We start from the raw sequence: 72,089 nt of genomic DNA on the forward strand, positions 1-72,089 counted from the left end.
AATTTATAGATTCAAGGTAACTCCTATCAAAGTACCAATAACAGTGTTCTCAAAAATAAAAAAATTAAAATCAATGTGTGGAATTACAAAAGACTCTAAAATATCCAAAGCAATCTTGAGCAAAAAGAGTAAAGCTGGGGCATCACACTGTCTGACTTCAAAACATTCTGCAAAGCTACAGCTAAAGCTATAGCTACCAAACAACATGGTATTGGCATAAAAATAGACACATAGACCAGTGGAACAGATAGACAACACAGAAATAAATCCACACGGTTACAGCCAACTGCTTTTGACAAATGCCCCAACAACATATGTTGAGGAAAGAACAGTCTCTTCAATAAATGATGGTAAGAAGCTTGATATCCACATGCACAAGAATAAAACTAGGTTTCTATCTCTCACTGTATTAAAAAATCAACTCAAAATGGATTAAAGACTTAAATGTAAGTTTTGAAACTATAAAACATAGAGTAAAAAATATGTAAGGCAAAAGATTCACTACATTGTTCTGGGCAAAGATGTTTTAGATAAGAACACAAAAGCAACTGAGGCAAAATAGACAGCGGAATTATATCAAACTCAATAGCTTTTGCACAGCAAAGTAACAAATAGTGAAGAGACAACCTACAGAATGGGAGAAGATCTGAGCAAACTATGCGTCTGACAAGCAGTTCAAGTCCAGAATATATGAGAGATTCAAACAACTTACTAGGACAAAACCAAATAATCCAATTAAAACATGAGTAAAAGTCCTGAATGGGCATTTCTCAACAGGAAACGTTCAAATGGCAAACAGGTATATGAAATAAAGTCTCAACATTGCTAATCATCACAGAAATGAAAATCAAAACTGCAATGAGATATTACCTCACCCCAATTACAATTGCTACCATCAAAAAGAAAAAAAAAGTTGATATGCATTTACAGATATTGGAACCTTTATACATTGTTGGTGAGAATGTAAATTAATACCAGCATTATAAAAAAGGTATAAAAATTTCTCAAAGAAAAAAAAAAAAAAGGAACTACCAAGTGATCTAGCAATCTCACTAGCGGGTATTTATACAAAAGTAAGAAAATCAGTATGTTGAAGTGCTATCTGGACTCCCATGTTTGTGGCAGCACTATTCACAGTAGCCAAGATATGGGATCAGCGTATAGGTTCACCAATGAATAAATGAATAAAGAAAATATTCTATGCATATATAATAAAATGCTATTTAGCCATAAAAAATAAAATCCTGTTGATAGCAACAGGAGACAGACACATTCCTACACAGACCAGAAGGGTCCCTGGTGAAACTCCACCTTCAGGCCAAGGACAGTCTAAAGCAGAAAACCAAGCTACCGGTTCTGGATAGAATACAAGACTAGAGTGAGAACTTCCATCCCCATCTCACCCACTCTCTCTCTATTGGTTCCTTGTGAATTATGCCTTTTAGCCAATTGAATGGTGCCTTTTCTAAGCCCACCATGGACCAATCAGAACACATTCACCTATTCTAATCCATGAAAACCCTGGACTCAGCCTCACAGATGGCAACCCAATTTCAGGTCCCCTCTTGCTGCTGAGAGCTTTCTCTATGTCTTTCAATAAAATTCTGCTCTGCCTTATTCACTCTCCAGTGTCCAAGTACCTTATTCCTCTTGGTTGCAGGACAAGAACCTAGAACTTGCCAAACTGTGGGAGTGAAGAGCTGTAACACCATCACTTGCCAAGCTGTGGGTGGTGAGAGAGCTGTAACATGCTCTCCTGCTCACTGAGCTGCCAGAATGAAGAAGCTGCTGGGCACCGCTCCCTCCACGTGCCAAGTTATGAGAACGAAAAAGCTGCAACAATTGTTATTTGTGGCAACATGGATAAACCTGGAAGACATTACCTTAAGTGGAATAAGCCTGAATATCCAAAGATATCTTTGTTGTCTTTTGCCAACAAAGACAAAAACTGCATGATTCTGCTCATTTGTGGAATCTAAAAAAAGGTGATCTCCTAGAAGTACAGAGTAGAATGGTGGTTACCAGCCGCTGGAGGTTGTATGGGTAGGGGTGGATGAAAAGAGATCAATGAACACAAAATTACAGTTATATAGGAGGAAGAAGTTCTGTTGTTCTGTTGCTCAGAACAGTGACTAGATTTAACAATATTGTATTATATATTTCAGGATAACTAGAAGAATGGGTTTTGAATGTTCTCACCACAAGGAAATGATAAATATTTGAGGTAATGTTATACTAAATATCCTCGTTTAATATTTATACAATGTGTACATGTATCAAGACATCACAGTGTTCTCTCTATATATGTACAATTATTATTTGTTAATTAAAAACAAACTAGAACATAGAAGAAATAATAAGCTTGAAGACAGAACATTTGAAATCACCCAGTCAGAGCAACAAAAAGAAAATAGAATTAAAAAACATGAGGGAGGCCTGTGGAAATTATGGGACACCATCAAGACACCAAACCTACCCTTAACAGGAGTTAAAGAAGGAAAAAAAGTTCTAAGAGGATATTTAAAGAAACAATTGATGCAAGCTTTCCCAATCTGAGGAAGTAAGTCAATGTCCAGGTACAGAAACTGCAGACATCTTCAACCAAATTCACCCTAAGGAGGCTCACCACACATAATGATCAAACTCTTAAAAAGCAAAGATGAAGAGAAATTCTCAGAACAAAGAGAAAAGAAAAACATCACACACAAAGGAGACCAATACCACTGTCAATGGACTTCTCAGCAAAAACCCTGTAATTCAGGAAATGGTGGAATGATATATTCAAAATGCTGTAGGCAAAACACTTCCAGCCATTAGAACAAATGGAACTAACAGACATATATAGAGCATCCTATCCGAAAGCATGCATGTTATTCTCAAGTGCACATGACATAATTCTCAGGATAGATTACATTTATTAAGCCGTGAGACAAATCTTAGCAAAGTTAAGAAGATGCAAATTATATCAAATACCTTTTTAAACTACAGTGGTATAAAACTAGAAATCAATAAAACTAGAAACTTCAGAAAATTTAAAAGTACATGGAAATTAAACAACAGAATGGCTAACAGATCCATGAAATAATGCTTAACATCACTAATCCTTAGGGAGATGCAAATTAAAACAACAATGAAATACCACCTCACATCTATTATGATGTCTATACTCAAAAAGGTGAATGACAGTGGGTGTTGGCAAAGACATAGTGAAAAGGCAGCCCTTACTGTTGGTGGGAATGTAAGTTACTAAAGTTATTATGGAATACCGTTCAAAATGCTGAGCATAGAATTACCATATCATCCACCAATCCCCTTCTGAACATTTATCCCAAGGGTTGAAATCACCATGTTGAAGGGATATTTGCACTCCCATGTTCATTGCAGTGCTACTTACACCAGCCAAGTTATGAAATCAAACTAAATTTACATAAAGAGATGAATTAATAAAGAAAATGTGGTATACATACACCACAGAATACTATTTACCCTTTAAAAAGGAGAAATTCTGTCATTTATACAATATGGTTGAAATTCAAAAACATTACACTAAGTGAAATGAGAAAAACACAGAAAGACAAATAATGCATGTTATCATTTACATGTAAAAGCAGAGAATAGAATGAAGATGTATTAATCTGCTCTCAGCTTCTAATAAAGACATACCTAAGACTGGACAATTTATAAAGCAAAGAGGCTTAATTGAGGTTTAATTATAAAGGAAAGAGGTTCCCCATGGCTGGGAGGCCCCACAATCATGGAAGAAGGCAATGAAGAGCAAAGGCATGTCTTACATGGTGCCAGGCAAAAAGCTAGTGTGGAGGAATTCCCTTTTATAAAGCCATCAGATCTTATGAAACTTATTCACTGTCATGACAACAGCAAGGGAAAGACCCACTGCCATGATTCAATTACTTCCCACCAGGTCCCTCCATGACCTCTGGGAATTATGGGAGCTGTAATTCAAGATGAGATTTGTATGGGGACACAGCCAAACTATACCAGGTGGTTACCAGAGGTTTAGGGGTGGAGGGAATGGAGAAATGATCATCAAAGAGTACAAAGCCTCTTTTAGAAAGGAGGAATAAGTAATTTTCTTTTTAGATCTATAGCATAGCATGCTGAATATGGCTAATAATTGAGTATGGTGCATTTTAATATCACTAAGACACTAAATTTCGAATGTTCTCATCACAAAAGAGCTAGAATTTGATGTGATAGATGTTAATCACTTTAATTATCTCAAATTTTATTCAAAAATTACAACAATTTGTACTCCATAACATGTACAACTATAATTTGTCAATATATAATTAAAATTAACAATAAAAAATTAAAAGTTAATTATGAGAGAAAAAAAGGATCCAAAATGACCCTAAGTTTGTCATTTAAGCAGCTAGAAGAAAAAAAAAGTGCTGTTTATTGATTTAGGAAACAATTTGAGCAGAGCAAATTTGGGCAGAATTTCAGAAGCTCATCTCGACCTTGTGTTTGCTAGCTGTCAGAGAAAGGGAGGCAGGATAAGATATATGGCTATAGGCATCCAACTAAAAAGTCTTCAAGGATGCAAAATATTTTTGTCAGAAGTAGCACAGTCGTCACATCTGGGATCGATTTTTTCTTCAGCAAATACCTGGTCGCTCTGTGAACCTTTTCTGACTCTATAAGCAGATAGAATACTTTGTTTTATCATTTTGGAAAAAAAACTAGGTATGGTTGGCTTCATTTTGTTTCCTTGGGTGAATGTGGGAGTAGGATTTGGAAATCTTTTGCTTTTTCAAGAAAAGCCAAATTCTGGATGACTTTAATGTGAAACATACTAGTTTTTAAATTAGCTAATTATAATTTTAAAATATATGCTGTTTCAGCCAAAAATAGAAAGGCTGCATTCCGTTTTCAGCCCATTCACTGTTCGGTGTGACTTTTATCCTGCATCTTAACTTGGGCCTAACTGAACATGTTAGTGCTTACACAGCAAGTGGTGTGTTAAGCCAAACAAATTTAGCTACCAATAAGTCAGCAGTATTTTTGAGATTGTATTCATTAGGTGGGAAAAAAATACTTGCAGCATTTTACAAAAAATATTACTTATTTTGGCTCATTAAAATGCCAATTAAATCTCTGCAGTTGGTGTTGCTGTTAATCACATATAAATTGTAGAAAAACCATATTGAATCTCTAGAGACAGGAAATTGTGTATCTGTTTATATACCATACTCAACTAATCCATCTAAATGAAATGTAATGGAGGTAGATATTTATTTCCTCTGAGGTTTATTTCTCATATTTATGTTCGTGTAATGTTTCATTATATCAAAACTATGCAAAAATTGCAGAGGTGGTATGTTTTGTAAAAATGCCTGCTATAGTCCCTTTTAAATTATTCCTTTTCACCGCATTATTGTTTATAAAACTGAATTAATAAAATAGAACTATCACTATAATCCCTGTATTTAATAGCAGTTTGTCAACTCTTATTTCTCATATAAAATTAGCAAGTAAATTATACCTTATAAACATGAAGAAAGAGTAAGTGGCAAATAATTTTTAATTGTTGATATGCTAATAAACATCCATTATCATCCATTACCATGAATGGCTTTTACATATTAAGACACAGATTTCTTGCTTGTAGTTAAGCTACACAAGCATTGCGGTGTCAAGCAAGTCTGTAAATGTGCTGATATTAATGGGTGCATTAATGGGTAGTAAGCAAACCTAAGGCAGCCCTCCCTGGAAGCTATGGCTTGAACAGATTCTGAGTACTAGGTTATCTTAATTTGCTCTGGCAGTTACACCTTGTCTTTTCAGTTTATCATTGTTTAATTAAAAGTGGTGTGAGGACATACAAAAATTAACCAGGCATTGTGGCCAGTGCCTGTAGTCCCAACTACTCAGAAAGCTAAGGTGGGAGGATCACTCAATCCTGGGAGTTCGATTCTGCAGCGAGCCATGTGCATGCAACTGCACTCCCGCCTGGGCAACAGAGAGTTAACTTATGAAAGCACAAGTACAAACTAAAAATAGAAAATCCAAACCAAATGAAAGGAAAGACTGAGAATTAAGCACTACATCATAAGTGGTTTCAATACAACAACAGAAAAGCAGTTCTGTTATTTTTTAGCTCTTTAATAACAAGAAAAGTCTGTGATGATTTGGATAAATCAATTTTTCCAAAGGTTATATGATATTTCCTGGCTTCTGATCAGCATTACTAGTGGCATAGTTTCCTCTCTGGAGGAGTTTAAGGTCTCTACTTATTGGAACTTTTGTATGGGTCAAGAATGTACAAATTGGAAATACCAAAACTGAGTCTCAGTTATCGAATGTGAAGTTTTTATTAGGGACAGTATAAATGGACAAAGATGGAAGCAAATGCTTTCTTCTGTGTTTGCCTTTCCATGGATCTTTGTGTTAAAAGACAGTGAAATTCTGGGTCTAGGATCAGCATGTGGACTCAGAAGACAGGGGCAAAGGAATCTATGTGTTCAGCATTGAGTATATGTTACTGCTTTGCAAGCTTGGCTCTAACTTGACCTGGAGTTTGGCATCAGACTTCTGAAGAAGTCACCCAAGTGATTCTGCTAGAGGCCAGGAAAGATAGCCACTGATTTACTCTACGTGGGGTCCATATGAATAAAGAACAGCTTAACTGTTTGAATTCTGTGTCACTGTACAGAGATTTAAAGCCCAAATACTAGCCAATAACATACAGTAATTGCCCGGATCCTTTGTGGCGAGGCAAAAAGAACATAGCTTTCAGGTAATCAAGCTTTTTACTTAATTAACCAGCACAATATGAAATGGCCTCAAAGAAAATTATATGTATGCAAATTTACATTATTATGTAAATTTAAAATGAGAAACAGATAATGAGATCTGTTTCTAAATTAAGAGTGCAAGGTTGTGGACTGGGAAAGAGAACGCATTCCCTCAGAAACATTTCTTATGTTAAATTTTTTCTAATAATAATAGGATCAATAAAAGAGAAAGGCTGTTTAAGGTGTAAAATTTTATAAATAATATTAGTCCCTTGTATTTTAAGACTTCTTTGAATATGTATTAAAATAAAGTATAATTATGTTATATTTTAGGGAACTTGCTTTTGTCAGTTACTGGTCTACAGAATGAGATAGATTTAACTTTTTAAATAGATTTGAAATGACTGCTAAGAAGGTCAATGTATGGATGTATCATAATTTATAAAATCAAATCAGTTTTTTTTTTTTGAGACGGAGTTTCGCCTCCTGGGTTCAGGCAATTCTCCTGCCTCAGCCTCCTGAGTAGCAGGGATTACAGGCACACACCACCATGCCCAGCTAATTTTTTGTATTTTTAGTAGAGACAGGGTTTCACTATGTTGACCAGGATGGTCTTGATCTCTTGACCTCGTGATCCACCTGCCTAGGCCTCCCAAAGTGCTGGGATTACAGGTGTGAGCCACTGTGCCTGGCCCAAAATTAATTTTTTTAAGAAAATTTGGGTTGTTTCCAGTTTGGTTATGTTTTAGTTATTTTTCTCTTCTAAACAGCATTGTAAGAAATACATATTTTAGCATAGTTCATTGAGTATATTCTTATATTAAATTGCTAGAATCAAAATTTCTGGAACAAAGTTTACATATTTTTAATTTTTGTAGATATGAAATGCCCAAATATACTCCTACCAAGGAGGTGAAAGTGACTCTTTTTCCTCAAATATATCAATGCTAATGACCTGCTAATACAAATATTTTAATGAGGTCTAACACAAACCTGGTATATCTCTTTTGGTAGGCACTTGCTAGCGAAATGTTTCCTTTGAACTGGGTACACCTCACAGGGTCAGGTAACACTTCGACGAGTTTGGGGAGACCTTATAGAGATTTCGCTTTACTGCTACTTTGGGTAATTAGGTCTTGCAGGTAATTAAAATAAATATATTAATAAAACATATGAATCAAATGTGATTTCATTTATAGTTAACATAGTAAGAATCTGAGAATGAATGTTACTGCTGTCTTTGTGTTATAGTAGCTTAGCCAATATCCTAAGTAAGATAGGTTTTTTTTTTTTTTTTTTCAAATCTCTCATGTAATAGTGAGAATGGCAGAATGGCACGTGAACCAGGAATGATAAAGTGTTGAAGCAGCTCCGTCATTGTTACCATCAGGCTCCCCTAGGTTGTTCTGATTGTCACCATTTCTAGCCAGAGGCAACAGAGCAGAGAAAATCCAAGGCAGGTATCTTTAAGTGGATGACTGGGAAATAATATGCTTCTGTTAGTGTTCTTGGCCATATCTTCCTTCATGAGAGGATAAAAAGTGTAGCTGGGAGGACATATTCTCATCTAACACTTAGCATGTTCTATACTTAAAAAGAAGAAACAATAGACAGCAAGGGATAGTCTTTAGTCTTTATGACCAACAGAAGTAGATAAAGGGAGAAAGAGGAACTGGACCATGAAAAGGATCATGCATTTCAGTGACAGAAAACTTATTCTGGTACTTCAAACTCATAATGAAATGGACTTACTCACTTTGCTGTCTGAGGTGGTGAATGTAGGGATTTAGAAATGCTGGAAAGAAAGGGCACAGTTGTATGTTGGCAAGTCTGGGGTTGTAGAATGAAGTAGAGGTTTTGTTGAATTTCCAAGTAGCATCATATGCACTTGTTTTGATTTAAGAATTTTGCTATCTCAAAGCCTCAAATAACTAGAACTAAATCAAATCTGATGAGAATGATTATTTCTCAATCATCTTGCATTGAGAAATGCAAGTTGATTACTAAGTTGTCACTTATAACAAGTGAGTAATAACTTAGCCAGGACTGCTTTCTCTCCACTTCTACCTGAGGAACTTCACATCATGAAGGATTTGCAACCTGGGGCGGTCTGGCTACTACTTAATAAACTGGTGTGGACCATGGCCTTCACTTTTTACCCCTTTCACACCTCTTCGTCCTTCACTAGGTCTTTCCCTTCTGTTCATATAACTTTCATTATTTCTTGTTGCCATCTCATTATAAAATTAGTATTTATTTTTCAGATATGGAGAAATTGTTTTACACTTAACCATTTCTTAAAATTGTGCTAATTTATCATTCTACAGTATCCATATATTTCTGTGTGTCTACATGAACTAAGCAGTTCCTCCTAACCTTAGTGCAGACCCCTTTTACTTAAATTCCTCTACCTTACAATTCCTTAAATTTCTGTATATATAAAAAAGATAATATTGGGCCGGGCGCGGTGGCTCAAGCCTGTAATCCCAGCACTTTGGGAGGCCGAGGCGGGTGGATCACAAGGTCAAGAGATTGAGACCATCCTGGTCCACATGGTGAAACCCCGTCTCTACTAAAAAAAAAAATACAAAAATTAGCTGGGCATGGTGGCGCGTGCCTGTAATCCCAGCTACTCAGGAGGCTGAGGCAGGAGAATTGCCTGAACCCAGGAGGTGGAGGTTGCGGTGAGCCGAGATCGCGCCATTGCACTCCAGCCTGGGTAACAAGAGCGAAACTCCGTCTCAAAAAAAAAAAAAAAAAAACAAAGATAATATTGATATTTATTTCCATACATACATATTCAATAGAATATGGAAAACATGTTTATGTGTCTATAACTTTTATGTCACATTATTAAAATTCAAAATAGATTTAGAAATTTCTAGATCTTATGCACACACACAAAAAAATATTGGGGAAAAACCAGCACAACACAATGCCAATCATTTTAGGGTTTAAAGTTATAATTATCATAAATGTTATAAAAAATGACAACATGATGAAGTCTTCTGATTTTTAAGCTCTTACTCTGAGCTGTGCACTGGGAAAAGTATTTTTCATAATTTCATGGTATCTTTGTCTCACCTAAACATGAAATTAATATTCTTGTTGTAGATGGAGTAACATGAAGAATATCCTTCAAAGTAGTTGATAGATTGAGTGAATAAATCAAAGATAATAATATATTGTAGATATTATGTAATTCACAATTCCCAAGATTAAGAAAATGTTTCTCAGGAGAAATAAGACTGATGTTGAAGCTTGTAGGTACTTACACTAGAGATAAATTTCACATATTTGTCATTATGAAAAGGATAACATATTCCAATATCCAGGCAAAAATAAAATGGGTTTCCTAGAGCTGTTTTCTTATTTTTAAGAAAATTCTTATTGTAAAAATGAAAATGAACAGAAATATATAGAACGTGAACATTTTTCCTCCCTCTTTCTCCTTCCTCTTTCTCCCTTTCCCACAAAATCTACAGTTTAGATGCAATCACTTCCTTACTCTGCATGCTTGGCAGAGTATCCAACTAAATGTGACTTTATATCATTGAACAATTTGATCTTTTCCCAAGCTATACAGTAAAATAGTTTCTGTCAATTTAATCTAAGTCTGAAGCTTTTTGATATAGGCTACCTTAACACAAAGATAAATTCTGTTAAACTACAGCTAAAATGACTTAATTTCTCATCCCTTAGATAATTCTCTATAAATATTTCATCCATCAGTCAGATGTTTATAGAATACATATTAGATGTGACATACTGTGGCCACTAGGTCCAATTTATTTTGCATTGCTTAACTTGAAATATTCATGGATTAATTTAGACAGCATTTAAATAAAAATAGCACTGGCCAGGATTGATAAGTGCAAAGGAAGAACAGCGGATAAATGCCAAAGAGTTCACAGGAGAGAGACATTTCTTTGAGTTGATGGGGTCAGGGATTAATGGAGAATGTGGCTAAATAAGAACTGAGTTGCAGTCATTTGGAGGAGAATGTACTGTTGAGAAAAAGAAAAAGACAAATCTAAGGAATATGAGATGAAGGGAGTAAATGAAAAAGGGAAGAGAAAGACTAGTGAGGATTCATAAAGAATTGTTAATAAGACCTTTAGATACTTCTTACACTCTTCCTGGACTATATTCTAAATTATTTTTAATAGAAGTCAGTATCTGGAGGTGCCTCTGAAGCCTGAGAAGGAGATAGTATAGCAAGTGGACAGGGCTTTGAGCCACATCAGGGTCTCAATCAGAGCAGGTACATTTTATTCTTTTGTTTTACTATTTATGTGGAGGGGAGCTCTCTGGTTAAAAATGAGAGAAAACCTACTTCAATCTGAGAGGTAAAAATATAATTTATCAGCAGAAAAGAAAAAACCTCTAGTGAGGGCAGGATTGCAGCTGGGCTTTAGGGAATTCAACTGAGGATTTAAACATTTCTAGAAAATATTGATTTCTTTGGCTTAATAACATTGCCTATGATATATGACGTGTAGCTGCTTCATGTTTCTCAACATGGTTCCCATCAGATAGACATCATTGCCTGAAACTCTTGTATCTTCCATCTTACAGAATCATCATTAGAGAGTATAGTTCTTACGAGGACTTGTTTGAAAAATAATAGAATAAAAACTCTGTTTCTGGCCCAGGTGTGTGTCCTCGGGCCAATTAAATGGAGCCAGATAAGAGATCAGTATGAAAAAAGTTGCATCATCTATTTCTGTTCTTATCCTCACTCAGTCCACTCTGCTTATACTGACCTTTCTGTTCCTTAAGCTTGCAAGGTCTGGTTTTACCTTAGGGCTGGCATTAACTGTTCTCTCTGCCTACCACATTAGATACTCCATGATAACACTCCGTGCGTTTTAGCCACATGTCTGAAGCCTAGGTTGTGATTTAGAGAAATTATGATTGTTGAAATCTACTAAAAATAGTAATATCATATTTTGTTCTCTTGTTTAGCATTCTTCTGGTTGCTAACCTGGCAGAATATCTATTTGGGACTTTGACCTATTAAATTCTGCATTGGACCTGCCATATATACATATAATTTTTAAATGCCTTTTAATTGGTACACTAGCTTTGTGATATTTCTTCAAACATCTCATGAAAATGTGAGCCTGATACATGCCAGGCATCGTTCTAGTTCTTAGTGACTAAGAGGGGAATATTAATCCCTTTGGGAATCAAGAGCTTGCCTTCTACAGAGCCTCATAATATTAATCCTCATTGGATGGGGAGGGAGAAACCATATATATAAACTAAATAGATAAATAAAAAATACTCAATAGTGATAAGAACCATGGAAATAGAGTGATGAGGCAGCAGGCGAATGGTACTGCTCTCAGACTGTGTTATTGGGAAAGACTGTTTTGATAATAAAGGATCAGAAAGAGCTCCTGTATGACTGCCTCAGTCAATTCAAGCTGCCCTAGCAGGATACCTTATACTTAGTCACTTAGCTAAAAAGACAGACATTTACTCCTCACAGCTTGATATCAGGGTTCCCACAGGGCTGGGTTCTGGTGAGAGCCCTCTTCTGGCTGGGTTGCAGTCAACTTTCATTGTACCCTCATATAGTGGAAAGAGGGCAAGAGACTCTCTGGGGTCCCCTTTATAAGGGCACTAATCCCATTCATGAGGATTCCATCCTCATAACTAATTACCTCCCGGAGATTCCCACCTCCTAACATCATCACATTGAGGGCTGGGATTTCAACATAAGCCTTTTGGTATAACACATTCAGTCCATAATAGTGACAATGAGGAAGGAACATTCCAAAAGGAATAGTTAATGAAGAGGTCCTACAGAGGAGAAGACATTCATTCATTTATGGGTCCATCTTATAAATCTTATTGACTTTTATTATATGCTAGTCCTGTGTTAGGCTTTAAAGATTCAACAGTGAATAACGCAAAGCTCTCTGACTTCATGACACCTACATTCCAGAGTAGAATTGGACCATAAATCATAAGCATAGGAAATACGTTATATTTCACTTTAGAGATTAATAACTGCTATAAAAATAGTACACAGTAAGGAGAAATTAAAGAGCAAGTCGTAGGGTGTGTGGAGAGGGCCAAGACATCATAATACTAGGTTACATTATAGTACTAGGTTAAGTATTATAGTATTACATATAATACTAGCTTACATCTTCATTGAGAAGATGTTTGAACAAGAACTTAAAAATAGTAAAGATGTTGTATATCTCATGGAATCTATGAGGAAACTGAGGCAGGAGATCTATGAGAACAGAGGCAGGAACCTAACAATGCAAGATATCAGAGACAGTCATAGCATAAGGACAGCTGGGTAGGAAGGCAACTGATAGCAATTGATAGCAACTGATAGCAAGGCCACCGTTGCTGAGTTTTGCCACTGCCACTATGCTTGTGCGCTTGCATCTGAGAATGATTTCTCAACCATCTGAGAATGATTTCTCAACTCTTTCTGTTTTCCTATCACTCCTATCAGATTTGATATTCCAGGGAGGAGGAAAAAGTCCTTTAAGCCAGTTTTTTTTTTATTGCATTTTAGGTTTGGGGGTACATGTGAAGAACATGCAAGACTGTTGCATAGGTACACACATGGCGGTGTGGTTTGCTGCCTTCCTCCCCATCACCTATATCTGGCATTTCTTCCCATGTTATCCCTCCCCAACTCCCCACCCCCTGCTGTCCCTCCTCTATTTCTCCCCCACAGACCGCAGGGTGAGATGTTCCCCTCCCTGTGTCCATGTGTTCTCATTGTTCAACACCAAGTTAGTTCTTAAGCCTTTTTCCCATCTTAGATGGGACAAGAGAGACACACTTGGATTCTCTGGCTTTACTAGTGAGAATCAAGAGCTTGCTTTCTACAGAGCCTCTTCAAATGAGAAATTTCCCCAAAAGGAATAATCTTTAGACTCCGTACAGCAGATAAAATAGCAGATATCAGCAGAAACCTTTATTGTCCTAGTTTATCAACTCCTTAAATAGTAAGAGGAGAAAAAAAGCACAACTCAATTAAAATTGAGTTAAAATCTGATTTAGGTTGTAAAATGTATCCTAATACTTTCAGTGCTTTGATTCATTTGATTTTGACATTCAGTAACAGTTAAATTATAGTTACATTTAGCCATTACCTGTTTAACATTCTGTTTTCATAAAATATTGTAAGAGCTTCTCTATTTTAATAAAATCTACTGGATTTTAGTTTTCAGCTTTAAGTCCCCTCTGAAATATCTTACCTCCAAAAGCAAAATACAAGAAAAGTAACGCGCAAAACATACTGTTTTTATTTTTCCCGTGTTGGACTATCAGATTTCCCTTGGTCTTGAGAGATTTGTTAACTTCTCCAAATTCATATTGTTAATGCTTTCCATGGAGATTATCAGATTACAGTAATCACAGCTCATTGCCACAACCCTTTTCTGATAACTTCCTGGAAAATATCTGAAAACCCATTAATATGCAATACATCGAGCTGCTTCAGGGTTTGCAACTGTATTGGAGAAAGAGAGAACAACTTATTCAATTTCTCTGGGGTATGTATAAATCTCTTCAACCCTGATGTGAATGCTGTATTAATAACCAAAACTATGCAGGATGGAGCAATTGTATAAGGAATAGAATATTAAGCTGCTTCTTTTTAAAACATCTCTGCTACTGACACATCTCCAAATTTTTATTTTACAGTAAATACATTACCTTTTTGCTTGATACTTCACAAATTTGGATGCTTCTTTTTTTTTCTTAGAGCTCTGTCTTCTGAATTGTTTAACAATTCCACATTTTGAATGGTACCCTCCTTCCTTTAGCGATATTTGTGAATGTACATCATCTCCTGTATTTATTGTGCTCTCTATGCATCAAAACACCAAGAAGCAAATGCCTCATCTGCCTCTAAGATGCCTCAGGGCAACACACAGATGGCTGTGGACCAGGACCTTAATATTTCTTGTTCCTTGTCCTTGGTTCCTTCTTCTCTTTTCCAATTCTGGACCCTATTTAAATTGTAGTTTTTTTTGTGACTCTCCTGTTTAACTTGCACGTTAAATTTGTCTTTCAAATGTCATTGCTTCTTTGATAATAAACAGAAGGTTTTTCACTAAGCTAAGAGTTTTCCATTCTGCTCCCAGGTAGAACTACCCAGACATCGTGCTGACTTGAAGTGAAATCAGTAGTGTTAGTCCCAAGTGACTGCCCTGTTTATTCCCCCTTAAAAATGTGTGTAGTGTCTACTTCTCGTACTCAATGGCAAACCGTGGTGTTATAAAGCAACATAATGGAAGAATGGAAGTGAATTTCATTGTTCATTTGTATTATAGTTGCGTATTTATGAGAGTTGACTGTTACAGTGTCATGATCAATATTTACAATGAGTTCATCAACTTCTAAAGATTTTGAGGTTTATTTTGTCCTTTTACTCTTTAGCAAAAAAATATGCAAAATTTTAAAATGATTCAATAAAATATATTTAAGAAAATATGTTTCTGAAACTCAGAGTGTAGAGCATAGAGAATGATGTTTTTCTAACGACTACCACATCCTCAATAAAGCAGAAGTGAATGAAGCCAACTCCAGATTTACCCGGTACCTTCCTTCCTTACAGCTCAAATGTACTCTCTTCATTTAATACAATTTTTAAAATTTAACCACAGAAATTTCTCCAACTGAGTAACATGATTTATTCTTTCCTAATTTTACCAAATTTTATATAGTTAAAATTATTCTTTAAAAATTTTTTTTAGTTTTTAATTTTTATTTTTAATAATTGACACATAGGTCGGGCACAGTGGCTCATGCTTGTAATCCCAGCACTTGGGAGGCCGAGGCAGCTGGATCACTTGAGGTCAGGAGTTTGAGACCAGACTGGCCAATATGATGAAACCCTGTCTCCACCAAAAATACAAAAATCAGTCAGGTGTGGTGGTGGATGCCTGTAATCCCAGCTTCTCAGGAGGCCGACGGAGGAGAATTGCTTGAACCTGGGAGGTAGATGTTGCAGTGAACTGAGATTGTTCCACTGCACTCCAGCCTGGGCAACAGAGTGAGATGTCATCTCAAAAGAATAATAAATAAAGAAATAAATAAAAATAGTCATATAATAATTGTACATATTTGGGGTGTATGATGTGATATTTTGACACATGTATATAAGATATGTTGATCGATTCAGGGTCAGCAGATCTATCATTTCATTTATCATTTCTTTGTGTTGGGAACATTCAAGTTCTTCCCCTTCAGCTGTTTGAAAATATGTAATAAGCTGTTTAGTCACCCTCCAAAGCGACAGAACACTAGAACTTATTCCTCCTCTCTGGTTGTAGTTTTGTGTCCACTCACCATCCTCTCCTGTCTCCTCCTGCTTCCCAGCTTCTGGTAAATAGTCTACTCTACTTCTATGAGGACAGCACCACAGCATTTTAAGTTTCCACAGTGAGTGAGAACATGTGGTATAAAATGAGTTGTTCTTATTTTTGCTATTCACATATTTATTTCATGTCTAGAGCTTCTAATGTCAGATGATAACCTGATATTTCATGAATAGATGACACATCTGAAGAAAATGAAAAACACATCCTATTTTGAAAATTTAACCGATTTCAGGAAAACTTACTATGTAACAGTCACACACAATTCAGCGGCTTAAAATAGCAACTACTTATCATTTTTCACAAGCATGAAGATCAGCTGAGGATCATAAGCCTGAGGATAGGCTGATCAAGGCTGGGTTACATTTGGTGACTCTCTGGTTTCAACTTTGTTCGCTTACACATCCTGACACAGCTAAAAGGTCAGCTGATCTAGACAGGCATGACAGGGTTTAGCTCAGTTCCACATGTCTCTCATCCCTTTCTTGTGATCTGTCTGTGGCTGGGGCATGTCCTTCTCATGGTAACACCAGAAATGCATGCCTCTTCTTGTAACATGTCTACTAAAATTCCATTAACAAAGCAAGCATATGTTCAATTCAGGAATCTGGGGGTGAGAAAAAATCTCCACTTACAATAAAAACCACCACAAATTTACTTGACAAAGGGAGTCAATACAGGGAGAGGTAAAGAACTGGGGCCATTAGTACAATCTTTTACACCATTTATGATGGTGAAAGAAAGGGGGAATACCTACCTACCTGGCTATCAATTTATTAACTGTTTTTATTACTTTTTTAATGGCAAAATTCACAATTAGTTTTGCACCAACCTAATACATCAACTAAGTATATAACAATTTACTCATTAATATATCAACTGTTAGCTATTTAAATATGTCTTTAATATATTGAAAAATTATCTGTATTGGTTTTTATGAAAGTGAGATGAACTATGGGTCATAGAAATTATTTCTACTTAATAATTAAGGTAAATCTAAAGGGGAAAAGCACCTTCTAAACTTCTCATCAAATGATTCCACATACCAGTCTGTTTGAAATATAACTAAATGCAAGTCTTTAGAGAGGTGACCTGGAGGCAGACAAGAATTGCCAAGCAGAGCAAATAGGTAAACAGCAATAATCAAAGGGACCTTTCAGTGGTGTTCTAATGATACTCTTACATAGCTAATGTATTTATTTACACAACCTGCTAATGTGACTGCAGTTTTAAAATGTCTAACTCTTTCTGCTCCCATTTTTCTTATCTGTCAGATAAGCGTGCAAAGCTAAATCATGTAGAAAATTAACTTTTGTGAGAATTGTTGTTATATCTTGTGCACTGCTATGTGTCAGGGTATTTTCCAAGTCATTTTACACTGTCTTCAATCCTTTTGCAAAACTTCAGTGTAGGTATTTCTATTGGTATTTTACAGAGATGATATTAAGGTATGATCATTTAGGTAACCTGCCCACGGTACTAACTAGCAAATAATGAGAATTCAAACTTAAGATAGTTGAATTCAAATGTTTAGGTACTGTGGGTGTTATTTTTAACATAACGAATGTATCCATTGTCAACCCAAGAGTAATGAGGCTCATAAATTTTGAAAGGAGAGCTTTATTTTTCATAAAGGGTTGCAGCCTGCCGGGTGGCCATTTTGACAGACTGGAAAGCATAGCCTCTGGCCAGAAGCCAGAAACAGACACTTAAAGGGAAGAACAAAGGGAAGAGGAATTGATGCTGAGCAGGGTGGCGGAATATACATACTTAATAAAGTAGATGGAGTCATGAAGATCTTTGAAAGGAGAAACATGCAAATGTGCAAGGGAACTTCATGCCCCTTCCTGAGTTGCATAATGATTCCTGGGCCAGAACTGTGCCGTGGGTGGCCTCTTATCAGGAAGAAATGTTGATCAATTGTATGGAAACTGCAGAATAGCAGCCATGGGGTCTTTTAAAGGGCTGCTTTCTCTTTAGCCGTTAGGAATGAAAGCCTAATGGCAGTTAGGGAGGGAGGTGATATAACAGCATATGTCTGACCTACTCATCAGAGGCAAAAACTCAGTTTTCAAGGTAGCCCCAGAGTGCCATTGGCCGAGAGGAGGTCCATTCAGTTAGCTGAGGAGTTTCAAATTTCATTTCTATGTCTCACCATATTGACCCATTTCGTGGAAATAAAATGAGGCCCAGGGCTGCTGCTGCATAAAGAGGAAAGGAAAATGTGTTGTCAGGATAATCTATTTGGGTGTTTTTGGAACTCCCTTGCCCAGTTTTAATGATAACTGGGCAATTTCTGGCAGCACACTGACCTGAGAGGCCACAGTGACCAGGAACTCAGAGACACAGGTCATGCTGCTAGGTACTAGAGGAGGTACTAGATGATATTATGGGGAGTCTAAAATGGATAGTGGAGAGGAGAGATGACAAACATCTGTTGGCAGGGGCAAAGGCTGTTTTTGTCCCATTGACCTCCTTTGCTAAATTTTCCTCCAGATGGTAGGTGTGCCAGGATGTGTATGCAGAGGTGAATCTGAGTTATGTAAGAGAAAACTCTTACCTGTGGTGAAAACTCAGATGTATCCTTCAGTGTTGGCCATCTTAGCCCAACTTGAGACAATTCTGAAGGATCCACACCTCACCATGAGTTAAGTTGCAGTGGCGGAAGCAAATTGACTTCTTTTTCTTCAGTTTTCTTTCCTTCTTTCCCTCCTGTGTTGACTCCAAAGGCACTCCATAGTTAACATCCTAAACCCCGAACTCCATCTCAGAGACTGTTTGCTGTGAATCCAATCTGCACCAAATACAAAAACTTTGTAATAACATTTCCCAGCAATTTATGACATTACTGTCTCTAAGTTTATATGGAGTCAAGAAACGTCTTACTCAAGGAAGCAACAAGGGCTCTTTGCACTTGACTCTTTAACGATATATACTAAATTACAATGCAAAAAGACTTTTTCAGTCTTATACTTTGTTTTTTGGGTTGCTTTCTATTTTTGCCTCTGGAATAATGAATGCAAATCCAAAAGGTCATTATGATGGCTTTTCATGAAAAGAAGTTGTCTTCTTCCAAGATGAATTTAATTCACTTCCATGAATAAGAATTAACTGTTCAATGTTAATTTTGAAAGTTTAATGTTGAACAATGAGAACACATGTACACAGGGAGGGGAACATCACACACTGGGTCCTGCGGGAGGTGGGGTCCTGGGGGGTAGCAGGGGGTAGGGGATGGGGAGGGGTAGCATTAGGAGAAATTCCTAATGCAGATGATGGGGTGATGGATGTAGCAAACCACCATAGCCTGTGCATACCTGTGTAACAAACCTGCACGTTCTGCACATGTACCCCAGAACTTAAAGTATAATAATAAAAAAATTGAATATGGAATTTTAATTTTATGCCTTTAGTAATTATTATTATTATTTTTTTGAATTTAGGATTTGGGCATTGGACTAGCTGAGAAAATCTAAATCTCAAGACGGAAGAAGTATTTGTTAAGCCTAACAAGAACATTAAATAGCCACCATCTGTCCTATGTAATAAAATTAATGAGTTTTTCTTCCACCCTCTCTATTAATAAAGTCTTTGGGAAAAAGGTGTGGAACTAAGCACCTGGGAATGAACTTCATGGGCTTTGATGGGGTCACAATTTCCTGAAATGCTTTCCCTCCCTTTTTTTTAGTATTACTCTTTGCAAATTTTCAGGCTGTCACCGTTTAATGCATAGGAAAGGAATTTTTATTTCTGCATTTTCCCACCTGTTACCACCTTGGTAAGTGAGTGGATAACAATGAATCTGTGGAACTCAACCCTAGTGGTCTCAGTGGAAACAGAAAAACAGACCTCCAGGAAGAAAGGAAGAGACATCTTAAGAGAAATTGAAATTTCATACATAGAAGCATCTAAATACTGTAAGATGTGATAAAAATGTCAGGTGCTATTAATGTTGAGATATCATCAAAATATATGGCCTTCATTAAAACTGAATATTAATAGGAATTTCTACCATCAAGTTATCACATTATTAACGTTTTATAGTAGTTGATTGTATCATACATTTGTTTAAGAGCTTATTTTAATAAAACAAATTTTGTCCAACAGTATACGTTCATAAAATCTTTAAAAAGAGAAAAAAAATGAGGAAAAGATTATCTTAGTGTAATCCTGCTACCACGCCAGCAACCTGAAGGCTTATTTATCCTGATGTCCATCAAAATGTCACTTCTTCATATCACCTCCTCACAAAGAAGAAATCTGTTGGCCATTGCGGGTTTGACTGAAAAGACTATCCATAATTTTGAGCAAAGTCAAACCATTTATTTTATTCAATCTATTTATATTGAACACAAAGAAAGGGATTCCTTCAATAAAATGAAATGTCTTCAGGGGGGCATGAAGCACATTCAAATCACTATGAAAATTACCATTAGAATGAAGATTGAATCCAGATTTGGAAATTCATTACTGTCTTATATTATGGACATGAACATTTAGTTTATGTTCACAATTATATTTATATATCAGATTGGAATTTATTTATAATTCTACTTTAGCTAAGAAAAATTAGATTAAAAAAGGAGTAGGCATGCACATCACATGTAAGAATAGAACTGAGAGAGAACAGAGGCCAGGCAATAGCTGTGACCAGAGGATTTTGCTCTATGGCATCTGAAACAGCCGTGGGAAATGGAATGCATTCTTCATTGCTTCTAGCAAGAATCAATCTGGTATATAAGTTTGAAGAGTGTTAGCTGGTTAATGCGTAATTATTTCTCCCTCTCCTGCCTGGATTTAGTTTTTTTTAATTACTAGAGAATATCAGTCTTTCATATATTCACTTTTCCTCAAAAATGTAAACACAATACTCTATAAATAGGAAATTGAACATTTCTTCAAATATACTATTTACAATTAGCTGAATTAGATGCAGAATATCTTTAGGATATTCAAATTGATTTCAGTAAAAAATAAAATTTCGTAAGTGATTTGAATTGAGTTGGTGAGTGTTTTTGAAGTTATGGTTTTGTCTGAGCACTTTAATATCATTTAAAGTTGTTTTCAATTTGAGAAAGAAAGGATCATTAATTTGGAATTGTTCTCACTTCAGAAAACTCAAAATGTTCAAAACTTTACTGTTGAATAGCAAATCTGAAAATGAATCTCCCAAACCTAGATCACAACGTTCACCATTAGCTTATTAGAAATGTAGTAAAAAGGTCGGTAGGACACTAAAGCCAAATAGAAATTATCTTGAAATTGAGAAGAATGAGATGTAAAGGATGTCTGAAAACAGAAAGAGGATATGAGAGGCCTAACTGTGAAGGTCAGGTTGGTGCTTATGACTCTTTTGTTTCTATGATCTTGTCATGTCTTTCTCTAAGCTGTACAATGTCTTCATTAAGTTTTCTAAAAAATGCATCATATTTTAGAAGTTTAGAAATTTCATCCTTTTTGGCAGAAATTTACTTTTGAATGTTCACTTTGTAAAATTTGCTTTTCTTTTCCTCTCTAGTTCTGAGATCAGTTCAGCGAGAATCAGTCATTTGTCTTTTAGTTAGGTGAGTTCTTCACTGATAAGCTGATGTTTTGGACTTTGGTGTGGAGAAATAACTGGGATAATTGACAGGCCATCAGGAATATTCCTTGTGATACAGAATTGCATGTCAGTGAGCTCCCTTACCCCTCATTGAGAAAGTATTACAGAATAGCTTTGTGTTGTGTAACCTGGAGAACTAAAAAATAAATGGGGAGGCCGAGGCGGGTGGACCATGAGGTCAGGAGATCAAGACCATCCTGGTCAACATGGTGAAACCTCATCTCTACTAAAAATACAAAAATTAGCTGTGGTGCGCACTGGTAGTCCCAGCTACTCGGGAGACTGAGGCAGGAGAATTGCTTGAACCCAAGAGGTGGAGGTTGCGGTGAGCTGATATCATGCCACTGCATTCCATCCCGGGTAACAAGAGCGAAACTCCATCTCAAAAAACTAAATAAATAAAATAACTGACAGTCTACACAATGTCCCAAGAGAATTGCATCTGGATCAGTGGTTTCAGAGCCTAGCATATGTATTTTCACAACTTTCTGAAGTGATCCAGAAGTTGAGTGGGAGCTGGGAATCAGTATTTACTTTTTGTTTCTCACTAAGTACCTGAGTTTGTCAGACAAAGAGCTGACACACTGACAAAGAGCTGACAAAGACTGACAAACCCAGTCTTCTTATTGCCTTCTGTGCAAAATTCTGACTGTAAGTATGAGTCAGCTCCACTACTTCTGGTTGGAAATAAATTGAGCACACTGAAGCTCTTAGAATCAAACCTAACTCCTTTTATATTGTGTGGTTTCAAGTTTCAAACAAATAGTACTTTCACCAAAGATGGAAAAAGAAAAATTTTGTGCTTATTGACTTTGGATAGTTTTTAACAGGAAAAAAACTAAAAACCTTTTTCCTACTTTGGTAAATCCAGTAATCTTTATAAATATTTTATATTAAATCTCTTTTTAACATTAACAGACTTTCTTTCTCTCCTTTTTATTTATTTATTTATTTTTTTGAGATGGAGTCTCACTCTGTTGCTCAGGCTGCAGTGCAGTGTCATGATCTCGCCTCACTTCAACCTCAGCCTCCTGGGTTGAAGCATTTCTCCTGCCTCAGCCTCCTGAGTAGCTGGTATTACCGGTGCCCACCATCACGCCTGGCTAATTTTTGTATTTTTAGTAGAGATGGGGTTTTGTCATGTTGGCCAGGCTTGTCTTGAACTTGTAACCTCAAGCGATTCACCCACCTCGGCCTCCCAAAATGCTGGGATTATAGGCATGGGCCAGAATTAGAATTTCAGAATTTGTCTTTATATGCTGCTATCACCTTTTGTCAGGAAACAATGAGTAAAATCCCATGATCATTTCTCAGAAAAATATTTTGGAAAGACTGATATTTAGATGTTGAGCTAATGATCAGCCAGGTGCATATTTTTTTCTTTCTCAAAACTTTCTCATGCTTTTGTGAGGCTGCTATCACAAACATTGCCATCATTTCCATAAATACAACTAGGTTTATTCAGAAAAGATATTAAACTCTTTAAAAGCTTTTAAAAACTAGTCTTTAATATCATCCCAGAAGGAACTGATCATAATGATATTATGTCCAAGATAACACTTTCCCAGAGTTTTGCCTTTCCTTATTTCAATGAGACTTGATTTCTTTAAGGGTGGCCTAAAGTCACCTAGTGTTTCATTGATAGAGAGAATCTCTTTTTTTAATGTTGTAACGGGGAAAAAGCCCTGAGTTTATTCTTAGAGATTAATTCTACTACACTGTGGACATGTCCATATTTGTCAGTGAGGTGGAGCTGTCTGTTATTGATAGTCTCCATTGGAGTACATGTTCTGTTAAGAAAATACATCTGTGTCAAGAAATACGAGCTGCAAGATTGAATCAACTTCCTTTTGTGGAGTTATTGGACTAGTCAATTATAGTTCATAGTTTTAGACCGACACAGGTTAATAATAAATATAAACAAATTATTGCTTGACTTTAAATGTAGAATAGTATATCAAATAGTGCTGGAAACAGAAATATTTATTTCATATTTTAATTTTGGCATAAACAGTAATAAAAACCATATCAAACTGCATAAAACATAAAAATTCTGATGGCATTTAAGAGGGTTTAGGAAATAGAGCACTTAGCTTAAAATAATGATGTTCTTAAAACTTGTGCTGTATTTCAACTTAATAATGGAAACTATGTTGCTATTGAATACAAAGTTAAATGAAATATGGTATATATTAATGTAGATTTTAGCCATAATTCACTGTAAGTTATAGCAATGTGTACTATAATGTGGATGAGGTTCTATTGTGGGCTCTTTCATTCTTCGAGGCACACAAGCATTCACAGAAACATAATGATATAATTCACAGTAAATTTTTGAGGTGTTAGTTATGTACTCAGTTCCAGACTGACATAATAAATTATCTGAAACATTATGATAATTTTTTAATACGTGAAGTCTGAAATGTTAAAATCTGCATGCTTTTCATCAGAAGTTTGTAACAGTGTCTAATTGTCAGCTAAAATAGATACTCAGAAGCATAAATTAATAACAGTTTAAGGAAATATTTATGACTTTAAAAAACTGATGTTGTCTTAGATTTCAATTGCATTGCACATTGGTGTACTCATACATGGGCACGTGCCTTTGGAGACTAATTCACAAATAATCTGGGAACTACGGTTCAAGCACTGATACTTTGTTAAGCTCCCACAAATAACTAATGTGTGTCTAGGCCTACCATATGCTACTTCTTCATAGGTAACTTGAATAAAGGTTTTTCTTGATGAAATATTGCTTTTCTATGCTACATAAATGGAATTTAGTTCAGATGTAGATGAGGCTGGTTTAAGGGGGAGGGCCTCTTCTCTTAATAGCCACAAAATTTAAGTGGTGATTTTTCTGTGCCTCCCATTCTTAGTCTTTGAAATAAGGAAGTTTTTCTGGGTAAAATGCAAGATTCCCTCAGCTTTGAATTTCTAGGTTTTTTTAGGTAATGAAAGAAAGAAGCTATTCTGTCATTGCATGAACTAATTATGCAATGAATTGCCAGTAAACTGGCTGTAAACACAAGTATTTATGGTGGAATTATTAAATAATTCTATGTAATGTTTGAGTCTTCTGCTATTTTTTATGTTAAAAATGTAAATAGAAGACTAAAGTAGAAATAAATTTTTATCTAGAAAATTTAGATCAAAATGATTTATTTTCCATGATGGTGGGCGCCTGTAGTCCTAGCTACTCGGGGGTCTGAGGCAGGAGAATCACTTGAACCTGGGAGGTTGCAGTGAGCTGAGATAGCGCCACTGCATTCCAGCCTGGGCAACAGAGTGACTCTGTGTCAAAAATAAAATAAAATAAAATTAAATTAAAAAAAAAAGAAAGACAAAAAGCATGCAAAAATCAAACATTTTCTAACACATCTATAATCCCTTAAAGATATTGACTTTCTCAATTTGCCACGTATGTGAAGCTTTACAATGCAAAGTAGAATCTTTATGGCAAAATTTCACAATGTACATTTTCTCTTTGTATAATGAGTTGTGGTGTATTCAAATTTTAAACTTTGAGTTTGACCCTGCCAGCACTGTATATCTCTAACAGCAGACCTCCAATACATCTTCAAAACTGCATTCTTGGAATTATTTATTTATTCAGTTAACAAATATCTGTGTTGGAACTCTGCTTGGCACTGAGGATGGAGACAATTGCCACTTCTTAAGGAATGCAGGGCACAGAAATATATATATATATATATATATATGCAATAAATATATGTACTTATGTAATATATATGTATGTATGTAATATATATGTAATATATTACATATGTATATTTCATTAGAGAAAGCAACAATGTAATTTGGGACTAGAATAGATGTAGCAAGTAACAAAAGGTAGAGGAGAAGTAATTCATTAGGAGAAAAGGGGAAAATAGACATTGCAGTTGGAAGGAAGTAGATGTATAAAAAATGAACATTTCAACGGATTTAAACAAGCCTGTTAAGTTTAGATAATTAGAATTTAGTTTGCAAGGTTATTTGGTGCTTGTAGAAAAGGAGATAATTCTTTAAAAGAAGGTTACATTGTTACAGGAATGTTAATCATAACTTAAGATAATATACTTGACATTTTTAGAAGATAAAATGGTCACATAAACATTAACTTTGCATTTTGAACATACAGTTTCCCATATCCAAAATTCTTGATATCAGAAATGTTTCAGATCTTGAATTTTTTTTTGGATGTGCATATACTTAATGAGGTATTTTAGGGAAGGGACCCAATTCTACACATAAAATTCATTTGTTTCATATATACCTTATACAAATAATCTAAAGGTACTTTTATACAATTTTTAAACAAATATTTTATTGGTAAAATATACACATATTTTCAATAATTTTGTTCATGAAACAATTTTTACTGCATTTTAAGTGTGATGCATCATGAGATCAGCTGAGAAATTTTTCACTTGTGGCATTGTGTTGGTACTTAAAAAAATATTGGATTTTGGAGCACTCTAGATTGCAGATTTTCAGGTTAGGGATATCTATTATTGAAAAATAAACATTTATTGTCCAATACCCTTCATTTGAAGACTCTTTATCCTAAGACCTTAGTACTAGAAAATAATGTATCTTTCTCAACTATAAAATATTGCTTTTTTTCCAAGATTGAGACAAAGCATTTCACTTTTTTTGCCTATTTAACACTGAAGTAGAAAACTTAATGGTGAGTTATCAAGTAGTGGAGGTAACCAATGTTCTGATTTTTTCCCCCAACATATGTTAGCTTTGCCTCTTTTAGAACTTCATACAAATAACATCATATAATATGTATTCTTTTTGTATTTGGTTTCCGTTTCTCAGCATCATGGTCCTGATATGTGTTCATATAATTCCATACAAGAGTTTCCCTTTCATTGCTACATTGTACTGCATGAATGAATGTGTATAAATATGCTAGGGATTTTTGGTCATTTATATTCTCTTGGATACCTAGCACAACTAGATAGTTTCCATGTTTGGGCCACTATGATAAAGAAATAAATTTGTTTGTGGATTAATCTACTATGAACATGTGTGTGCTTTTTAAAATGATTTAATTTATTTAGGCTATTACTTGGGAGTAGATTATGTTTAAAATTGTAAGAAACTACCAGCTATTTGCCAACTAGGTGTATTATTTTATGTTCTCACCAATAACATAGGAGAGACCTAATAGTCCACCACCATGAGAACATTTGCTGTAAAATTTGATGAGTTTTCACAAATGTATATAATTATGAAATCTTTTCATTACCCTACCAAGTTTCTTCCAGTGAATTTTTATGCTATTCTGTATCTTTTATATAAATTTTTAATATCTTTTGATGAGCAGAAATTTTTAATTTTGATGAAATCTGTTTTTTTATTACTATATTTTATACTTTAGGTTCTGAGGTACATGTGCAGATCATTCAGGATTGTTGCATAGGTGCTGCCTCCATCCCCCTGTCACCTATATCTGGCATTTCTCCCCATGTTATTCCTCCCCCACCTCCCCACTGCCTGCTTTCCCTCCTCTTGCCACCCCTAACAGATCCCAGTGTGTGAGGCTCCCCTTCCTGTGTCCATGTGTTCTCACTGTTCAACACCTGCTTATGAGTGAGAATATGTGGAGTTTGATTTTCTATCTTTGTGTCAGTTTGCTGAGAATGATGGTTTCCAGATTCAACAAAGTCCCTACAAAGGACAGAAACTCATCGTTTTTTATGACTGCATAGTATTCCATGGTGTATAGTTGCCACATTTTCCTTGTCCAGTCTATTATTGATGGTCATTTGGGTTAGTTCCAGGTCTTTGTTATTGTAAACAGTGCTGCAATGAACATACATATGCATGCGTCTTTGTAACAGAACAACTTATAGTCCTTTGGGTATATACCCAGTAATGGGATTGCTGGGTATACGGATCAAATGGTATTTCTATTTCTAGGTCCGTGAGGAATCGTCACACTGTCTTCCACAATGGTTGAACTAATTTACATTCCCACCAATAGTGTAAAAGTGTTCCTATTTATCCACATCCTCTCCAGCATCTGTTCTCTCCAGATTTTTTAATGATCATAATTCTAATTGGCATGAGACGGTATCTCAATGTGGTTTTGATTTGCATTTCTCTAATGGCCAGTGATGATGAGCATTTTTTCATATATTTCTTGGCCTATATGTGTCTTCTTTTGAAAAGTGTCTGTTCATATCCTCCACCCACTTTTGAATAGGTTTGTTTGTTTCTTTTCTTGTAAATATGTTTTAGTTCTTTGCAGATTCTGAATATTAGCCCTTTTGTCAGATTGATAGATTGTGAAATTTTTTTCCCATTCTGTTGGTAGCTGGCTCACTCTAATAATTGTTTCTTTTGGTGCACAGAAGCTCTGGAGTTTAATTAGATCCCATTTGTCTATTTTGGCTTTTGTTGCCAATGCTTTTGTTGTTTTAATCATGAAGTCCTTGCCTATGCCTATGTCCTGAGTGGTTTTGCCTAGGTTTTCTTCTAGGGTTTTTATTGTGTTAGGTCTTATGTTTAAGTCGTTAATCCATCTGGAGTTAATTTTAATGTAAGGTGTCAGGAAGAGGTCCAATCTCTGCTTTTTGCACATGGCTAGCCTATTTTCCTAACACCATTTATTGAACAAGAAATCCTTTCCCCATTGCTTGTTTTTGTCAAGTTTGTCAAAGATCAGATGGTTGTAGATGTGTGGCATTGTTTCCAAGGCCTCTGTTCTGTTCCATTGGTCTATATCTCTGTTTTGGTACCAGTGCCTTGCTGTTTTGATTTCTGTAGTATAGTTTGAAGTCAGGTAGTGTGATGCCTCCAGCTTTGTTCCTTTTGCTTAGGATTTTCTTGACTATGCAGGCTTTCTTTTGGTTCCATATGAAGTTTAAGGTAGTTTTTTTCCAGTTCTGTGAAGAGGGTCATTGGTAGCTTGATGGGGATAGCATTGAATCCATAAATTACTTTGGGCAGTATGACCATTGTCATGATATTGATTCTTTGTAACCATGAGCGTGGAATGTTTTTACAAATGTTTGTGTCCTCTCTTATTTCCTTGATCAGTGTTTTGCAGTTCTCCTTGAAGAGGTCCTTTATATTCTTTACAAGTTGTATTCCTAGGTATTTTACTCTATTTGTAGCAATTGTGAATGGCAGTTCTTTCTTGATTTGGCTGTTTGTTATGGGTGCCTAGGAATGCTTGTAATTTCTGCACATTGATTTTGTATCCTGAGACTTTGCTGAGGTTGCTTATCAGTTTATGGTGATTTTGGGCTGAGACGATGGGGTCTTCTAAATACACAATCATGTCATCTGCAAATAGAGACAATTTGACTTCCTCCTTTCCTAACTGAATACCCTTTATTTCTTTTTCTTGCCTGATTGCTCTGGCCAGAACTTTCAATACTATACTGAATAGGAGTGGTGAGAGAGGGCATCCTTGTCTTGTGCCAGATTTCAAAGTGAATGCGTCCAGTTTTTGCCCATTCAGTATGCTATTGGCTGTTGGTTTGTCATAATTCGCTTTTATTATTTTGAGATATGTTCCATTGATAACTAGTTTATTGAGAGTTTTTAGCATAAAGAGCTGTTGAATTTTGTCAAAGGCCTTCTCTGCATCTGTTGAGATAATCATGTGGTTTTTGTCTTTGATTTTGTTTATATGGTGGAATACATTTATAGACTGTGTATGTTGAACCACCCTTACATCCCCAGGGTTAAGCCTACTTGATTGTGATGGATAAGCTTTTTGATGTGCTGTTGAAATCAGTTTGCCAGTATTTTATTGAAGATTTTTGCATCTATGTTCATCATGGATATTGGCCTGAAATTTTCTTTTTTCTTGTTGAGTCTCTGCTGGGTTTTGGTATCAGCATGATGCTGGTCTCATAAAATGATTTGGGAAGGATTCCCTCTTTTTAGATTATTTGGAATAGTTTCAGAAGGAGTGGTACCAGCTCCTCTTTGTACGTCTGGTAGAATTCAGCTGTGAACCCATCTGGACCTGGGCCTTTTTTGTTTGGTAAGCTACTAATTGCTGCCTCAGCTTCAGCCCTTGTTATTCTTCTATTCAGGGTTTCAACTTCTTCCTGGTTTAGGCTTGGGAGGGTGTAAGTGTCCAGAAATTTATCCATTTCTTCCAGGTTTACTGGTGTATGTGCATAGAGTTGTTTGTAGTAATCTCCAATGGTAATTTGTATTTCTGTGGAATCGGTGGTGATATTCCCTTCGTCGTTTTTTTATTGCATCTATTTGATTCTTCTCTCTTTTCTTTTTTATTAATCTGGCTAACAGTCTGTCTATTTTGTTGATCTTTTAAAAAAATAACTGGATTTATTGATTTTTTTGAAGGGTTTTTTGTGTCTCTATCTACTTCAGTTCTGCTCTGATCTTAGTTATTTCTTGTTTTCTGCTAAGCTTTGAGTTATATTTTTTTTTATCTTGCTCCTCTAGCTCTTCCAATTTTGATGATAGGGTGTCGATTTTAGATCTTCCCTTGCTTCTCATGTGGGCATTTATTGCTGCTATAGATTTTCCTCTAGACACTGCTTTAAATGTGTCCCAAAGATTCTGGCATGTTGTGTCTTCATTCTCCTTGGTTTTGAAGAACATCTTTATTTCTACCTTCATTTCACTGTTTATTCAGTCGACATTCAGGAGCCAGTTGTTCAGTTTCCATGAAGTTGTGTGGTTCTGAGTTAGTTTCTTAATCCTGAGTTCTAATTTGATTGCACTGTGGTCTGAGAGACTGTTTATTAAGTTTTCTGCTCTTTTGCATTTGCTGAGGAGTGATTTACTTCCAACTATGTGGTCAGTTTTAGAGTAGGTGCTATGTGGTGCTGAGAAGAACGTATATTCTGTGGATTTGGGGTGGAGAGTTCTGTAGATGTCTATTAGGTCCACTTGGTCTAGATCTGAGTTCAAGTCCTGGATAGTCTTGTTAATTTTCTGTCTTGCTGAACTGTCTAATGTTGACAGTGAAGTGTTAGTCTCCCACTATCATTGTGTGGGAGTTGCAGTCTCTTTGTAGGTTATTAAGAATTTGCTTTATGTATGGGGGTGCTCCTGTATTGGGTGTGTATATATTTAGGATTCTTAGCTCCCCTTGTTCCATTGATCCTTTTACCATTATGTAATGCCCTTCTTTGTCTCTTTTGATCTTTGTTGGTTTAAAGTCCATTTTATCAGAGAGTAGGATTGTAACTCCTGCTTTTTTTTTGCTCTCCATTTGCTTGGTAAGTCTTCCCCCAAACCTTTATTTTCAGCCTATGTGTGTCCTTGCACATGAGATGGGTTTTCTGAATACAGCACACTGACGGATCTTAATTTTTATCCAATTTGCCATCAGTGTCTTTTGATTGGGACATTTAAGGTTAATATTGTTATGTGTGAATTTGATCCTGCCATTTTGATGCTGGCTGGTTGTTTTGCCCATTGGTTGATGTAGTTTCTTCATTGTGTCAATGGTCTTTACCATTTGGTATGTTTTTGGAGTGGCTGGTACTGATTGTTCCTTTCCATGTTAAGTGCTTCTTTCAGGAGCTCTCGTAAGGGGTGAGATTTAATTTAAAAACAATTTTAGGGTTATTGCTTTTTGTCCGGATTAAGAAGTGTTTGTTTACCTAGTTGATGAATATACTATTTAGTGAGTTTTTAAAAAAGTATTATGGTGGCTTTTACATTTATATTAATTATCCATGTGAAATTTTTTCTAATGAAATGCATAAGTTCAAATTTTCCTTCGATGTAAATATTGAGTTGTCCTGGCACCTCTTTTTAAAAAGTCTTTTTTCCTTTGGCTTGTTTTGGAATCTTTGTCAACAATCTAACCATATAAATGTATAGATCAGTATCTTGATAGGCACTCTATTCTCTTACATTGATCATTTTATCCTTTGTTGGTACCGCAGTGTCCTTAATATAAAATTAGTTCTGTTGAATACAGGTACTCTGAGTGTCTAAAATTGTTATTCTTCTTCAATATCACTTGCGATATTCTGCATGCTTTGCAACTTTATATTTGAAAGGGATTTCTTATAGAGCATATGTAGTTGATTATTGCTTTTTTGTACAGCTTGATAATCTCTGTCTTTTTATCAAAATGTTTTAGACAAGTGATAAATTTTTTCAAATGTTGAAATGACAGCAGTAGACTGATTTAAAAACATAAAAAGAAACAGGCAATTGATAGTAGTTATATATTTTATTTAACTAAGTGTGTCCAACATATTATCATTTCAGTAAGTAATCAGTATAAATATTTTCATGAGATTTTTACATTATTTTTCATACTAAATATTTGAAATCCAGTTTATGTTTTACACTCATAGCATATTTCAAGTTAGACATAAAATTTTTATTGCAATTATCTTGTCTTTATAAAATTTACAGTTCAAAATGTTGATTCACATACACATGTGATTCCAAAAATAGTTAAAAGTCTCATAATAACTTTGTTTTCCAATTTAAACTTTAATGAATTAAATAATTAGTTAAGTTAAAAGTTTATTTCTTGACGTAAGCTAAATTCTAAATAGCCACCTGTAGCTAGTGGCTGCCATATTAAGTAGTATATATTTAAAGTAATTCAGTTCAAATAAAGTGTAGATCAATGCATGTTAAACATAATTATTTGTATAGTTGGGTTTAACTACAATCTTGCTATTTTTACATATTGTTTCCATAATTTCTTTTTTCATTTTTTGAATTATTTTTGTTAATATTTTATTTTATCTTCATTATTGGTTTATTTGCAATACGTCTTTGTTTTACTTTTTAAAGGCTAGTGTATGGTTTTAAAAATGAATCTTTAAATTATTAAAATTTACATTCATTCAAATAACATTTTGTTTCTTTATGTATAACTGAGCATTACACAGTATAATTACCATAGCGTGCTCCTTGTGTTTTTCACTGTCGATGTCAGGCATTTCCCCTTCTACATATGTTGTGAAGTTTACAGTACATTGTTATTCTCATTTTAAGTATTTATTTTTCAAAAACATTTCTTTAAAGGGACAGAAAACTATTGTATATTTGCTCACATAATGACCGTTTCTGGAACTATTCTTTTCTTTTCATAAATCCAGGTTTTCATCTGGCATTGTTTTCCTTTAGCCTGAAGACATTTTTTATACTGTATGTCTGCAGATAGCAAATGGTCTCAGCTTTTGTCTGTCTGAAAGAAAAATCTTCATTCACTTTCAGTTGCAAAAGATATTTTTTGCTTGATATAGATTTTTTTTCTCCTCTTTTAGCACTTTAAAAATAATGTTCCATTGCCTTCTGGCTTGTAAACTTCCTGTTGAGAAGCCTGGAGTCATTCATATCTCTGTTCCTGTATCTATAATGTACATTCTTGTCTGGATGATTTTATAATTTTCCTAACTATTTTTGTGTCGTTGGATTATATGCCTTCATGTATTTTTGTTTGGCTTGTTGGTTTTTTTTTTAATCCTGCTTGTTGTCTTTTGATTTTTCCTGAATTTACTTGTTCATGATTTTTATCAACATTTGAAAAATTTTGTATTCATCATTTTTCCCATTTTTTCCCCATTCTAAGAAAATTCGAATGCCCATGTATTCAATTATTTGATACTGTCCCATTTTATACTGCTCATTTCCTTAGGTTTTTATTTTCCTTTACTTTAGTTATGAACATTTCTATTAATATAGAGTCATAGTCACTGATCTGTTCTTCTGCAGTTTCTCATCTGCTGTTAATCACATCTAGTTTTTTTCTTAAGCTGTTGTATTTTTTAGTTCTATAAGTTCCACATTGTTATTTTTATATCTTACATTTCTCTTCTCTTGCTGTTTTTGTTTTCCTTTGAGCATTTTGGGATATTTACATTAGCTATTTTAAAGTTCTTGTCTGATCATTCCATCATTTCCTTTCTATGTTCATTTATATCGAGTAGCTTTTCCTGGATATGCATTTCAGTTTCCTGCACTTGGTCAGATGCTAAGCTCTGCAAATACTTTACCACTGAGTGGTTGAATATTGTTGTATTCCTTTAATTTTGTTGGCTTTTGTTCTGCTAAGCAACAGATTAACTTGAATCTTTGAGGCATGTTTTGAAAAGTAGTCCTCAATTAGTCTTTAATCTAGAGGTGAGGTAGCTATGTATTACTATCAGATCCATCTTTGGTTCTCAACAGACTGCTTGAGTAGTCAACAAGGTCTTGATCTGAATTGTCAGGGTTTAAATGTCTGCCTGGAATGTTTCACACTTTAGAAATTGTTCACTATTTAGCTCACAAGTTGTTAAAGTTTTATCATGCCTAAGTATAACTTAAAGTTCATGTTCAGCAAGGCTCAAGAGAATCCTTATGAAGATGTTTGGAGCTCTCTTTTTTGCAATATAATCTCCAGCTCACTGAAACCCTGTCTCACCACTTCTAACTCTCTCAACGTTCCTGAGCTCTGATCTCTGGCTCTTCAGTTCAGTAAGGCAGCCTCACTTTTCTCGACATTCTATTCCCAGCCCTGCTAGAATGAGAGCCTGGGAAACCAGCCTCCACCGTTATGTTTACCTTACTCTTAGGTGTCATAGTTCTGTGCTTGCTTCTGTACAATGTCTGAAAAGTCACTTCATACATTTTGTTCTGTTTTCAAATGTTTACACCATGAGGATGTATCCAATTTCTGTTTAACATGTTCAGATGTGAAAATCTGCTTTTGTTTACATGATTTTAATTAAACTCTGGCTTTCTTTTCTAAACCACATTCAATACTTTCTAGAAGAAAAACAGGAAAGGATAATTGTAAAAACTATTTAGCAATGGTACTATCCCTTTGTATTCGTAACTCACACATGGTCAAATGTACACTTAGAGTAATAACTTATCAGATGAGAAAATGTTTATATTCTTTGTTCAAAAGAATGGGAAGAATCATGAGTTAAGTATAATAAGCATAAAATATCTCTTACATAAAACGTATCAAGGATTAATACTAAAACATAAATAAGGCGAATATATAGAATCAGATACATCTTTTTCTGACAGAGTTTCACGTTTGTCATCCAGGCTGGAGTGCAATGGCATGATTTCCGCTCACTGCAACCTCCACCTCCTGGGTTCAAGCAATTCTCCTGCCTCAGCCTCCTGAGTAGCTGGAATTACAGGCACCCGCCACCACATGCAGTGAATTTTTTGTATTTCTAGTAGAGATGGATGGGATTTCACATGTTTGCCAGGCTGGTCTCAAACTCCTGAGCTCAGGCAGTCTGCCCACCTTGGTCTCCCAAAGTTCTGGGATTCCAGGTATGAGGCACCACTCCTGGCCAGAATTAGATCATCTTCAATGGCTATCCATCTTAGAAGCAGGCCAAGGAAATTTACTGAGCTGCAAAAAGACAAGTTTATCTAATAAATTCAAACAGAATAGTTTTTTTTTTTTTGAGACCGAGTTTCGCTCTTGTTACCCAGGCTGGAGTGCAATGGCGCGATCTCGGCTCACCACAACCTCCGCCTCCTGGGTTCAGGCAATTCTCCTGCCTCAGCCTCCTGAGTAGCTGGGATTACAGGCACACATCACCATGCCCAGCTAATTTTTTGTATTTTTAGTAGAGACGGGGTTTCACTATGTTGACCAGGATGGTCTCGATCTCTTGACCTCGTGATCCACCCGCCTCAGCCTCCCAAAGTGCTGGGATTACAGGATTGAGCCACCGCCTGGCCTAGAATAGTTGTTAATAATTGCCTCAGTTCATTCAGATGGCTTTACTGTAAACTGGGCGGCTTACAAACAGCAGGAATTTGTTTCTCACCATTTTGAGGGCTGGGAATTCCGGGATGAAGGCTCTGAAAGATTATAAAACTGGTGAAGGCACACAAACATTTGGGTCATAGTAACAATAGTCAAGAATACTTATATTGAGAAATTATATCTAAACTTGCATATTATTTACAGGTTGCAAAAGTTTCCACAATTTATCCAGACAAGTTATCAGGAAGGCAAGACAAAATTATCTCCAAAGTCAGAAATGAATTTTAGATAATTGATGTGAGAGACATTAGCATACGGGAGAAAAACTGTACACCTGGTTGTCAGACAGAACTGATTTCTTTTCCTTACTTTTTAAGTTCAATATAGTATTTATTTATTTTCTTCTCTATACCAGTCACTGAATGGCACGAAATCTTATGCAATTAACGTCAGCCTTGAGCAACAGCTTTCTTTTCCTGGTCTCCTGTAACAGTCTAAAATATACAACAGAACACTATATTTCATTAAATATCCTTGTTAAGTTTCTACTGTTAACACATATTTTCCCCAGAGGTAAGCTATAAATTCCACGAGGACAGGAGCTTTGTCTTTTGTTACTTTGCACTTTTCACAGTGCTTGGCCTAGTAGAAGCATATTAAATATTTGTTGATATATTGATTTAATTTCTAAGGTTTTTTGTTTTGTTTTGTTTTGTTTTTTGATACACTTTAAGTTCTGGGGTACATGTGCAGAAGGTGCAGGTTTGTTACATAGGTACACACATGCCATGGTGGTTTGCTGCACCCATCAACCTCATCTCCATTAGGTATTTCTCCTAATGCTATCCCTTCCCTTGCCCCCCACCCCCCAATAGGCCCCATTTTGTGATTTTCCCCTCTTCCTGTCCATGTGTTCTCAATGTTCAATTCCCACTTATGAGTGAGAACATGCGTTGTTTGGTTTTCTGTCCTTGTGTTAGTTTGCTGAGAATGATGGTTTTCAGCCTCATCCATGTCCCTGCAAAGGACATGAACTCATCCTTTTTTATGGCTGCACAGTATTTCATGGTGTATAATGTACCACATTTTCTTTATCCAGTCTATCGTTGATGGGCATTTGGGTTGTTTCTAAGTCTTTGCTATTGTGAACAGTGCTGCAATAAACATACATGTACATATGTCTTCATAGTACAATGTTTTATAATTCTTTTTTTTTTGGGGGGGGAGGAAGGCAGGAAGGAAGGGAAGAAGGACGGTAGGGAGGAAGGAAGGGATGAAGGAAAGAAGGAAGGAAGGGAGGAAGCGGGGAGGGAGGGAAGGGAAGAAAGGAAATCAAGCAATGAAAGAGACATTGCTGACCTGGATCTAGAGGTTTACAAGTTGATTTCTTTTTTTTTGAGAGAAGGAAAGAAAAAAAAATAAGTAAAGGAGAGGAAGAAAGAGGAAGAGAAAGAGGGGAATAAATGGAAATATTGCTTTATTTTGAAAAAAATTGGGTATTAATAATGGCCAATCAATGTTTCATTTAAACTAATGGGTAGGTGTGATGTAGTATTGACAAGAATGTATATTTTGTGTATTTGAAGTGGAGAGCTCTATAAATATTTATTAAGTTTACTTGTTCTGGATCTGAGTTCGAGTCCTTGATATCCTTATTAATTTTCTGTCTCATTGAATCTAAGTCTCCTATCTGGGTGTTAGGATCGTTAGCTTTTGTTGTTGCATTGATCCTTTTACCACTATATCTTTGTTGCTTTAAAATCTATTTTATCCGATACAAGAATTGCAACTCCTGCTTTTTATTTATTTATTATTTATTTTTGCTCTCCATTTGGTTGGTAAATCTTTCTCCATCCCTTTGTTTTGAGTCTTTGTGTATCCTTGCATGTGAAACAGATCTGGATGTAACATGCTGTTGGGTTTTGGCTGTGTCTTTTGATTGGGAATTTAGTCAATTTAAATTTAGGGTTACTGCCATTTGATGTTGACTGGCTGTTTTATCCATTTGTTGGTGTAAATTCTTCTTTATGTTGGTTCTCTTTACTTTTTGGTGTATTTTTAGAAAGGCTAATACTGGTTGTTTCTTTCTGTGTTTAATGCTTCTTTCAGAAGCTCTTGTAAAGCAGGCCTGGTGGTAATAAAATCTCTGAGTTCTTGCTTGTTCATAAAAGATTTTATTTTTCCTTCAGTTGTGAAGCTTAGTTTGGCTGGATATGAAATTCTGGGCTGAAGGTTCTGTTCTTTGAGGATGTTGAATATTGGCCCCCACTCTCTTCTGGCCTGTAGAGTTTCTGCTGAGAGATCTGCTGTAAGTCTGATAGGCTTGCCTTTGTGGGTTATCCGACCTTTCTCTCTGGCTGCCCTTAGTATCCTCTCCTTCGTTTCAACCCTGATGAATCTAACGATTATGTGCCTTGGGGTTGCTCTTCTTGAGGAATATCTTTGTGGTGTTCTCTGTATTACCTGGGGTTGAATGTTGACCTGCTTTGCTAGTTTAGGAAAATTATCCTGAATAATATCCTGAAGGGTATTTTCCAGCTTGGATTCATTCTCTCCGTCACATTCAGGTACACCTATCAAACGTAAATTTGGTCTTTTCACATAGTCCCACATTTCTTGGAGACTTTGCTCATTCCTTTTTATCCTTTTTTCTCTAATCTTTTCTTCACATTTTATTTCATTAAGTTGGACTTTGACCTCTGATATCCCTTCTTCTGCTTGGACAATTCGAGTGTTTAAACCTGTGCATACTTCTCGGAGTTCCTGTATTGTATTCTTCAGTTCCATTAATTCACTCATACTCCTCTCTAAGTTGTCTATTCTTTCAATAGGATTTCATCAAACCTTTTTTCAAAGTTCCTAGTTTCTTTACGTTGGGCTACAACGGGTTCTTTTAACTCACCGAAGTTTGTTATTATCCATTCCTTGAAGAGTGATTCTGTCATCAGGAGGCGCTCGTTCTCCATCAAGCCTTGTTCCATTGTTGATGTGGAACTGTGATCATCTTTAGAGGGAGAGGCGTTCTGACTTTGAGTATTCTCAGCTTTTTTATGCTGGTTTCTTCCCGTCATTGTAAATTTATCCTCCTGTCGTCTTTGAATTTACCAACTTTCAGATTAGGTCTCTTGAGTGGACGTCCAGGTTGTTAGTTCCCAGGGCCAGAGCAGCGGCGTTAAAACTAATGGTGCTTTTCTGCCCAGGATTCTCCTGTCGGGCTTCCTTCTTGTTTCCGTAGTAGGCGACTCTGCCTTCCCGGGGCTCCAAACCTCGGTCAGAAGGGAATCGGTCCCGTTTACTCTGCGCTGAGTGCTGCCACGCCGAGGTGCCGGCGGAACTGCTGCGCCTGCCACGAGAGTCGTGCTGGCGACTCGTGTGTTTCCACCACTGGGGGATCTTCTGCTCCGTGAGCGACCAGACTTTGTCTGAAAGTGTGGCGTCCTCTGGTTCTCCGCGCCTTCCCTGAGAGCTGCAATCCCGGTATGTTAGCGATCGGCCATCTTGGATCGTTCTTCCCAATGTTTTATAATTCTTTGGGTCTAAATGGAATTGCTGGGTCAAATAGTATTTATGGTTCTAGATCTTTGAGGAATCTTCACCCTGTCTTCTACAATGGCAAAGTAATTTACACTCCCACCAACAGTGTAAAAGTGTTTCTATTTCTCCACATCCTCTCCACCATCTGTTGTTCCCTTACTTTTTAATGATCACCATTCTAACTGGTGTGAGATGGTATCTCATTGTTGTTTTGATTTGCACTTCTTCAATGACCAGTGATGATAAACTTTTTTCATGTTTGTTGTATTCTTAAGTGTATTCTTTTGAGAAGTATCTGTTTATATCATTTGCCCATTTTTTGATGGGATTGTTTGTCTTTTTCTTGTAAATTTGTTTAAGTTCCTTGTAGATTCTGGATATTAGACCTTTGTCAGATGGATAGATTGCAAACATTTTCTCCCATTCTGTTGGTTGCCTGTTCACTCTGATGATAGTTGCTTTTGCTGTGCAGAAGCTCTTTAGTTTAATTAGATCCCATTAGTCAATTTTTGTTTTTGTTGCCATTGCTTTTGGTGTTTTAGTCGTGAAGTCTTTGCTCATCCCTGGGCCCTGGATGGTATTGCCTAGGTTTTTTTCTAGGGTTTTTATGGTTTTAGTTCTTACATTTAAGCCTTTAATCCTCTTGAGTTAATTTTTATATAAGGTGTAAGAAAGGGGTTCTTTTTAAGTTTTCTGCATATGGCTAGCCAGTTTCCCCAGCATCATTTATTAAATAGAGAATCCTTTCCACATTACTTGTTTTTTTTAGGTATGTCAAAGATCAGATGATTATAGATGTGTGGTGTTACTTTTGAGGCCTCTGTTCTGTTCCATTGGTCTATATCTCTGTTTTGTTACCAGTAGTGTGCTGTTTTTGTTACTGTAGCTTTGTAGTTTGAAGTCAGGTAGTGTGACTTCAAACAGCTTTGTTCTTTTGGCTTAGGATTGTCTTGTCTTTGTTGCCATATAAAATTTAAAGTTGTTTTTTCTAATTCTGTAAAGAAAGTTAATGGTAGTCTGATGGGTATAGCATTGAATCTATAAATTACTTTGGGCAGTATGGCTATTTTCACAACATTGATTCTTTTATCCATGAGCATGGAATGTTTTTCCATTTGTTTGTGTCCTCTCTTATTTCCTTGAGCAGTGTGGTTTGTAGTTCTCCTTGAAGAGGTCCTTCACATTCCTTGTGAGTTGTATTCCTAGGTATTTTATTCTCTTTGTAGAGATTGTGAATCACTCATAATTTGGCTCTCTATTTGTCTGTCACTGGTGTCTAGAAATGCTTGATTTTTACACATTGATTTTGTATCCTGAGACTTTGATGAAGTTGCATATCAGCTTAAGGAGATTTTGGGCTGAGATGACATGGTTTTCTAAATATACAATCAGCTCCTTCGCAAACATAGACAATTTGACTTCCTCTCTTCCTATTGGAATACCCTTTATTTCTTTCTCTTGCCTGATTGCCCTGGCCAGAATTTCCAATACTGTGTTGAATAGGAGTAGTAAGAGAGGGCATCCTTGTCTTGTACCAGTTTTCAAAGGGAATGCTCCCAGTTTTTGCTGATTCCGTATGAATTTGGTTGTGAGTTTGTCATAAATTGCTCTTACTATTTTGAGACACGTTTCATCGATACCTAGTTTATTGAGAGTTTTCAGCATGAAGTGGTGTTGAATTTTATGGAAGTCTTTTCTGCATCTATTGAGATAATCATGTGGTGTTTGTCTTTAGTTCTGTTAATGTGATGGAGTACATTTATTGATTTGCGTATGTTGAACCAGCCTTGCATCCCAGGGATGAAGCTAACCTGATCATGCTGGATAAGTTTTTGATGTGCTGATAGACTCAGATTACCAGTATTTTACTGATATTTTTGCTTCAATGTTCATCAGGGATATTGGCCTAAAATTGTGTGTGTGTGTGTGTGTGTGTGTGTGTGTGTTTCTGCCAGGATTTGGTATCAGGATGATGCTGGCCTCATAAAATGAGTTAGGGAAGCATCCCTCTTTTTCTACTGTTTTGAATCATTTCAGAAGGAATGGTACCAGCTCCTCTTTGTATCTTTAGTAGAATTCAGCTGTTAATCCTCTGGTCCTGGACTTTTTTTTGGTTGGCAGGCTAATAACTACTGACTCAATTTCAGAACTTTTTATTGGTCTATTCATGGACTCCACTTATTTTTGGTTTAGACTTGGGAGAGGTATGTGTCTAGGAATGTATCCATTTCTTCTAAATTTTTATACTTTATTTCCATAAGGGTTTTTGTAGCATTCTCTGATAGTAGTTTTTAGTTCTCTGGGTTCAGTGGTGATATACCCTTTATCATTTTCTATTGAATCTATTTGATTCTTCTCTCTTTTATTCTTTATTAGTCTGGCTAACAGTCTATTTATATTGTTTATCTTTTTTAAAAAGTTCTTGGATTCATTGATTTTTTTGAAAGGATTTTTGTGTCTTTATCTCCTTCAGTTCTGCTCTGATCTTAGTTATTTCTTGTCTTCTGCTAGCTTTTGAATTTGTTTGCACTTGCTTCTCTAGTTCTTTTAGCTGTGATGTTAGTGTGTCAATTTTATATCTTTCCTGCTTTCTTTTGTGGGCATTTAGTGCTATAAATTTTCCTCTAAATATTGCTTTAGCTGTGTACCAGAGATTCTGGCACATCGTGTCTTTGTTGTCACTGGTTTCAAAGATCTTATTTACTTCTCCCTTAATTTTGTTATTTATCCAGTAGTCATTCAGGAGCAGACTGTTCAGTTTCCCTGTAGTTGTGTGGTTTCAGTGAATTTCTTAATCCTGAGTTCTAATTTGATTGCACTGTGGTCTAAGAGACTGTTATGACTTTCATTCTTTTACATTTGCTGAGGAGTGTTCTACTTCCAATTATGTGGTCAGTTTTAGAATAAGTGCCATGTAGTGCTGAGAAGTATGCATATTCTGTGGATTTGTGGTGGAGAGTTCTGTAGACGTCTTTTAGGTCCAGTTGGTCCAGAGCTGAGTTTAAGTCCTGAATATCCTTGTTAATTTTCTGTTTCATTGATCTGTCTAATATAGACAGTGAGGTGTTAAAGTCTCCTGGTAGGTCTCTAATAACTTGCTTTATGAATCTGGGTGCTCCTGTATTGGATGCATATATATTTAGGATAGTTAGCTCTTCTCATTGCATTGACTCTTTTACCATTAAATAATGCCCTTCTTTGTCTTTTTTGATCTTTTTTGGTTAAAAGACTATTTTATCAAAGACTAGGATTGCAACATCTGCTTTTTTTCCCTCTGTCTCTCTATTTGCTTGGTAAATATTCCTTCATCTTTTTATTTTGAGCCTATGTGTGTCTTTGCACATGAGATCAGTCTCCTGAATACAGCACACCAATGGGTCTTGACTCTTTACCAAATTTGCCAGTCTGTGTCTTTTAATTGGGGCGTTTACTTGTTTACATTTAAGGTTAGTATTGTTATGTGTGAATTTGATCCTGTCATTATGATGCCAACTGGTTATTTTGTTTGTTAGTTGATGCAGTTTCTTCATAGCATTGTTGGTCTTTTCAATTTGGTATGTTTTGCAGTGCTTGGTACTGGTCATTCCTTTCCATGTTTAGTGCTTCCTTCAGGAGCTCTCGTAAGGCAGGCGTGGTGATAAAATCTCTCAGCATTTTTCTTGTCTATAAAATATTCTTTTTTCTCCTTTACTTATGAAGCTTATTTTGACTGAATATAAAATTCTGGGTTGAAAATTCCTTTCTTTAATAATGTTGAATATTGGCCCCCACTCTTCTGGCTTGTAGGGTTTCCACAGAGAGGTCTGCTCTTAGTCTGATGGGCGTCCTTTTGTGGGTAGCCAGACCTTTCTTTCTGGCTGATTTTAACATTTTTTCATTCATCTCAACCTTGGTGAATCTGATGATTATGTGTCTTGGGGTTGTGCTTCTTGAGGAGTATCTTTGTGGTGTTCTCTGTATTTCCTGAATTTGAATGTTGGCCAGACAGACCTGTTTTTAAATGTATGCCATGGCAGTTACTGTGTGAGCCTCAATTTCACTGTCTGAACAAAAACTGGAATACAATAGCTATAAAGCAAGAAGTTTGTGTCCAACTATTTTAAGTCTGATGACAATTCTAGTGAATATGAGTATAATTTATTGAAAATGCAAAACAAAATAAAGAAAATATGTCTTATTGGCATAACAGAAACCTAACAAAATTGATCTGGGTAAAATTAGATTTCATAGAACAAATAAACACAAAACAGAACAGGAGTTTAAATGCAGAAGGCAATAAAAATTTATTGAAAAATTCTATTTTCTTCATAAAATTAGACCAGCAAAATCTGACTTGAGAAAAAAGTAGACACGAGAGGAATTGTAGTAATGAATAAACTCACAACAGAAGTTGTTGTAGGTAAAATTAACAGTTACCAAAATTTGGGATAAGGATGGGAATTAAAACCCAACTCCAAACAATTCCCGAAGGACTTTTCTTGCTACAGAGCTCCCAGTGTGGTCATTGTTTTGCTGGCCTTGCAGCCTGATAGCTCCCTGTGCCCAACCTGCCTTCTTTCCTCCCTTTCACAAGTATTGACCCCAAAGGCTCTCCCTTCATAAGCATCCAGTGTGCTAACTCCCATCTCAGAGCTTGCTTCCAGAACCCAACCTGAGATGTGACCACTAATACTGAAAAAGTAGTCTGTCCCTCACCACTTTACCAGAATTTCTGCCACCTGCTTTCTCTCCTGTTTTCCTCAAATGGTATCAGAAACTTGCCTTCTTTTACCCCAAATCTGCTTTATTTCATAAGCAATTTTTGTTTTAGTTCAAACTGTCTCTCTCTGTTGTCCAGTCTCTGTCTTTTTGTTGAGTATTTCAGTAGCCATGAAGTCCCAGGTCACTCCTCACGTTCAGTCCTTCCCAGAGAATCATGTACTCACCTACCAGTTTTGATTGCTGTTCTCAGATCCACCAGTCAACTTCTTTGATTCCAGTGGGGAGACTTTGTTTGGAGCGGTGAGGAGTTAGGATTACTCAGAGAAAGCCCCCTTCCTTTTCCTCCCTTTGTTCTCACACCACTGCTGTCCTGGTGGTTTGCCCCAGTCTCCTTGATGAATATTCATCAGATCTTATTCAAAACATTATTTCCATAATCATTTTATTCTTCTATCCTCATCCAGTTTTTTTTTGAGATGCAGTTTCTCTTTTGTTACCTAGGCTGCAGTGCAATGGCGCAATCTCGGCTCACTGCAACCTCTGCCTCCTGGGTTCAGGCAATTCTCCTGCCTCAGCCTCCTGAGTAGCTGGGATTACAGGCACGCGCCACCATGCCCAGCTAATTTTTTGTATTTTTAGTAGAGACGGGGTTTCACCATGTTGACCAGGATGGTCTCAATCTCTTGACCTCGGGATCCACCCACCTCGGCCTCCCAAAGTGCTGGGACTACAGGCATGAGCCACCGCGCCCAGCCTGTCCTCATCCAGTTTTTTGGAGGATTTGTGAAGCTCCACAGATATGCTGCTGCTGTCTTCTTAGCATTTATCAGAAGGTGATATTTCCTGATACATTTTAAATCTGGACACCTCTTGGGGCGTTTCCCTGCATTCTTCTCTTCATCTCCTTAGTGATCTTCTGCATTCACTCTTACTCCTGCTCACGTTTCCCATTCTATGTGGAACCTTCTCTTCAGGGTTCTGCCACTGCCAGTCTATCACTTGTTTTCTCATTCTGTCCTGCTTGTCTCAGTTTTTGTTTTGTTCTTTTTGGTGTTTCTTGGCTATGTAAACATATAATTTAGATGGGTTTTCCCTGTTCATATTGTTTTCTTAATTTTTTTGAGAAAAAGTGTGATCATTATTTTTGATAACACAGGTTCCTAAAATGTGGAGTCAGCTTCCAACTCTTATTTGATGTAATTGTTGTACCTTTTTCTTTTATTATAGGTAGCTAGCAATTGTGTAATTTTTCACTTCACTTTCCAGTGTTGAGAATTTCTTTCACCGCATTTACATAAAAGTTCAAATTTTCAGTGGATAAGTAGTTACTGATATGAAACAAACCACTGGTGGCCAAAGCCCTTGAAGGGAAAGACTGAAGTGGGTTTAATTTGAAGCAGCCCAATTATCTCCTTTAACCGTCTAGGTCTTCCTGTCAATAACTAGGCTAGGTTTTCAATTTAGTCTCTTGAAGTGAGATAAATGTCTCATCAAATGATTTATATGAACATTCAGAAGCATTTACCTATGTGAGTGCTGCATGTAAAGACTGTTTATGGTTTTATAACAGATGAGAGCTGTCTGAAATAAGCTTTCAGCCTGTATCATAGACATATATCATTCCATTTTTAGAACTTTTGAAATATCTTTTGTGTATGTGTATTCAACACATACACACACATAATGTATATGTGTATTGTGTACTTTTATAAGTAAAATAAAACATTTTCCTATGTACTCATCTTATTGCTGAAGAAAAACAAAATTAACTGTAGTCCTGAAACCCATTGTGCATGCTACACAATCACATGTACTACTCCCTTTTTACAGAGATAGCTATTATTCTAAATATTTTTTAAAAAAATAAATTCTTCCACGTTTTTTATTTGCAAATGAACTTTCTTGTTCATGTTTCCTGATGAACATGTACAAGTATATTCTGGATTTTAAAGTATGCTATTGTTATATTTAAATAATGCCAGATACTCTTTCAAAGTGCTTTTAAGAATCCGCTGTCAGAAGGAACGTGTAGGGGTCAATTTCTACAAATCCTTGCTTGTGCTTGGTACTGCCACATTAAATTCCTTTAGAACAAATTAACGTTCTATTGATTACTGATATTTAAAGATCTTTTCTTATTATTGTTGGCCTTTGTTTTGGCAAGCCAGGCAAACTTCGCTTCGACGAGAAAATCATAAGCTTCAAAGCAATAGAGATGGATAACACTGGGGGGCTCTATGAAGGGTCCTACAGTGAGCGAGGCAACCTGCTCACACAAATGCTGTCTTACCCCTGAAGACTGCCACATACTGTACATGGTAATTTATTAATGACACCTTTCATTAATAAAATGAAAGTGTCATGTTCAAAATTATGATTATTAGATAAAATCTTAACAGAGAAGTTTCTTGGCCTTTTCTTCTCTCTTTATTCTGACACCTTTCTTTTTAGTGTGATTGACATTTCTGACCTAAGAATTATCTGGTGTTCTTCATAGTAGGGATGGTTTTGATCAGTGCCCCATAACAAGCTAGCACTGTTCTTTCAAATGGGCTATAATGAGTATTTGTATGAGGGACATTTGTATATCAAAACCTGAGAGTAGCCTTTTGCAGAGTTTCTGCCAAAAACTCCAGTCTAGGTATATTTTATTAGTAGTTTCTGCAGAGTAGCCTCTTTGATTTCTGCCAAAAACTCGAGTCTGGGTGTATTTTACTTTCCAACATGTCCAGATCATCTGAGCAATCAAGTATAATAATAAGGGCCAGGTTGGATTGTCTGTGCTATTACCCATAGGACTATTTTAAGGCATATTTTCTAAACTGCCATCCTCTCATCCAAATTCATGTGTTTCTGCTGATTTTGATAATTGGAAAAACAAGATTTCTGGGTGAGAAATATAGTTTCACCCAAACCCTAAATTCTTAGCTGTCTCTGAGATTTCCAACGTGACTTGGTCTGTGAGAAATAACAGTTCATTTCTCACAGTTAAGAAATGATTCTAAATTTTAGAGCTCATGCAATGCTCTAGAACTTCACAAAGTTTGCTAAGCACTGAATTTTAGTTGGTTGCATCAGCTACAGGTGGTGACTGCAGTCGTTAACCTCTCCTGGGTATCTTCCTCTCTGAACCAGCTATCAAGCTATCACCGTTGAAGTGCCTAACTTGCTCTTAATTTTTTGTCAGTGTAAATCCTGACTCTCTAGGTGATGGCAAAGCAAACAGAGCCCTTAAATCTTAATAGCAATAACATAATCCTAAAGAGGAACACAATATTTGAATGCACACTACACCAAAGACGTTGTACTACTTAAATAAGTAAATTAAGATATGCTCAACATTGTTTGCTTGTTTTTGACAGGAATGTAAATTAAAATTATAATGAAGTGCAACTACATGCCTACTGGAAAAGATAAAAATAAGTCTGACCATTTCAAGTGTTAGTGAGAAAATGGAACAAGTAGAATTCTCGTACACTGATGGTGGGAATGTATAATGATGCAACCACTTTTGAAATAAGTTTGTCATTTTCTTAAATTATGTGTACTCTACTATAGAACTCAGTCATTCCACTCCTCTATACTTATTAGAGAAAAATGAAGTATGAGTGCACACACAGGAATGATGTGTATCATCATAGTAGCTTTTTGTATAGCAGCCAAACACTAAAAACAAGAAAAATGTCCATTGAGAGGTGAAGGAAGGAATGGTTTAGTCACACAATAAAATACTACTCAGGAATGAAAAGAAAACACTTTTGATAAATGCAAATACATGTATCAGTTTCAAAATAATTATGCTTAAAGTAGCCAGGTACCAAAATAATAGATGTTGTATGATTCTTTTGTATTAAAGTCTAGAAAATCTAAATTAATTTATAATGACAGAAAGCAGATCAATGGTTGCCTAGATAGATGCAGACTGGAAGCAATGGGAGAGATGAATTGCAAATGAGGAAACTTCAGGAAGTAATGGTTATTTTCACCATTTAGTTTATGGTGATCATTTTTTCACTTGTATGCATATGTCAAACTTATTAAAGTGTACACTTTAAATGTGAAGTTTATTGTATTTCAATTATATTTCAATAAAGCAGTTTTTACAATATATCAAATCAACCACTTATTTTATTTTTTTATCTTTTAGCTTTTTTTAAATTGCATTTTAGGTTTTGGGGTACATGTGCAGAACATGCAAGACAGTTGCATAGGTACACACGTGGCAGTGTGCTTTGCTGCCTTCCTCCCCTTCACCCACATTTGGCATTTCTCCCCAGGCTATCCCTCCCCAGCTCCCCCCCAGCTTTCCCTCCCCTATTCCCCCCAATACACCCCAGTGTTTAGTACTCCCTTCCCTGTGTCCATGTGTTCTCATTTTTCATCACCCGCCTATGAGTGAGAATATGCAGTATTTCATTTTCTGTTCTTGTGTCAGTTTGCTGAGAATGATGTTCTCCAGATTCATCCATGTCCCTACAAAGGACGCGAACTCATCATTTTTGATTGCTGCATAATATTCCATGGTGTATATGTGCCACATTTTCCCAATACATACCAGCATCAATGGGCATTTGGATTGGTTCCAGGTCTTTGCTATTGTAAACAGTGCTGTAATGAACATTTGTGTGCATGTCTCCTTATAGTAGTATGATTTATGGTCCTTTGGATATATACCCAGTAATGGGATTGCTGGGTCAAATGGAATTTCTATTTCTAAGGCCTGGAGGAATCGCCACACTGTCTTCCACAATGTGGAACCATTCCAAAGTGGTTGAACTTATTTACACTCCCACCAACAGTGTAAAAGTGTTCCTTTTTCTCCACATCCTCTCCAGCATCTGTTGTCTCCAGATTTTTTAATGATCGTCATTCTAACTGGCGTGAGATGGTATCTCAGTGTGGTTTTGATTTGCATCTCTCTAATGACCAGTGATGATGAGCATTTTTTCATATGTTTGTTGGCCTCATGTATGTCTTCTTTTGTAAAGTGTCTGTTCATATGCTTTGCCCATTTTTTAATGGGCTTGTTTGTTTTTTTTCTGTAAATCTGTTTGAGTTCTTTGTAAATACTGGATATCAGCCCTTTGTCAGATGGGTAAAATGCAAAAATTTTTTCTCATTCTGTTGGTTGCCGATTCACTCTAGTGACTGTTTCTTTTGCTGTGCAGAAGCTGTGGAGTTTGATTAGGTCCCATTTGTCTATTTTGGCTTTTGTTGCCAGTGCTTTTAGTGTTTTGGTCATGAAGTTCTTGCCTACTCCTATGTCCTGAATGGTTTGGCCTAGATTTTCTTCTAGGGTTTTTATGGTGCTAGGTCTTATGTTTAAGTCTTTAATCCATCTGGAGTTAATTTTAGTGTAAGGTGTCAGGAAGGGGTCCAGTTTCTGCTTTCTGCACATGGCTAGCCAGTTTTCCCAACACCATTTATTAAACAGGGAATCCTTTCCCCATTGCTTGTTTTTCTCAGGTTTATCAAAGGTTGTATGGTTGTAGATGTGTTGTGTTGCCTCTGCTGCCTCTGTTTTGTTCCATTGGTCTATATCTCTGTTTTGGTACCAGTACCATGCTGTTTTGATTACTGTAGCCTTGTAGTATAGTTTGAAACCCGGTAGTGTGATGTCCCCCATTGTGTTCTTTTTGCTTAGAATTGATTTGGCTATGCAGGCTCTCTGTTGGTTCCATATGAAGTTCAAGGTGGTTTTTTCCAGTTCTGTGAAGAAAGTCAATGGTTGCTTGATGGGGATAGCGTTGATTCTGTCAATTACTTTGGGCAGTATAGCCATTTTCACAATATTAATTCTTCCTAACCATGAACATGGAATGTTTCTCCATCTGTTTGTGTCCTCTCTTATTTCATTGAGCAGTGGTTTGTAGTTTTCCTTGAAGAGGTCCGTGACGTTCCTTGTGAGTTGTATTCCTAGGTATTTTATTCTTTTTGTAGCAATTGTGAATGGCAGTTCATTCTTGATTTGGCTTTCTTTAAGTCTGTTGTTGTAGAGGAAGGCTTGTGATTTTTGCACATTGATTTTATATCCTGAGACTTTGCTGAAGTTGCTTGTCAGTTTCAGGAGTTTTAGGGCTGAGGCGATGGGGTCTTCTAGGTATACTATCATGTCGTCTGCAAATAGAGACAATTTGGCTTCCACCTTTCCTATTTGAATACCCTTTATTTCTTTTTCTTGCCTGATTACTCTGGCTAGAACTTCCAGTACTATATTGAATAGGAGTGGTGAAAGAGGGCATCCTTGTCTAGTGCCGGATTTCAAAGGGAATGCTTCCAGTTTTTGCCCATTCAGTAGGATATTGGCTGTTGGTTTGTCATAAATAGCTTTTATTACTTTGAGATACATTCCATCGATACTGAGTTTATTGAGGGTTTTTAGCATAAAGGGCTGTTGAATTTTGTCAAATGCCTTCTCTGTGTCAATTGAGATAATCATGTGGTTTTTGTTTTTGGTTCTGTTTATGTGGTGTATTACATTTATAGACTTGCGGATGTTGAACCAGCCTTGCATCCCTGGGATGAATCCTACTTGATCATGATGGATAAGTTTTTTCATGTGCTGTTGCAATCGGCTTGCCAGTATTTTACTGAAGATTTTTGTGTCCATGTCCATCATGGATATTGGCCTGAAGTTTTCTTTTCTTGTTGGGTCTCTGCCAGGTTTTGGTAACAGGATGATGTTGGTCTCATAAAATGACTTGGGAAGTATTCCCTGTTTTTGGATTATTTGGAATAGTTTCAGAATGAATGGTACCAGCTCCCGTTTGTGTGTCTGGTAGAATTTGGCTGTGAACTCATCTAACCTGGGCTTTTTTTGTGTGGTAGGCTCTTATTTCCTGCCTCAACTTCAGACCTTGTTATTGGTCTATTCATAGTTTTGGCTTCCTCCTGGTTTAGGCTTGGGAGGACACAGGTGTTGAGGAATTTATCCATTTCTTCCAGGTTTACTAGTTTATGTGTATAGAGTTGTTTGTAATATTCTCTGATGATGGTTTGAATTTCTGTGGAATCTGTGGTGATTTCCCCTTTATCATTTTTTATTGCATCTATTTGGTTGTTCTCTCTTTTATTTTTTATCAGTCTGGCTAGTGGTCTGTCTATTTTGTTGATCTTTTCAAAAAACCACCTCTTGGATTTATTGATTTTTTGAAGGGGTTTTCGTGTCTCTATCTCCTTCAGTTCTGCTCTGATCTTAGTTATTTCTTGTCTTTTGCTAGGTTTTGAGTTTTTCTGATCTTGCTCCTCTAGCTCTTTCAATTGTGATGATAGGGTGTCGATTTTGGATCTCTCCATTCTCCTCATATGGGCACTTATTGCTATATATTTTCCTCTAGAGACTGCTTTAAATGTGTCCCAGAGATTCTGGTATGTTGCATCTTTGTTCTCTTTGGTTTCAAAGAACTTCTTTATTTCTGCTTTCATTTCATTGTTTATCCAGTCAACATTCAAGAGCCAGTTGTTCAGTTTCCATGAAGGTGTGTGGTTCTGGGTTGGTCTCTGAATTCTGAGTTCTAACTTGATTGCACTATGGTCTGAGAGACTGTTTGTTATCATTTCCGTTGTTTTGCATTTGCTGAGGAGTGCTTTACTTCCAATTATGTGGTCAGTTATAGAGTAGGTGTGATGTGGTGCTGAGAAGAATGTATATTCTGTGGAGGGGTAGAGAGTTCGGTAAATGTCTATCAGGTTTGCTTGTTCCAGGTCTGAGTTCAAGCCCTGGATATCCTTGTTAATTTTCTGTCTGGTTGATCTGTCTAATATTGACAGTGGAGTGTTAAAGTCTCCCACTATAATTGTGTGGGAGTCTAAGTCTCTTTGTAAGTCAGTAAGAACTTGCCTTTTATATCTGGGTGCTCCTGTATTGGGTCCATATATATTTAGGATCGTTAGCTCTTCTTGTTGTATCGATCCTTTTACCATTATGTAATGACCTTCCTTGTCTCTTTTGCTCTTTGTTGCTTTAAAGTCTATTTTATCAGAGACGAGAATTGCAACTCCTGCTTTTTTTTTTTTGCTCTCCATTTGCCTGGTAAATCTTTCTCCATCACTTTATTTTGAGCCTTTTTGTATCCTTGCATGTGAGATGGGTTTCCTGGATACAGCACACTCATCCATGATGGGTTTTGTTTTTTTATCCAAGTTGCCAGTCTGTGTCTTTTGATTGGTGCATTTAGCCCATTTACATTTAGGGTTAATATTGTTATGTGTGAATTTGATCCTGCCATTGTAATGCTAGCTGGCTGTATTGCCCGTTAGTTGTTGTAGATTCTTCATTTAGTTGATGCTCTTTAGCATTTAGTGTGTTTTTGGAGTGGCTGGTACTGGTTGTTCCTTTCTACGTGTAGTGCCTCTTTTAGGAGCTCTTGTAAAGCAGGCCTGGTGGTGACAAAATCTCTGAGTACTTGCTTGTTCGCAAAGGATTTTATTTTTCCTTCACTTATGAAGCTCAGTTTGGCTGGGTATGTAATTCTGTGTTGAAAGTTCTTTTCTTTAAGGATGTTGAATATTGGCCCCCACTTTCTTCTTGCTTGTAGAGTTTCTGTCAAGAGATCTGCTGTGAGTCTGATGGGCTTCCCTTTGTGGGTGACCCAACCTTTTTCTCTGGCTGCTCTTAGTATTTTCTCCTTCATTTCAACCCTGGTGAATCTGACGATTATGTGCCTTGGGGTTGCTCTTCTTGCGGAATATCTTTGTGGTGTTCTCTGTATTTCCTGGATTTGAGAGTTGGCCTGCCTTGGTAGGTGGGGGAAATTTTCCTGGATAATATCCTGAAGAGTATTTTCTAACTTGAATTTGTTCTCTTTGTCAACTTTGGTACACCTATCAAACGTAGGTTAGGTCTTTTCACGTAGTCCCACATTTTTTGGAGACTTTGTTCGCTCCTTTTTGCATTTTTATCTCTAATCTTGGTTTCTCTTTTTATTTCATTGAGTTGATCTTCGACTTCTGATATTCTTTCTTCTGCTTGGTCAATTCGGCTGTTGAAACTTGTGCATGCTTTGCGAAGTTCTCGTACTGTGTTTTTCAGCTCCTTTAATTCATTCATATTCCTCTCTAAGTTATCCATTGTTGTTATCATTTCCTCCAATCTTTTTTCAAATCTTTTTTGAAGGTTCTTAGTTTCTTTTCATTAATTTAGAACATGTTCTTTTAGCTTACAGAAGTTTCTCATTACCCACCTTCTGAAGTCTAATTCCGTCATTTCCTCACAGTCATTCTCCGTCCAGCTTTGTTCCCTTGCTGGTGAGGAGTTTTGGTCCTTTGTAGGAGGCAAGGTGTTTTGGTTTCTGGTGTTTTCCTCCTTTTTGTGCTGGTTTCTTCGTATCTTTGTGGATTTATCCACCTGTTGTCTGAGTAGTTGCTGACTTTTCGATTGGGTCTCTGATTGGAAACCCAGATTGGTGATGATGAGGTATTTCTGTTACTTGGTTTTCCTTGTATCAGTCTAGCCCCTCTGCTGTACGACTGCTGAGGTCCACTCCAGGCCTTGTTTGTCTGGGGTATACCTGTAGCAGCTGCGGAAAAGTGAGGGATGCTACCAGTTTCTTCTTCTGCTACCTTTGTCCCAGAATGATGCCCCCCAAATATCAGTCTGATCAGTCCTTTTTGAGGTGACTCTTTGGATATACAGGGGTCAGGGAGCTGCTTGAGGAGACGGTCTCAACCACTTCTTTTAATCACGACAGTAATCTCTAACTTCTCTCCTATTATTATATTTTTTCTCCTGTATAGCTTAACATAAGGTGCCAAAGAATGCTTGAGCATTTTCAAATGTTCCCATCTAGAATGGCGAATCCAAACTGGCTCAAAAGTCAATTTAAGCAACATAGCCATTGAAGATAGCAAGGGCAAAATGCTTCATTCACATATAATGTATATCAAAACATATCTTCAGACCATTGTTAGTAATTTAATCCGTACGTTAAGTCACATCTTCATGCCATCTCCTTATTGCCCAGTCTCACTTTGTGGACCTTCAGAATGGCATCCTTACCCTTACGGGATACACACTAATGGGTATACAATAAACACTGACCTAGCCACCCTGAAAGGTAATGCAACCACCCCTAAAACTGGAAGTTCTGAAATCTATTTTGAAACCAACATTATTTCCATTTTACATTTGTAGATAATTTTAGGTTTTATGTATGTTTTGATTTCTTTTTCCTAACATGGGAATATAATCTGCTAGTCTCTTTGTTGTTTGTGGACAGAGATCCTTTCCTCTATTTTGCTATCCATAGAGATTAATACTGTTTCTGAACCATGGTGGGAAGACTTTTCTTGAGTGATAAATAAAACAACTGTAGTAGGTACTTTCAACCTTTTAACTGTTATTTTTAGTTGTGGCAAAATATGCATAATTTAAAATTCATTATCGTAACTGTTTTGAAGTATACAATTTAGTAGTGTTAAATGCATTCATATTGTGTGTAGACAGTTTTGTAACTTTCATCTTGCAAAACTGAAACTGTATATTCATTGAATAGCAACTGAACATTCTCATTTTCCCCCCAGCCCCTAGCAACTACCATTCCGCTTTCTGTCTCTAAGTATTTGAGTACTCTATGTACCTCACATAGACTCATGTCAATCAAGGTGGATCTATGTTGTAGCATGTGTCAAATTTTCTTCCCTTTTAAGGCTATTGTTTGTATAAACGGCATGTTGTATATCCATTCATCCATTGATGGATACTAGGCTGTTTCTATTTTTGGCTTTTGGAAATGATGCTGCTATGGACATAGGTGTACAAATATCTCTGCAAGACTCTGCTTTCAATTCTTTTGGGTGTATAAGCAGGGGTGTTGTCACTGGATTATATGGTAATTCTATGTTTAATTTTTTGAAAAACCACCATTTATTTTCTACATCATTTTACATCCCCAGGAACAGTGAACAAGGGTTCAAATGTCTCCATATCAGCAATGTTTGCTATGTTCTGTTTTTTAAAATATCACAGTCATCCTAATTATGTAGGTGGTATTTCACTGTTCTTTTGATTGGCTCATTTTCTGATATTACAGAAACAGAAGGTCAGAAAACTGCAATTTATTCAAGATTATAAACTTCTTGCAATTTATTCAAGTTTATATATCTTTATGTGATAGAGGTGAGACATGAATCCAAATCTGACTCAGTCTAGTATTTTTCATCTATATAGTTAGTAAGCATATTATATATAAAACTGATTATGTCACTTTCCCATTTAAACGCTCCTTTTGATTCTCATTGCACAAATAAAACCACATTACAGTTAAGGCTTGCAAGATTCCGTAAGATCTAGATGGTGCTTCACTGGTTGAATTTTTCCAGTCTGTACTTCCCTTCTCTCACCATTTTTCAAAATTTGTCTTTTATTCATGTTTCTTGAACAGACACGACTCACCTACTTCTCAGGGCCTTGTCAAGAACTATGAAGGTTCTGACAGTTTACCTTGATTGCAATTGCAGAAGGTTAGCCTGCAAAAGTTTCATAGATGTTGGCACAAGATAAGAGATTTCTGGATTAGCTTAAAGGACCTTATGACTTCCAGGATTAAGTAACCAGACTGTCAGCATTTGTGCTGATTCTCCAAGTCAGGACACCCGGGGCTTATTGAAAAGAACTCTAGGTGATACTTGCAAGTACAGTTGTTTGCCCAGGGCTTATTGAAAAGAACTCTAGGTGATACTTGCAAGTACAGTTGTTTGCATTCCAGAAGAGAACCTCAAGCCTCTGGAACCCAAATCTTTATGGCAGATAGAACTTCCTGATCTTTTCCCCAGAGGATGACATTATCTATCTTATGCCAAATGGGAAAAAAAGACAATCTGGAGAGAGACACTATTTTTATCATCAGACTTTGTAAGCAAAGCTCCCTTTGCACTGGAGAAAGACATTATCTCTATCTTCTAATGCTGTTTTCTATGCACACATTCATGAAGAGGTGGTCCAAAATAAAGACAGTGAGTACCTCTGGCTCAAATGCCATGCAGAAATGCATACAATTTTAATTTCCTTTAATTATTCTTTTTTTTGTTCCCAAGACAGAGTTTCGCTGTTGTTACCCAGACTGGAGTGCAATGGCATGATCTCGGCTCACCTCCGCCTCCTGGGTTCAGGCAATTCTCCTGCCTCAGCCTCCCGAGTAGCTGGGACTACAGGCGTGCACCACCATGCCCAGCTAATTTTTTGTATTTTTAGTAGAGACAGGGTTTTACCTTGTTGACCAGGATAGTCTCGATCTCTTGACCTCGTGATCCACCCTCAGCCTCCCAAAGTGCTGGGATTATAGGTGTGAGCCACCACATAATTATTCTTAAAGTACTTGTTGTATATGAAATTTTTTTTTTGCATATTTTCCTGTCACAAATGTACCTTACCAATGCTCCAGTTTCCCTAAAACTATTAAATCTTCATGAAAGCATAAATAATCTGCAAAATTATGTGCATTATTCCTGGAGCCTCTACCATCTGATATATAGGTGCTTAGTAAACATTTCTTGAAGGAATGACTGATCCAGACATGGCCTCAATTAGGACAAGTTTTATTATAGGATTCTGGGATGGTCTATTCTCGGCTTTCAGAGGCTTTTTAGACGCTTTCGTTTTGGCTTTCATTTCTAGCCTTTTGTATGAGAAATGTGAGAATTTTATTCACTTATTTATTTATTAAGATTCAGGCATTCAATACATGTGTTGCACTTATGTTAACAAAGAAGCGAATGCAGCAGATACGTTATTGTGAAAATAGGCAAATAATTGCTCATCTAGGTATGTATGAGACCAGTTTAACATTGTAATGGGCTCCTCTGCTTGCAATACTGATTTTCAGGCACTGGTAGATGCAATTCAGTACTGAATTCTGCAACTCATCACATTCTCTAATAGCAGCAACATCTGAGTTAGTCACATTGATTGTGTGTTTTTCACATATAAAACTATGTGAGATCTTCATCTTTCAAAATAAGTGGAAAAATATCTGTAAAATAAAATACGGAACAAAATATAAAGTTAAATTTTCATTTGAAGTCTCGTTATCTAAATTGACTTTTTTTTTTCTTCTGGGTACATGGTAAAGACCTAGTTTAACAAAGAGCTCTGCCTTTTTTTCTATGCCCACTGTTCCTCATAACTCAGTACTGAAACACCACACATTGTTCTATTAGGTTATCTACAGAACATTTTCTCCTGAAAGAAACAGACTCTTCCCTTCAGAGACTATGAGCCAATCAAAACTTGTAAGTCCAAACAATAGAATGCTGTGAAAAGCTCTGTATCTTATCTCTTTCCAGAAAAGCAACTAATTTCTATTGAGCATTCACAAAGTGCAAGACACTATGCCATTTCATGTAATGTAATTTTTCAGGACCAAAATAATCCTATGAGCTAAATATATCCTTCATTACTATTAGTGCTTGTATTACCACTACTGCTTCTATTATTATTATTTAGATAACATTTTTAAATGTGAAAGCTAAAGCTTAGAAGAATTAAACATGCTGACCAAGGTCACAAAATTAGATGTGGAAAATTCAGGATTATGTTTTCAGTAAATCATTCAAATGAGGATTAGAAACCTTCATTCTCTGAACCTTAACTGGACTGTTTCTGATCATATATCTGAATGCTAGCAATATTTCACAGGCCGTACATGACAATCTTTTTAAACAGGCCAACAATTCTAAGAATTTGGTATGGAAAATCCTATATTAGGATATATTTTGCATAATTAGGGTCTGCTGTATCTACTGCATTTTAATTTACATTTCTCTCCATACAAAAATGATTTGGAACATTTTCTCCTGTTGTTAGATGTTCTTGCAGCCATAGCGGCTCTATGGTAGTACATCTCGGGAATGCATGAAGATTACTCAGCTGATATAGTTGCTTTCGATTTTGGTCTATTAGGCCTCATAATTACATATGTAAAAACATTGATTATTTTAAATTGTATAATATTTATAAAGTTTAAGGGTCTTGAAAGATAGTTTCAAAGTCAACTTCAGAAATTTCCTACCAGTATATCTTGCTGCAAATAATATTTAAGAATCTTGAGGGCTGGGCGCAGTAGCTCAAGCCTGTAATCCCAGCACTTTGGGAGGCCAAGGCGGTTGGATCATGAGGTCAAGAGATCGAGACCATCCTGGTCAACATGGTGAAATCCCATCTCTACTAAAAATACAAAAAATTAGCTGGGCATGGTGGTGCGTGCCTGTAATCCCAGCTACTCAGGAGGCTGAGGCAGGTGAATTGCCTGAACCCAGGAGGTGGAGGTTGCGGTGAGCCGAGATCACGCCATTGCACTCCAGCCTGGGTAACAAGAGCGAAACTCAGTCTCAAAAAAAAAAAAAAAGAATCTTGCTTCCGATTTTTTTCAGAAACTGGGTACTACCAACTAAAAAGAAAAAAATAACCAGTTTTCAAAAAGAAAATCTGGTTGCTGTGGCTACCTTTTTATTATTTCAGTGGTTAGAGTAGTAGAAATGTTCTTCATGTCAATTGTGGCCACCATAATATTTGTTAAAACTCATCAAATTATATATCTAAAATGGGTGAGTTTTACTGTATGTTAATTATTGCTCACTCAACTGACTTAAAGTTAATGAAGTTTTATATTTCACTCAGGCTGTATATCCATAATGGGTCAGCTGGGAGGTTTGCTTTAAATAGTCCTCATTTTAGGACGTAAATTTGGAGGAGAAGCTACCGTTTCATTTATTGCAGAGAGAAAGCGAGTACAGTGAAAACTATAAAGATTCATGATTAGGTTGCTCTTGCATTGCTATAAAGAAATACCTGAGACTGGATAATTTGTAAATAAAAGAGATTTAATTGACTTGTGCTTCTGCAGGCTGGGCAAGAAATATGGCACCAGCTTCTCTTTGGCTCTGGGGAGGCCTCAGGGACCTTTTCCTCATGGTAGAAGGCAAAGAGGGAGCAGACATGTCAGGTGGCAGAGCAAAAGCAGGAGAGAGATGGTTGGGGAGGGAGGTGTCATGCTCTCTTAAACAACCAGGTCTTTCAAGAAATTACTGTCACGAAGACAGCACCAAGCCATGAGGGCAACGCATCCATCATCCAAACACATCCCACCTCCAGCACTGAGGATCACAGCTCAACATGAGATTCTGGTGGGGACAAATATCCAAACTACATTAACCACATTCTGTGACGTGCTCCAATAGTGTACTAAACATATTTCTTCATCAGTGATCATAAACTGTGTTTACATTACCTAAAAGTTAAAAACACGTACTTGGTCATGGGATTTTACCTCACAGATAAACATATGATGTTCTAAAGATTAAAGATTGTCCATGCAGTTTTGGAAAATTAGTTTTACTAACAATCTTTAGTATTTTCCTGATACAACTGATAACCCAGACTCTAAAATAAGTTTATATGGCTATAGCCTCAATATTAAAACAAAACCTGACACATATTAATATTAGTCACCCCAAAAAATATTTGTTAAATGAATGGTCTGAGCAATTTTAGTGAGTAGAACTCTTTTTTTTTTTTTTTGAGACGGAGTTTCGCTCTTGTTACCTAGGCTGAAGTGCAAAGGCACGATCTCGGCTCACCACAACCTCCATCTTCTGGGTTCAGGCAATTCTCCTGCCTCAGCCTCCTGAGTAGCTGGGATTACAGGAGTAGAACTCTTTAAAGAGATAATTACTTCTTGTTTTAGACAAGAAAAATCACTACAATAGATTGTGTTATTACAATACAAATTGACCTAAGAACCAGAAGAAAAGGTCAAACATGCAGAATTAAGAGGCTGGTGCATCCAAGGCCTAAAAAATGAAGAACTGGAAAATTAAGAAAAATGTAAAATAGCTTAATTTTAATAAAGGTTTTTTTAATATTGTGCAATGGGTTGGGAAATGGTTAGTGGCCATTTGGAAATGGCTTTGTTTTTATACTTAGTTTTAGAGTGAATTGAAGGTGTGAGAGATGAGCTATCCATAGCGACAGACTTTATCACAGCAAAGATTGTGTATATTATAAACGTAGACAAATCTGGTTCTGGATGGGAGCATAAAGATAAACCCATGCATATACCTTACACATTTGGTATTCTTGTGTTTACCAGTAGAGGACTGAATAGCACATGTACTCACTCTTAGCTGACTTCAAAACAATGTTTTCCTATCTGTCATTACGACCCAATTAAATGTTTACATTTATTTTCTCTAAATAAGTTCCTCATAAGCAACAAAAGATGTGCTTAACGTACTTGTAAAGTGAGTTTTCTGAAGGATTTATTAGTTTATTTTTCATGTATGTCAGCCATCATATTTAAATATTTCTGATATCTCCATTTATTATTGCAGTATACTTGCATATACGATAAATATGGTCAGACTGTATTCTAGCAAAAGCATTATAATTCAAAGCCTGCAGAAAAGAATAATGCAAAGTTAAACATCAAAGGCAAGATCGTATGCCTTGAACAAACCATCCAGATAAAACCTAGGCTGTTTTATTCACGATCATAAATAACCCAATGCCTTCATTAACCTTTACGTTTTTTTATTAGCAGTCTAGGCACCATGGCTCTGAGCCGAGCCCAGCAGGCTGCCCATGAAGTGACATTTTAGAGATTGGCAAAGCAATGCACTTTGTGTCAGAGTACACTATCTTGAGTCTTTGTCCTTCACAGCAGGAAAAAGCCTCTCTGGATCCCTTTGTCCTTTTCAAAAGAGACTTGAGTGCGCATACACCTAATCACATGAGTGTAAGATTTTTCTTGCTAATATGAAAAATGATTGCTCACCTTTCTAATTTAAAATAGAAGACTAAGTATTTGAGTTGGTTGGAAAGTAACTTAAACCAAATTCAGCTGGAGCAAAAAACCTTAACAAACAGTATTGTTTGAGATTTCCTTTATGATGCATTTTATCTCACAAAGATGCACTGGGTATTTAAGTAGAACCATGTGTGGTTTTGTAAGTCTCTTTAAATATCTAAATATTTACAGAAAGTAGATAGGCAAGATATGGTAGTTATAAAAACAATAGCATACAGTATTTGGAAGTGACAAAGACGTGCACATAACAACACTCCTGGTCTTAATGACATAGAGATTAATGAAAATAAGTGAAAATTTTTCATGTGTAACAAAATATCACATAATTAATTTAAATACATCCATTCAAGATATTAATGCAGATGTTCTAGGAAGGCAAAGAAAACAGCCATAGACATTAAACACTTCCGAGTCATTGCCTTGGTTGAGAGTGTGAAATGAGAGTGCAGAGAGGGATAAAAGTGGGTGGGTAGGTGGGTGGGTAGATAGATAGATAGATAGAACAAGAGGACTTTGTATGAGCCAGGGATGATAATGTGCCATAATGCAAACATTATAATTAACTCGGATCTCTTCCTGTGAGATCAAAATAATTCCAGTGTGAATTGAACCTAAAAAACATTTGAGGCTGTCTTCCTTCTATTCTATGAAGAAATGGTGTATTGATCAATAAGGAAACCACTTTAAACAGAGAGACTTGCATGTAGGGGTAATATTAGGTAAAATTCCAGACAGAAAATATAACCTCTAAGGTCATCTTTTTGTGCTCTTTCTTCACTTCTATGCCTTTAGGGCCAAAACCAGGGATTTGACTCTCCTACAAAACATCATAATTCAGTAAATTCCTCAGTTTGTGATTACTGACTTATCATCTATAAGTTTTTCATGACTTATTGGAAAAGGAAAACAAGAGAAAAGAAAAATCACATCTACGTGACACATTCTATCAAAATACATACTATATGTTATATATTTTATGTATATTGATATATAATGAGTAAATATATGTAAACACATTATATATAAACATATAATGTTTAATTCATGCCATGTATATTTATTCTAGTTTTTTTTTCTGTACCAGGGAGATTTCTAAGCTCTAGGAAAATCAGTCAACAACACAAAGTCCATATCCTGTGGGAATTTATTTCTGCAGAGGGAGACTGACAATCCATAAGCAAATAAATCTACAGCATCAGGCCATAGTAACTGCTATGGGAAAAAAGTAAGCAGAGAAGTGATAGGTAGCGACAGGGAAGCTATGTTATATACAGAAACCACAGACTCTCTGAGAAGATGGCATTCGAGTACAGTCTGAATGACACAAGAATTCAACAATCCCCAATAACTTATGGAGTTGAGGTGGCAACATGGGTCTGTATTACAAAAACCACATAGTACAGTTGGTTTTCTATCCATAAACACAAATATACAAGTAATTGTTTTTCCCTAATTCAGTATCTACTCTGTTTTCTGCTGGCATTTCAAATGATGGCAATAAACAACTTAGTAAATTCTAAATGAATAGTGATTTCTGACTGGAATTTTGTCAATGGAAAACTGCAGTCGCCCTAATATCTTTTCCTTCTCCTTAGGACTTACCTAAGCAATGGTGGTGGTGATGTTTCTGTATGTCTTTGGGGTGGATGGGGGCACTTATGTGGCATTATGTTGCTAGTTCGTTAAATAAAGGCATATGGTCCACAGTTGTTCCATGCTGGCATCCAGTGGGGTGTAGAAACCTGGGCATTGCATTGACATCCCTCCACAATGGCATCCTCTGAGATGCCGATCCTCCTCCCTGGTCTCTGACCATATGGTCGAGAGTGCTTTCTACTGCCATGTGCCCTCGTCAAAGACGCAGAACTGTTTCAGAGTCTTTTTCTCTTTCGGTTGCATTTAATGACCTTCTCTAGGGCAGGGAATGTTCGATTTGGCTTCAAGACTGCCTTTCATGACTTGTTTAGGCCCTCAGCACCTGAATACCCATTTCGCTCCTAACGTTTCTCTACTGTGAGGTAAAGGGGATTCCCTCAGGTTTTCCTTTTGTCAGGATTTTCTGTGAGAACGGAGAATTATTTCTTCTAATCTTGTATCCTGATACATTTTAAGAAGTTTATTGGCCAGGCGCGGTGGCTCAAGCCTATAATCCCAGCACTTTGGGAGGACGAGGCGGGTGGATCACGAGGTCAGGAGATCGAGACCATCCTGCTCAACATGGTGAAAACCCCGTCTCTACTAAAAATACAAAAATTAGCTTGGCATGGTGGCACACGCCTGTAGACCCAGCTACTCGGGTGGCTGAAGTGGGAGAGTTGCTTGAACCCAGGAGGCTGAGGTTGTGGTGAGCTGAGATGGTGCCATTGCACTCTAGCCTGGGTACCAAGAGTGAAACTCCGTCTCAAAAAAAAAAGTTTATTTCATTATTTCCTTCCACTGAAGCGAATAGGGAAGGCAGGATGTAACTCTTATTGCATATCCAACCAATGTTTAAAATTGCTTCTCCCTTTACATTCCCTTCCTGAGTCTGGAGAATATTTAGTCTCAGGGAAGTGAGAGAAATGCCTCAGTAAATAATCTTTTATTATGATTATCTTTAACCTGGAAACAGATAACCTTGTGCCTGAATTCTTTTGTGATAAAGCTCCCTTGAAAGCAGAACCCTTCGGGATGAGGAAAGGAACTCATGAAACCACTGGAGAAACCCAACGATGAGTGGAAAGGAGATATGTAGTCAAATACATGTATACCTTGCAGATTCTGAGGGTTTGCTTCTGATGACCACAACAGAGTAAGTATCACAATAAAGCACAGTTTTTATTTTTTTTGGTTTCCCAGTGCATATTAAAGTTAGGTTTAAAACATGCTGTAATCTATTAAGTGTGAAGTAACCTTATGTCTAAAAGTAGTTTATTACTGAAAAAATACTAACAATCATCCCAGCCCTCAGTTAGTCCTAATCTTTCGGCTGATGGAGGGTATTGTTTTGATGTTGACTGATTAGGGTGATGGTTTCTGAAGGTTGGGGTGGCTGTGGCAGTTTCTTATAACAAGACAACAATAAAGTTTGTTGCATTGATTGGTTCTGCCTTTCGTGAAAGATTTCTCTGTAGCACACAATGCTGTTTGATTGCATTTTAGACACAGTAAAACTTATTTCAAAATTGGAGTCAATACTCTGAAACCCTGCTGCTGATAGATCATTTATCTTAGTAGATACATCATCTACTAAGGGTGTGTGATATTTAGGTCCTTTGCTATTATTATTTCAACGACATTCCCAGCATCTTCCCTAGGAGTAGATTCCATCACAAGAAACCACCTTCTTTGCTCAGCTCTAAGAAGCAACTCCTCATTCATTCAAGTTTTATAATGAGACTGTGGCAATTCAGTCACATCTTCAAAAGCTCCACTTTTAATTCAAGCTCTCTTGCTATTTCCACCACATCTGATATTACTTCTTTCACTGAAGTATTGAAAATCATCCATAAGGTTGGGAATCCACTTCATCCAAACTTCTGTCAATGTTGATATTTTGACCTCCTCTCGTGAGTCACAGATGTTCTTAAGAACGGTGAACCCTTTTCAGAATGCTTTCAGTTTTGCTCAGATTCATCATTGGAATCACTACCTTTGGCAGCTGTAGCCTCATGAAATGTATCTCTTAAATAATAAGAATTAAAAGCCAGTATTGCTCTTTGATGGGCTGCAGAATGAATATTGTGTTAGCAGGTATGAAAACAGCATGAAACTCTAGGTACATCTCCATCAGAGTTCTTAGGTGACCAGGAGCTCTGGTCAATGAGCAGTAGTATTTTGAAGGGAATCTTTTTTTCTGAGAAGTAGGTTTCAACAGTGGGTGTGAAATATTCAGTAAACCATGCTATAAACAGATACGCTCTCGTCCAGCTTTGTTGTTCAATTTATAAAGCAGAGAGTAGATTTAGCAGAATTCTAAAGGGCCCTAGCATTTTCAGAATGGTAAATGAGCACTGGCTGCCACATAGAGTCAGCAGCTTGCATTAGCCCCTAACAAGAGAGTCGGTCTGTCTTTTGAAGTTTTTTTTTTGCCAGGTATTGGCATCCATCTAGCTGTGGAAGTTCTAGATGATCTTCTTCCAGCGTTTGTCTACATTAAATATCTATTGTTTAGTGTGGCCGCCTTCATCAATTATCTCAGTTAGATCTTCTGGTTACTTGCAGCAGCTTCTCCATCAACACTTGCTGTTTCACTTTGCACTCTCTTGTTACAAAGATGCCTTCTTTTTTTAAACCTCACAAATCAACAAATCAACCTCTGCTAGCTTCCAGCTTTTCTTTCCTTTTCTTTTTTCTCTCTCTTTCTGTGTCTCTTTCTCTTTCTTTACGTCTCTTTTTCTTTCTCTCCTTTCTCTCTTCTTTTTCTTCCTTTCTTTCTTCTCTCTCTCTCTTTTTTGAGATGGAGTTTCACATTTTTACCCAGGCTGGAGTGCAGTGGTGCAACATCGGCTCACTGCACTGCAACTTCTGCATCCTGGATTCAAGTGGTTTTCCTGCCTCAGCCTCCCGAGTAGCTGGGATTATAGGCATGCCCCGCTATGCCCAGCTGATTTTGTATTTTTAGTAGAGACAGGATTTCACCATGTTGGCCAGGCTGGTCTCGAATCCCTGATTTCAGGCGATCTGCCCACCTCGGTCTCCCAGTGAGCCATCATAGCCGACTCCCAGCTTTTCCTCTCTAGATGTCTCACCTCTCTCAGTCTTCACAGAACTAGAGTTAGGGCCTTGCTCGGGCTTAGGCTTTAGCTTACATAATGCTGTGGATGATTGGATCTTCTATACAGACCACTCAGACCTTTCCGTATCAGCAAATAAGGCTGTTTTATCATTTGTGCTTTATCATTTGCATTATCACAAATGGTAAATGATATCCACTGGGGTAGCAATTTAATTTTTCTTTAATAATTTTTCCTCTGTATTCATAATTTGGCTTACTGTTTGGTGCCAGTGACCTGGTTTCAGCCTCTGTCAGCTTTTGGCATGCCTTTCTTACTGAGCTCAATCATTTCTAGGTTTTGATTTAAAGTGAAAGATTTGTGAGTCTTTGTTTCTTGGGAACACTTACAGGGTATTGTGGAATTACTAATTGGCCTAATTTTAATATTGTTGTGTCACAGGGAACCAGAAGGCTTGAGGAGAGGAAGACAGATGGGAAACGGCCTATTGGTGGAGCAGTCAGAACATACAACATTTATGGATTAAGTTTGTCATCTTTTGCATGGCACCCCAAAACACTTTTAATAGTGACATCAAATATTGGTGGACTAGATCACAATAATAGATAGAATAATGAGGAAAAAGTTAAAGTTTGAAATCTCACGAGAATTACCAAAATGTGACACAGAGACATGAAAGGAACACATGCTGTTTGAAAAATGGTATAGGTAGATTTTCTTAATGCAGGATTGCCAGAAACATGTAATTTGTGAAAAACCCAATATCTTTGAAATGTAACAAACCCAAAGCCATAAAATGAGGTATGTCTGTATTTTACAGATTTTGTTAAGGGCCGATTAAAGATCCTCCACTCCTCTGGCCACAGATGGAAAAAATTCTAGAGAAAATGCATGAAATATTCATCAAGGAAAGGCTGCTCCTGCAAAAAGACATTTCTGTAAGGCCAGGAAGACAGTGGGACCACATTAGAGACTGTGCCTCTTCCAGAAGGATTTTTGTAGCTAATGGAGAGGTGGAGACTGTTGACTGAAACTTAAGTCTATACTGAAAAGAGAGTCAGTTTAGAAACCCCCCACATAAAGCTGCAACTGAGAAAATGATGAGCTGGCACTACCCTATTAAGCTAAGAATAAAGGAAAATTGTCCAAATTCTGGCTCAGTTGGGGGTTAAAATGCAATAAATACAAATGCTTATATGTCTGTGGGCCTGAGTTACACTATGCATGTTTTCTAAAAGTCTGTACCTACAAAATTTTAAGGGTAATTACATCTGTAATTGCCTTGTGTATCTGGCCAGAGCAAATATAAACCTCTCTGAAAGGCATCCCCAAACAACACAGGAAGTTACGAAATGAAAAAATTTAAGAATGGTGATAAAAAAGAAGATATGGAAGAATCTAATATAATATTGACTACATAGCAAAAGTAATACCATGAATAATTTCTAAGTTGTAGATACTTGAAGATGTCACGATTAGAACATAGGATAATAATGGCATGTAAGCTCGGAGAAGTTGAAACAGTCCTTAAGCTGTCCAGGAGGAGGGCAAAAACTTTAGTAACTTAAACCATTAAGTTAGGAACATGCATTTTAATTTCAAGATTTGCCAAACGCAAATAGTCACTTTTTTTAACCGAAGGGATAAAGTAGAATTAGAAAAAAAAGAAATTATGTTAGCACAAAATAAGACGTAAAGCAGAGGGGAAAAAAGGAAAATACCAACAAATAGGAAGCAAGAATAAGGTGGTAGAAATAAATCTAAATATATCAACATGTAGTTAGACACTATGTAAAAAAGTCAATTACTTGCTTTGTAATACAATACACCTAAAATATAAAAACTGATGAAAGCAAAGAGTGAAAGTTTGGGAAAAGAAACTTAAGTAAACCCTAAACACAAGAAAGCTGGTGTAGCCATTTTGTTCTGGATACCCATTCTCATGGGGTTGGGGGATGGCAACTGTAGTGAGAGAGAGACGATGTTCTTAAGTCACTTTACAGTGACGGACAGCAGTGAGGGGCAGCAGATGGCAGGACACAATGGGGACTGTTTGTAAACTCATGTGAAGTACTTTGCGGAATTTCCAAGATTTCCTTGTCTCAGAGTGAGGAGAGTATTTTTTTCTGACATTAGAGTATGATGATATGTGTGTAATTTAAGCACAAAAAATGCCTCATTAACACATATATGCACATATAACACGAATAACACATATAATTTGAAATGTTTAACTTGAACCAGCAGGCAGCGAAGACCTGGAGAAATAATGGGTATGTGGACTATACCCATTGTTTTTGTTTACAACGTTCCGAAAGATTCTGAAGGCCATTGGTGAGCAGTTGATGTATCAATTGCATTGTCTCTGCAAATAAGTAGACTTAGCTAATACTAAATATTGGGTACAGATGTCTCATACATATAAAATTAATTGTATCTAAACTAGAATAAATTATAAAATATTCACTATGGGGGCCAAATAATGTCAGTTTTCACCTAATGGTCATGTGTTAAATCCATCTACTACTTCTGGTGGTTTTAGGGTATTCTTACTCAATCTTCAAATTGATTATATTAGCTCTGGTTTTGGCTAGGGAAATTATGTTTAATTGAATTAAGTACTTTGTGATAACATTGAAGAACTTAATATAAAAATTTTCTGAAAATTTAAACCCTGTTTTCTATTTTTTCACCTTAGTGAAAAAATATGTTATCACTATCTAACATATCACAGTATCTATTATATTTTAAAAAACAGAAAGACACTCCATGAGGATAAAAATTTCTGATTTTATTGTTCACTGCTCTTTTCCCAGAACCTAGAAGAATTCCTGCCATAGTAAGCAATCAAGTATTTTTAAAATAAATAAATGAATAAATAAATAAATAAATAATCTGTGATTAAAAATTTTATTCAGTGGCCATTGGTTCCCAGCTCTTTATTATGACGTAAGAGATGGTGTTTGCAGAATATTTCACCTACTGTGGAAGCCCTTTCTGAAAGAAAGGATTTGTTCTTCTTAATCATGAAGTAATAAATTGTAATATTATATAGACTGTTGAAAATAATTTAAAATGTTGAAAAAACATATTGCCAAAATGAAACAGAAAAATAATCCTTATCAAATGTAGAAATAGCACATGAGCTTAAGATCAGTGTAAATCATTGATACCATATTCAAAATGTAGAAGCTATGAAGAAAAATGAATATGCACATTTGCATATTTGCTCAAGGGATGTAATGGCATGTTTTATGATTTAAGACCCTTGATATTATCTTCGGCCACAAATCAAAGCCACTAGCTTTGTCCTAAAAGAAAATGAAATGATTTTCCTTAATAAAAATTGATTGTGTTCCAGTTTAATGTTTATTTTCATTGATAGGCAATATGATACATCTACTTCACCTCCTTCTCACAATATGATTTCTTAAACAGACATAAACAATGCTTATTTCTTCAGATGGGTATGAGCAATGATCTTGCCTCCAGCAATAATTAATTGGTGGCTTGCAAATTTGAAAAGCACAATTTTATTTATGTAAACAATCTGTTTCAGTTATTCTAGGTTATAGATGAATTGTGAGTAGGTTAGTTATAAGAAGAAACTAAGATGTATTTTAATTAGCACAGTCAGGTCTATCTATGCATGAAAAACAAGACAAAAAATGTAAAAGGCATTCTATGCTTTATATATATTTTGAATTTATTTTTAAAAAATGTTTTTGCAACTATGTCACGTTTTCAAAGATTTTCTTGTTATAAATTATTAATTCTAACAAAGTTTTATGCAGTCTTAAAATATAATGGCATCTCTTTCTTTATGAGCATGTATTTTACCTTTCCATGAGAAACGTGTTCTGTATTTTTTTTTTTCTTTTTCTTAAAAATTTTTTATTGGATTTTAGGTTTTGGGGTACATGAGCAGAGCATGCAAGACAGTTGTGTAGGTACACACATGGCAGTGTGTTTTGCTTCCTTTCTCCCCTTCACCCACATTTGGCATTTCTCCCCAGGCTATCCCTCCCCAACTCCCCCTCCCACTGGCCCTCCCCTTTTCCCCCCAGTAGACCCCAGTGTTTAGTACTCCCCTCCCTGTGTCCATGTGTTCTCATTTTTCATCACCCGCCTATAAGTGAGAATATGCAGTGTTTCATTTTCTGTTCTTGTGTCAGTTTGCTGAGGATGATGTTCTCCAGATTCATCCATGTCCCTACAAACGACACGAACTCATCATTTCTGATTGCTTCATAATATTCCATGGTGTATATGTGCCACATTTTTCCAATCCAGTCTATCATCAATGGGCATTTGGGTTGATTCCAGGTCTTTGCTATTGTAAACAGTGCTGCAATGAACATTCGTGTACATGTGTCCTTATAGTAGAACGATTTATAGTCTTTTGGATATATACCCAGTAATGGGATTGCTGGGTCAAATGGAATTTCTATTACTAGGTCCTTGAGGAATCGCCACACTGTCTTCCACAATGGTTGAACTAATTTACACTCCCACCAACAGTGTAAAAGTGTTCCTTTTTCTCCACATCCTCTCCAGCATCTGTTGTCTCCAGATTTTTTAATGATCGCCATTCTAACTGGCGTGAGATGGTATCTCAATGTGGTTTTGATTTGCATCTCTCTGATGACCAGTGACGATGAGCATTTTTTCATATGATTGTTGGCCTCATATATGTCTTCTTTCATAAAGTATCTGTTCATATCCTTTGCCCACTTTTGAATGGGCTTGTTTGTTTTTTTCCTGTAAATCTGTTTGAGTTCTTTATAAATTCTGGATATCAGCCCTTTGTCAGATGGGTAAACTGCAAAAATTTTTTCCCAATCTGTTGGTTGCCGATTCACTCTAGTGACTGTTTCTTTTGCCGTGCAGAAGCTGTGGAGTTTCATTAGGTCCCATTTGTCTATTTTGGCTTTATCAAGCACACATTTTCATCAAAAAAGATACTAATAGATATTGATAACAAATATAATATATTGAGTGCTTACTTTTTTTCTATGTACTTTACATGAAGTAATGTATTTAATCGTAAAGATAACTGTATGCAATATATATACCATTGTTGCTCACATTGAACAGAAGAAAACCGAAGATAAGTCTCATATAGTCAATGAGCCGTGGCTTCAGAATTCAAACATAAGCACTTCGGTTCAAGAGCTCAGGCTATAAACACCATAGAAATGTTAGTTATAATTAGAATTATAATAAAAACAGCATCTATCACTTATGTGACAAACACTGTGCTAGATGTTTTATATAAATTATCATCTCTCCATTAATTTATCATTCTTCTCTACTTAAGGTCACTTGAGTGCAGATATGTGTGTTTCTTTTTAAATTTTATTGTTTCTAATGATCAGCATGTCATTATTTATAGCTGTATCGTAATGCTTCCTGTTTTATGTAAGTATTGAAGTTAGGTAGTGTAAGTCCTCCCACATTTCCCCTTTTTTTCAAATTTGTTTTGAATACTCTAGATCCTTTGCATTTTCAGATAAATTATGAAATCAGATTTTTAGTTTCCACCACAAAATGTTTTGAGATTTGATAAGATTTGTAGTTGACAATCTACAGAGAAGGAACATCTTAAGAATATTTAATCTTCTGATTTATAAGCATAGTATAACTTAGTGTTTGGGGTAGTATTTATTAATTAATCTCAGCACCATTTTATGGTTTTCAATGCAGAGGTCTTGAAAATTTTGTTAATTTATTTCTAAATATTTTACATTTTATAGGCACATGTAAGTAATTTTCTGATTGTTTACTGATAATATTTATATATGAAATTGATTTTTGTATATTAAAAACATATTCTATAAACTTGCTCAACTCACCTATTGGATCTAGTAGAGTTTTTTTGGGAGTCACATTTTAGAATTTTAGAAATTAGGATTTTAGAAAGATAATTATTGCCATCGTGACTAAAAAAAGTCTTACTTCTTCATTCCTATAGTATGTATTTTATTTCTATTTATTGCCTTGTCACACAAACTAGTATTTTCATTACAAAATTAGATAGAAGAGGGAAGAATGAGTATTTTGACCTAATTCTGATTTTAGGAGACATATATTCTGTATTTACCATTGAAATATGACAGAAATTATAGTTTTTTATTACCCATAAATGTTTCCAGGCTGAGGATATTCACTTTTGGTCCTGGTTTTCCAAGATATATATTTTTAAAACACAAAAAGATATCAACTTACATCAAATGCTTTTATACATCTATATAAGTTGATCCTATGACTTTATAAATTTATTGTTAATATGGCAAGTTAGATTACTTTGAATGTTAAACCAACCTTGCATTTCATGAAAACTTTACTTGATTATAAAATATTTTAATATATTACTTCATTTAATTGCCTAAAATTTTGTTAAGAACATCTCGTCTGTGTACATGAGAAATATTATAGTTTGCTGTGCTTGTGTGGTTTTGACATGAGAGCAATTCTAGCCCCATAAAATGAATTGAGAAATGATCTGGAAAATTATGAAAGCTTTCATATAAAATTTGTAGCATTTACTCCTTAAATGTTTAGTAGACTACATAAATGGAGCAATGAGTCTTGTAGTTTTCTTTGTGGTAATATTATGATAGATATACAGTAAGATTGTGGTAATTTGGGTTTTTCAAGGAATTTTTTCCATTGTATCTAAATTATTAAATTTCTTAACGTAAGTTCTTTGTAATATTTCCTTATCATTGTAATACCTATAGGTTCTTTAATTATGTCTCATCTTTCATTCTTCATGTTGGTAATTTATTTGCACTCTGTTTTATCATTTAAACTATATGACTAGAAATTTATCAATTTTATTAATCTCTTCAAAGAAACACTTGATTTCATTCATTCTCTTCATTGTTTTCCTGTTAAGAAT

Source organism: Callithrix jacchus, chromosome 17 (assembly GCF_049354715.1).
Source record: "Callithrix jacchus isolate 240 chromosome 17, calJac240_pri, whole genome shotgun sequence".
NCBI lineage: Eukaryota > Metazoa > Chordata > Mammalia > Primates > Cebidae > Callithrix > Callithrix jacchus.